This window comes from Symsagittifera roscoffensis, chromosome 1, assembly GCF_963678635.1.
Source record: "Symsagittifera roscoffensis chromosome 1, txSymRosc1.1, whole genome shotgun sequence".
NCBI classification, from domain to species: domain Eukaryota; kingdom Metazoa; phylum Xenacoelomorpha; order Acoela; family Convolutidae; genus Symsagittifera; species Symsagittifera roscoffensis.
Genome location: NC_087062.1, coordinates 89,744,829 through 89,808,512, shown reverse-complemented (window position 1 = coordinate 89,808,512; position 63,684 = coordinate 89,744,829). Strand labels below are relative to the sequence as shown.

Below are 63,684 nucleotides of genomic sequence, written 5' to 3'. Positions count from 1 at the left end.
CAGGGCAGTTTCAGGTGGCGACTTAAAACTGTTAAAAGTTGTTTACAAAATCAGTTTTTTATTTTGTCTCAACTGGTGTCTGCTCAAAGATTGTCGGCCTTGATTCCACTTCGTAGGTTTTGTTTATTGGCTAATTTGATTTTCCATTTTCTTGCTTGGCATGCTTGCTGGAGTTCCTGTTTGATAAAAACAGGTTTCATGAACATGTATGGGATTGGTATTTAGTTTTTTTTTGAAACGCTTTGGAAAATTTTATCTCTTTGTAAAAAAAATCTATTACATTCAAATTCGGGCTTCACTATCTCGCCATGTTTAAGCTTTTCTTAACGTATTATTTTTATTAAAAGATATTTTTTTCACGTTTTAGCCATATCGTATGTTGCAATGGTTGAAAACCAATGCAATATACGATATTGCAACCAAGTTTGAAATTAGTGATCTAATAGTGGGATGATGTCAGGGTTTCCTCGGGTGTTGAGATTTTGGCTTCCATGTATGAATAACCAAATCCTTTTAGTTTACCAGATACGGCAATTTTCGAAATTTTTCAAAAATTTCTAGAAAATTTAATTTTTAAAAATTTTGTGAAATATTGGAAATCTCGACCCTATAGTTGAGGGCTGTCCGGTTACTCTCAGGTGTTGCGAATCTTGCCTCCAAATCTCACTTCTCAAATCCTTGTTTTCGAGATATGACGTTTTATGATTTTTTCAAAAGTTTTCAAAACACTTAGATTTAAAAAAAATTCAAAAATTTTGAAGATTTAAATCCTGTAGTTGGAATTTTTGATGATACACCCAGGAGTTGCGAACCTTGCCCCTGAATATGACGGCTCAAATTCTTAAAATTTTCGCGATGAGACGTTTTTTGTGATTCAGAAAACTCAAATTTAACAGTTTTTCTTCAAAATTTGAAATTTCTAACCGTGTAGTTGGGTGCTGTCCGAGTACTCTCAGGCGTTGCGATTCTTGTCTCTAAGTAAGGCTGCTCAATTCTTTGTAGTTTTTGAGGCAGAACGTTTTCATTATTTTTCAAAAAAAAATTCAGAAAACTTGAAATTAATTTTTTTTTTAGTTTGAAATTCCTAAACCTTTAGTTGGGAAGCTGTCAAAGTACTCTCAGGGGTTGCAAATTTTGTCTACTAATTTGACTGCTCAAGTTTGTAAAATATTCGAGATACGAAGTTTTCTATGGTTTTTGAAGCTTGTCATCATCTTCCTCATCTACTTCTTCGCTGAATGGTTCTGACACGGGATCCGAAATGTTTGTCGGAACCGTAGATGATTTTGTGGATGATCGTTTTGTAGATGATTTCGTAGATGAGCTCTTGGAGCTTTTCGTCCCGGACGACTTCTAAAAGCAAAACGAGTTATATTGACCTTGGATAAAGAATTGGTTTTATTTTTGGTGAAAATAGTTGTTTATTGTGGCCTATCCAAAAATACTAACCGAATCTGATTTTTGCGTTGATGACCTGGAAGACCGGGTGCTTCTTTTCTAAAAAGTTACTATAGATATATTTGTTCAAATTAGTTATAACTTGTATAGATGGTCGTATGTCATCAAATTTGGTCATATGTCATCGAATATCAATGCCTGTGATTCAACCAATGCGATTTTTACCAGTGTTCTGTTGAGTGTAAGAATCGTACTATAATATACTTGCCGATGATCCTTTACTCTTTTTCTTTGACGTCTTTTTTCCTCCTAGACAGCCACAGTTGCACATATTCTGGGAAACCCACTGAAAAAAAATCAAATTCAGCTTTTTTTTAACTGCATTATTTATTATAAGAGTTAAATTTACTGGTCCGGCGGCAGTGCACCCATCATTCTGACCACACTGCATGGTGTAGTAATCTCGGATTGATTGACAAGGCCTAGGGCCCCCTGGTGGCAATGAACATGTTGGACCCCAGAATGGATGAAGAGGGGGGAGACTTTCGTCCATGTAAAGCGACTCTCCCATTATTGGCCGTCTAGTGAAAGGTACATTACATGGACTTGGACATTCGTATTGGTTGAAACAACGCGAGCGGCTCTGCGACTGAGAAGAATCATTACAATGACATGGCACATCTTCACTTGATGAGTCATCGTCCGTTGAAAATTCAGAAGTCTCTTCATTTTCACCTGCCATTTTGTTTGTGTTAGTTTTGCAGCAACAGTTGCGGGAATTCTTCTGAACTCGCTTGTCATTTTTACACTCGCAGCCTATCGAGCGGGATTCAGTGACAGTTTGGAACTTCTTGTTGCTTGTTTGAGGTCCTGTGTTGAATTCTATTTCTCTGTCAATGTCAGAAGCAGCGTCATCACATTTGCAACTCACAGCCTTGCAGTAACAATTGCCAGCTGATGCATGAGCAACTGTAGGCTGAATTCGTTGCTGAAAAGGTTCTGGTTTTGGCTCACTGTTTCGTTGGCAATGACAAACACCAGTGTTTTGTTCATTAGGGTTGTTTGAGGCCATAGTTTGATCGTTTGGATCGGTTGCAGGAGTACAATAGCATTTCCCGACCTGCTCCAGGTTTTGACCATTGTGATTGCTGTAATCATTTTGACGTTGACTATACATGTTGTTATTATTGTTGAGGTTCTGACTGAATCCTTGGTAGCGGTTATTGAAATTGAACCTATCAATACCGTCAAATATGCTCCTATGTTGAGGAAAGTTTCCATTTTCGTTTGAATACGGATATGTCAGTGCATTCTGTGAAAATTGGTTAGCATTTGCACCAGATTGTGATCCCGTAGTTTGGTTCGCGTTGTCATTTTGTGTTCGGTTGCTGCTACGATGCTTTCTTCTGCTGTTGCTTTGAGCCATAAGCATTGACTGATGCATCAAACACTGCCTCAGCATCATGTTTTCTGATTGAAGTATCATTTGTTGAACATCTTCTTTTGTACATGTATTTCTTTTGCTTTCTGTTTTTCTGCTATTTTGCCTTTCGTCCGAACATTCGTCGCAGTCGCAATCGTTGTTACGCTTGCCTTTTTTAATCGGTTTTTGGTTCTCTTTGAACATCATGTAGATGATTTCTTTGGTTATTTGTTCAGTCTTACCTTGACAACAGCACAATTTCACGGTTTTAGTATCGACTGAAGGGTTGTTTTGATAGCCTTGTGGAACCATACTGGAACTTCGTCGACGTCGCCGGTTATCTAATCTGGAATCAGGTTGCGATCCATTTGCGTTCTCGGGTGTGCTACATCTACAAAGCGGAACATCGTTCAAGTTTATCTGAGGAGCTTCCTGGATTTGATTTCTTGGACGTCTGAATTGTTTCTTCCTGCGTTGTCCGGGCTGTTTTTGTTTTTTCATTTTTCGGAAGCTCGCGATCAGAAGGGGTTCTCCGGATCCTTGCTGATGAGTATAGACCGACATGTATCCTTCATTGTTGTTATTGTTATTGATGCTGTTTTGTGTGGACAAGTATCTGGGCATCGAGGATCTCATGTCATTGCCATCATTGTAATAAGAGCTGTTTCTGGCTACTATTTGACTGTCAGTCTGCGCCTGAGGATTTGACTGATAGTTGCTTGTCATGTAACTGACTTGCATAGAGTTCTGGTTGCTGTGACGTGGACCTGGGTCTTGATGCGATTGCGAAGGATGGAAGTTGTTTGAGTTTTGAGTGTTTGAGTTGCAGAAGCATTTGGACTGTTGTGAACTTTGCTGGTCCGGCGGCACGTTTGTCGAGCAGAAGCACTGTCCAGGCGCTTGAGAGTTACTGTGGTCTCCTTTACAATTACATCCTCCTAAAATTAAAAAATTTTGTTGTCTTGTTCAATTTGCAGCGATTCCCTATGATTTAATCAGATTATTTGAATAGTTTTTAATTTATCTAGGAACGTGTAGGAACGAGAAATATTAGGTCAGGATACAACAACCGTTATCATGAATATGATTACTCTTGCGCGAGCAAGTGTTTTATGATCGAGAATTAGACTTTTTCCCCCGTAAACAAATTTTATTTTAAATTTGTAAGAAATTGAATTTGCTTTATTATTGAACCTTAATAATTTCCAGTCTCCTTTCCACTTGGTCTGTAGGTAATGCGGCCGCCTTGGCATTCTAAAGCCTGGGGTTTGAACTTTTTTCTGGGAAAATTTGCATTGTCTGTCTATTGCTTGCCTGGTTATGTTTTATCGGCTTAATTGCCCCATCACGGGTTTTTGCACGGCAAGCAATTTTTCCTGTAAATGCAAGTATTGCTGATTTTCTCCTCTACCCGGCCGGACCGTGGTTTTTTCAGCATCTATGAATCTGATTTTTTTTGTCCGGAAAAACTGCATTGGAGGCTAGCTTGCAATGCTTTGCTTCCAATGTATCGCAAGTGATACAAATTTTCGCTTCGCCGCTTTGTATTATATTGAGATATCTATTTAAAAATTTGTCGTATCAATAGTAATTTTGGTAAGCTAGCTTCTTATACTAATTTGAAAATGGAGAAAAAGGTTATTGCGAACTTTGCTGATCCGGAGGCTTGTTTGTCGAGCAGAAGCACTGTCCAGGCGCTTGAGAGTTACTGTTGTCTCCTTTACAATTACATCCTCCTAAAATAAAGATTTTTTGCTTTCTAATTCAATTTACAGCGATTCCCTATTATTTAATCTGATTATTTGAATAGTTTTCCATTTATCTAGGAACGTGTAGGAACGAGAAAGGTGAGGATACAACAACCGTTATCATGAATATGATTACTCTTGCGAGAGCAAGTGTTTTATGATCGGGAACTGGACTTTTTCCCCCGTAAATAACTTTTCTTACAATTTTGTAAGAAATTGAGTTTGCTTTATTATTGAACCTTAATAATTTCCTGTCTCCTTCCCACTTGGTCTGGTAATGCGGCCGCCTTGACATTCCAAAGCCTGTGGTTTTAATTCAGGCAGATTCAGGAAAATATATAACATTAGTTTTTGTTCAATTGTAAATTTTTGTAGTATTTTTTTTCAGTAAAGGGCCATAGAATCAGAAAAATAGCCATACATAGAATAAATTTATTGAAAAACTTCGCCCCACTTTTATTGCGAGACTTAAATTGTGAAATATGAAGGGTGAAATGTATGAGGGGCGAAATGTCCCAATACAATTTAGGAGGGGTGACATGCGTGTAGACGGACAATTGAAAGGCAATAATAGAGTAGCTTAATGAATGCAAAAATTGCAGTAGAATTGAATAGAGAGTGCAGTTTCTCATCGCGTAACTCGTTGGTTTTGTGTCATTTAGTAGCTAGCCTACTTTTGGTCTAATTTTTGAGGAATTGCTTTCTTTGGAATCCGAGATCGGAGCAAAAATCAGTGAGTTTGCCAAAAATATGAAAGTTATGCAATTATCTGAAACGCATAACAATCACTTTTATGACATTTTTAATTTTCAAAACTCGAATCAAGCTACTGGCCACTTTTTAACTTCTGGCAAATAATTTGTATCTTGCATGCTATTTGTATCTGGGATTCTAAATTTTTAGTTTAAAAATCTTTTATTCGTAGGCAAATTCCGTGTTAGTCTATATCCAGAGTTCTAACGATTGTATCTATGATTCCTATTCTAACTTTTTGCTTATGTTTTTTCGGCTTCATGGTTGTCGAGTTAAGCTCAGTAATTAGTTTCCGAAACATGTGAAGCCACTTGCGTACTACATATATGGCACCCTTAGATCATATATGGGCTGTGCATGCAATTTTTCTCATGAAGTTAATTTTTAGTATTGGCTGTCGGCTTGCTACCTAATTGTTAAAAGTTTATTTCGAGGTTAAAATCAATGCGTTAATCCGCACCTCTGGCGTAGAGGTAACGAACATGACTGCGAAGACAAAAATTCGTGATTCGATTTAGCGTGCCAAAAAATGTTGCTCATTTTTTCAATCTTTGAATTTTTAATTCAAAAGAGTAATAAATTTTGCCTTGTCCGAATTTTGGCTATTTGGTTATTGTTCCGACCATTTGAAAACTAGAGAGGAGCTTAGTATTCGGGTGTGTTTGAATTTTTTCTTTTCTATATTTTCCAATCAAAATCTGCTACCACAAATAATTATCGGAGAAAGTTGATTAATATATCATATTAAAGCCTTTCAGTCGTGATTCGAACGTCATTAAAAGATTTCGAAAAAGTCTTCTCGAGAAAAACCGATTTGTAATTTTCAAAAAAGTACAAAAAATGAAATATGCTGCCGTTTTTTACAGTAATTTTTTAACGCTGATATTCTGGTACATATTTTTGTATCGCATGTGAATGTTGGCATGGTTTTGCTTGCAATTACCTGGAAGAGCCAGTTGGTTATTGTTGTTCGAGTTCGAATTGTGATCACCGGCGCCATCACACTCGTTGCAAATCCTCAAAGTAATAGTACCTAAATCACCCCCTCCTCCCCTTCCCCCTCCCTGATTGGATGAACAGTAACACTTCCCTTCTTCTTTGTCACAACAAGTCTTTTGTTTCTTTCGAGGGGTCTGGGTTCCCTTTTCAGAACAATCGCTCTCCTCAGAATCGAGACAATCACATGCGCTGTAGAACGTCTCCTGTACTTTCATTCGGAGTAGAGTAGCGGATCTCTCGTTTGATTCCTGGTCGCGTTTTTGTTGCTCATTCTTAAGCTGAGCAATGCTGTCAAGCATCTGTCGATTCTAAAGGAACAATAATGATTGGTTTGTGAACTTAAGTTGCTTGAACCTATTAAGTCTCTTCTAATGTTTTTGAACTACCTGCAACAAAACTATTATTTTCATCATTATCATTTGAAAATTTAGCCGGTAATTACATCTTCAGGGGATGAAAGATCCTTCAGACTCAGACATTTTCAAGCAGGGGTGGATCTAGGATTTTATCGAGGGGACAATTTTGTCGACCTTTCTGTCGACAAAATATATTCTAGCCGTTTTGGGCACTTTTTGGAAAATGTTGTTCAAAGTTCAAAAATTTTCGTTTTTTCAGCGCGCGCTCCTCTTCAAAATAAGTATATATTGGCACCCTCAGATAAATTTTGGGGTTGGTTGGCCCAAAATTAATGTCACTACGCTTGCGAATAGCAAGGGTTATCAAATTGGAATGTAGGCTTTTTTTTCGGGTTAACAACTAGTTTAACAAAATCAGTTGAATCACTTGTATCTTGGTTCATAATGAATTCAAACTTCCATGCCTTCTCTGTCAACTTAGCCTGGAGGTAATGAATATGCTTGGGACGCCCAAGGTCCTCGATTCGAATCTGACCAGGACCTGTTTTTCTCAAACAGAAATTTTCTGTTTCATATAAAATTGCTTGCCATATGTTCGTCTGCTTACGTTTTGTCGTCCTAGTTGCCACATTTGAAAATCGTTTATTTTTGCTGCAGACTATTTTCATTGAGTTGCTCTTAGTGTTTCAGCATTTTAAAAAAATCCGGTCGAATCGAAATTTGATTATTACGTTGTTACATTTTCTTTTTAATTTGTCTTTTTTTCGGCTTCATTGGTTTTTTTTTGTATCGAGTTACTGGCCTAAGCGTTTTTTGAGGTCCAAAAAATTTTTAAGTGCGTGTGTCTGTTCTGAGGGGAAAAATTTTAAAAGTAATTTGGATTTTTTTCGTCTTGAAGGGTTTCTTCTCAGGTATTTTCGGCTTTGTTACGCTTATGAATCGCAAAGCAGCTGAGATGCTTGTTTTTATGAAAATTCAAATTTAAGTACCGGGTGGGTACAAGTTAATACAGGGCAGTTTCAGGTGGCGACTTAAAACTGTTAAAAGTTGTTCACAAAATCAGTTTTTTATTTTGTCTCAACTGGTGTCTGCTCAAAGATTGTCGGCCTTGATTCCACTTCGTAGGTTTTGTTTATTGGCTAATTTGATTTTCCATTTTCTTGCTTGGCATGCTTGCTGGAGTTCCTGTTTGATAAAAACAGGTTTCATGAACATGTATGGGATTGGTATTTAGTTTTTTTTGAAACGCTTTGGAAAATTTTATCTCTTTGTAAAAAAAATCTATTACATATTCAAATTCGGGCTTCACTATCTCGCCATGTTTAAGCTTTTCTTAACGTATTATTTTTATTAAAAGATATTTTTTTCACGTTTTAGCCATATCGTATATTGCAATGGTTGAAAACCAATGCAATATACGATATTGCAACCAAGTTTGAAATTAGTGATCTAATAGTGGGATGATGTCAGGGTTTCCTCGGGTGTTGAGATTTTGGCTTCCATGTATGAATAACCAAATCCTTTTAGTTTACCAGATACGGCAATTTTCGAAATTTTTCAAAAATTTCTAGAAAATTTAATTTTTAAAAATTTTGTGAAATATTGGAAATCTCGACCCTATAGTTGAGGGCTGTCCGGTTACTCTCAGGTGTTGCGAATCTTGCCTCCAAATCTCACTTCTCAAATCCTTGTTTTCGAGATATGACGTTTTATGATTTTTTCAAAAGTTTTCAAAACACTTAGATTTAAAAAAATTCAAACATTTTGAAGATTTAAATCCTGTAGTTGGAATTTTTGATGATACACCCAGGAGTTGCGAACCTTGCCCCTGAATATGACGGCTCAAATTCTTAAAATTTTCGCGATGAGACGTTTTTTGTGATTCAGAAAACTCAAATTTAACAGTTTTTCTTCAAAATTTGAAATTTCTAACCGTGTAGTTGGGTGCTGTCCGAGTACTCTCAGGCGTTGCGATTCTTGTCTCTAAGTAAGGCTGCTCAATTCTTTGTAGTTTTTGAGGCAGAACGTTTTTATTATTTTTCAAAAAAAAATTCAGAAAACTTGAAATTAATTTTTTTTTTAGTTTGAAATTCCTAAACCTTTAGTTGGGAAGCTGTCAAAGTACTCTCAGGGGTTGCGAATTTTGTCTACTAATTTGACTGCTCAAGTTTGTAAAATATTCGAGATACGAAGTTTTCTATGGTTTTTGAAGCTTGTCATCATCTTCCTCATCTACTTCTTCGCTGAATGGTTCTGACACGGGATCCGAAATGTTTGTCGGAACCGTAGATGATTTTGTGGATGATCGTTTTGTAGATGATTTCGTAGATGAGCTCTTGGAGCTTTTCGTCCCGGACGACTTCTAAAAGCAAAACGAGTTATATTGACCTTGGATAAAGAATTGGTTTTATTTTTGGTGAAAATAGTTGTTTATTGTGGCCTATCCAAAAATACTAACCGAATCTGATTTTTGCGTTGATGACCTGGAAGACCGGGTGCTTCTTTTCTAAAAAGTTACTATAGATATATTTGTTCAAATTAGTTATAACTTGTATAGATGGTCGTATGTCATCAAATTTGGTCATATGTCATCGAATATCAATGCCTGTGATTCAACCAATGCGATTTTTACCAGTGTTCTGTTGAGTGTAAGAATCGTACTATAATATACTTGCCGATGATCCTTTACTCTTTTTCTTTGACGTCTTTTTTCCTCCTAGACAGCCACAGTTGCACATATTCTGGGAAACCCACTGAAAAAAAAATCAAATTCAGCTTTTTTTTAACTGCATTATTTATTATAAGAGTTAAATTTACTGGTCCGGCGGCAGTGCACCCATCATTCTGACCACACTGCATGGTGTAGTAATCTCGGATTGATTGACAAGGCCTAGGGCCCCCTGGTGGCAATGAACATGTTGGATCCCAGAATGGATGAAGAGGGGGGAGACTTTCGTCCATGTAAAGCGACTCTCACATTATTGGCCGTCTAGTGAAAGGTACATTACATGGACTTGGACATTCGTATTGGTTGAAACAACGCGAGCGGCTCTGCGACTGAGAAGAATCATTACAATGATATGGCACATCTTCACTTGATGAGTCATCGTCCGTTGAAAATTCAGAAGTCTCTTCATTTTCACCTGCCATTTTGTTTGTGTTAGTTTTGCAGCAACAGTTGCGGGAATTCTTCTGAACTCGCTTGTCTTTTTTACACTCGCAGCCTATCGAGCGGGTTTCAGTGACAGTTTGGAACTTCTTGTTGCTTGTTTGAGGTCCTGTGTTGAATTCTATTTCGCTGTCAATGTCAGAAGCAGCGTCATCACATTTGCAACTCACAGCCTTGCAGTAACAATTGCCAGCTGATGCATGAAATGTAATTGGGTGCTATCAGGGTACACTCAAAAGATGCTGATCTTATTTTTAATACATGAGGCTTTTTTGAGTTGTTAAAAATTTGAAGCACCGGAGGTGCGTTACACGCTAGTTTAGTTTCAAAAACCCTTCCACCGATTTTCAAAAAAGACTTAACCATAGAATGAGCGCCTACACCCTTGTATATCTGCATTTCCCCCTGGTCTCTTTTTGCTTTACCCCTTTGTCTACAGCCTTCGAAAAAATTTATGGGGGAATATTTGACCAATATTTTTGATTTTTTTTTCGTTTCCTCAAAAAGCAACCCACCAAATCTGAGATTTTGGTTTCAATAAATAAAATGATATTAAAGGTCCCCTCCTCTAGTGGGTAAGCTCAAACTTGCTCATAAAATTATGTCCCTCGGAATAGTGAAGTTTTAAAATTTTTCATTTTTCTCGAACTACCCTGCCAAACCTGGGTTTTTGGGTTCTATCGGAATTAAAGGTTGGGCGAATCTTTTCTGCATAAACGGCTTTGCGCAATTTTCCTAAAAACAAAAAGCCGATTCTCGGAAATGTCAACTTTATGATTTTTGACCGTTTTTTGGCCTTGTCTCGATGACTAACCTGCCAAATCTGATATCATAAGTTCAATCGACACAACAGGTTGTTGGAAGCTTACCTCTGTAATTTGCTACGCTCAGTTTCTTTTGAAAAAAATTTATGACCTTCAAACAAGTATGGCCTTCAAACTTCCGTTTTTTGGAAGTTTGGTGACTCTTGAAAATTATTGTGCCAATTCTTAGATTAAAGGTTCAATCGAGAAACCCAATTTTGCGAATCTTGTCTTTTTTTTACAGCGGCCTAGACCTGGTATTTGCAAAAAAAATATGGATTTCGGAAAGTCAGCTTTTGACAGTTTTTTTTAGAAACTTTTTGAATCTTCTTTAAAACTACCCCATCAAATCTGAAATGAAAAATTTAATCGAAAGAAGCGGTTGCGCGAATACGCCCTACAGAAAATACTTTTTTAAAAATTATTATGTTTTTAAGAAAATCTCAAAAACTTTCACTGTTCTCACTTATTTTAGTAGAGAAACAACTGAGGTTTTGGGCTAAGTCTAATTTGTTCAAATACGCATTTCGTCTCGCATCGGTGTAACTAAATTCAAAAAATCACACACATGCCTTCAGCTTTAGCTGGGCCCTAGGTGTCTTTCCTTTTTGTTCACCTAGTTTTTTTTCAAAATTTTTTTTAACTTCATTTTTTATGATTGTTTTGCATCGCAGGTGGTGCGAAGCTCAGCTTCGCCTCTGTGTAGAATAAGACCAAAGGGAGGCCTAAATCCGCCCTTGTTTTAAAGTAAATATAATGTTCGTGGCCTAACCATTTCTGCTTCTTGGTTGAATCTACTCGCTGCCAATTGACATCTCATTGAGCAATCCTTTCTCTCAGCTTCATTCCTCTCGATGATATCTCGATCTAGCTGCGATCGTCTGTTGTATTCATCAACGCTCTTCAGGTGTTCCATCATAATAGCACTGTCTGATCGTCTCTGAATAGCCGAGTTCAGGCTATCTTGCTGTGCAGCTAGAGCTTGATAGTGTTGTGTGGCTATGAAATCCTTCTGTCGCATTTCAGCCGCGTAGAAGTCATAGAATTCTTTTTGGACGCTTGGTTTCCAGGAGTCAACATGGGACTAGCAGGTGCTTTACCTTCAAATTCCTAAGTAAAGTAAAGAAGCCACAAATTATACAAATGTAGAGTTATGACAAAGAAAGGTTTCAATAAGAAGCAAAGGTTTCTCTTTATTTTTTTGTATGTATATTTTAGTTTTTAGATGGCTTTTACGTACATTTTTTTCTGATAGGGTTCTAGATGGTCGCGTGTAGCATAAAAAGCATTTAGGAAGGGGAAGGGGCCCCTTCCGGACAAAAAATTTCTAAAATTTAACCTTTAACAAAACGACCAAATTTGTCGAGTTCTCAAAAACGTTTCGTTGAATTTTTCTAATTTTTTGCATGCGGCCCTAATTTGACACGGCAATCATATCTTATAAAGGTCACTTTTCGATCCTATCGGTTTGAAGCCCATTTTACCCGATTTTTCCACTTTTTTGAGTTAACTAAAAGGTGATTTTTCGAAGTTTCTCAAATTGGGTACTTTTTACGGCTTTGGTCATGAAAACCATTCTGAACAGGTTCATAGAGTGTGGCTTAGTGAGCTTATTCAATTGGGACAACTTTTTTTGACTTTTTGAAAAAAATTGTTTTTTCCTATTTCTGACTCAACATTTTGATTTAAAAAATAAAAAATTTTGAAAGTGATTAAAAGTGGTTTTTGATGGTTGATTCGAGCTCCCGATAGTCAAATTAGTGGGTATAGAGTATTTGAAGGTCAAAATTGGATGAAAATTGTAGTTTTTTGTATTTTTGAATTTTGACCATATATGGTACTAATTAGTGTAAATACTACTACTAAAATTGTCAAAAAATGGTTTCGTTCTTAAAAAAAACCCGTTGGATTGTTTCAAAAATTGGCATGCAATCCTCATTTGACACGGCATCGATGCTTTTACTGATCACTTTTTCATCCTATTTGTTTGAAGACTATTTTTTACATTTTTCCACTTTTTCAAAGTGCTGAAAAAAGAGTTTTTTCGAATTTCCTCGAATTGGGTACTTTTTACGGCTTCGGTCACCAGAACCATTCTGAGCAGGTTCAAAAATAGTGGCTTAGATTTTTAGTTGATTTTGAACAACTTTTTTTGTTTTTCTGAAAAAAAAATCTTTTTCCCATTTCTGACTCAACTTTTTGATGGAAAAAAACTTAAAAAATGCAGAACGATTAAAAATGGTTTCTGATGGTTGATTCGAGCTTAGCATAGTCAATTTAGTCGGTATAGAGTATTTAAAAGTCAAAATTGGATAAAATTTGTAGTTTTTGCGATTTTTTTATTTTGACAATTTATGGTAAAATTGGTGTATATACTATTTTGTCAATTTCTGGAACAATTGTTTCGTTCTCAAAAATGCTTGAGTGCTTCTGCTGAAATTTTGCATGTGGCCTGAATCTATTCTCGTAATTTACACGTGATATTAGTAATGCTTTTTCTCATAAAATTCTTTTCTATAAGTTTTAAGAAAACTTTTCCAATATCCGTTTTTTATGTTTCCAAAAAAGTTATTGAGGACATTTCTCAAATTGAGTAAGCGTCTTTTCAATGGTTATGAAAACTATTTTGAACCTAATCATATACTATGATTCCATTGGTAAAACTAATTGCCACCTTATTTTTTGACAGTGTTTAAAAATCTGTTTTTTTCGGACTTACTTTTCTGGTGAAAAATGAAACTTTAATAAATTGCTTTTGAAAATATATGACACATGTTTTGAAAAAATAAAACGAAACTTATAAAATGGGCTGTCGATTGTTCGTTTCAGCTTCGCAATTTCGAGTTTGGTGGGTGAAGAGCCTTAATTTAACCAAAATGGTTTCAGTTTGTAATTTTTGTTCTTTTTCGGCAGACATACAATTTGAAGAAAGAGTTTTCAAAATCTATCTGAAATTTAACAAAAAAAGCAGTGTGAAATAACCAGAATCGTTTTTTTCTGTTTGATTTATTTTCATGCTTGAGAAGGGTAGTCAGAGTCTTTATTTGATTTATGAGTGATACGAGTCATCACAAATGAAAAGGTTATTATTATTTTTTAAAACTTCAAACAAAAATTAGTCTTTACATTTGCAGTGGATAAGGGACTGTGAAAAAAAACACAATTGGTCAAAGATTTTGTCTTAATCAAAAATGGCATACTATCCAAAGCCTTTACTGATGCTCCCTGGGACCCTTGTGGTCCCACTTAGGGAGCATCATTGACCTTCAACAAAGAGAACAAATTTAGACGACAGTCACAAAATTGTCTTGCAATCTTTAGGTGTTTTTCGGTATTTTTTGAACTCGAATAAAGTAATACGTTCATTTTTAAAAAGACGGCAAAAATAAATCAAATCAGTATTTTGAAAATTGAGACGCCATCTGAATGGGAAACGCATGTGGTCCCGTTGTGGCACACATGGGCGACACAAAAAAGTCGTCACAGTCGGACATGTCAGTTTTAAATTAACACAATAGTTATGTTCTATTTATTGGAACAGTCTTGGGGAGTTCAGTTAGAAAAAAAATAAGCATTGCCATTGCGCTCGAAGGGCGGAATGTGAGTGTGAAAGCTTCACGTAAGAGGTTCTTCAAAAGTAACTGACCTTAGATGGGGTAAAGGTGAAAGAAAATTTTTTTCTCGGAAGCAAGATTAGTCACGGAGGGCGGGTGGGACGCAGACCTGACCGGCTAGATGGTCGCGTGTAGCACAAAAAGCGATTAGGAAGGGGTAGGGGCCCCTTCCGGTCAAAAGGCAATAAATTTTTTACAGTGGTAAATTTTCCTAGTAACTATCGAGTTCTGCTAAACCGCACGTCAGAATTTCCTAATTTTTTGCATGCGGGTCTGAATTTGGAAAATAATGGCAGTTTGTTAATGCCATTTTTGGATGGTTTCATTTTGAAGACCCCTTTTCCCACTTTTTCCACTTTTTTGAGTTAACTAAAAAGGTGTTTTTTCGACTTTTCTCAAAATGGGTGACTTTTGCTGCTTTGATCATGAAAACCATTCTGAACAGGTTCTTAACGTGTAGCCTGATGAATTAGTTTAAATGGAATATTTTTTTTTGACTTTTTGAAAAAATTTGTTTTTTCCCGTTTGTGACTCAACATTTAATTTCAAAAAAATGAAAATTTTCAAATATGGGAAAAAATGGTTTCTGATGGTACATTCGAACTTGCCATAGCCAATTTAGTGGGTTTTGATCATTAATTTGTCAAAATTGATTAAAAATTGTAGTTTTTACCACTTTTAGTTTTGACTTTAATTATTATTATAGTAATAAAAATAGTACTACCAAAATTCCCGAGAAACTAATCTGTTCTCATAAACTTCACGTAGGATTTTCGTAAATTTTTGCATGCGGGTCTGAATTTACAAAAAAATGGCAGTTAGTTAATGCCACTTTTGGATGGTTTCGTTTTGAAGACACCTTTCTCCACTTTTTCCACTTTTTTGCGTTAACTAAAAAGGTGTTTTTTCGACTTTTCTCAAAATGAGTGACTTTTGCTGCTTTAATCATGGAAACCATTCTGAACAGGTTCCTAACGTGTGGCCTGATGAATTAGTTTAAATGGAACAACTGTTTTTGACATTTTGAAAAAATATGGTTTTTCCCGTTTGTGACTCAACATAAATTTTCAAAAAAATTAAAAATTTCAAAAGTGGGAAAAAATGGTTTCTGATGGTATATTCGAACTTGCCATAGCCAATTTAGTGGGTTTTGATCATTTATTTGTCAAAATTGATTAAAAATTGTAGTTTTTACGACTTTTAGATTTGACTTTAATTATAATTATAGTAATAAAAACAGTACTACCAAAATTCCGGAGAAACTAATCTGTTCTCAAAGTTCCCGTAGGATTTTCGTTATTTTTTGCATGCGGGTCTGAATTTTAAAAATAATGGCAGTTAGTTAATGCAACTTTTGGATGGTTTCGTTTTGAAGACCGCTTTTCCCACTTTTTCCACTTTTTTGAGTTAACCAAAAATGTGTTTTTTGAATTTTTCTCAAAAGGGGTAATTTTTTCGGCATTGCTCAACAAAACCTTTCTGAATAGGTTCATAGAAAGTGTTTCTATGGATAAGGCAGTTTGACACCAATTTTTTCAAATTAAGTAAATTTTCGTTTTTTTTTCAATTTCATCTCTAACTTTTTTTGATCGAAAAATAATTCAATTTTAAAAGTGAACAAAAGTGGTTTTTGATGGATGTTTTGAGCTTGCCATAGGCAATATAGAGTGGTTTGATCATTTTTCTAGTCAATATTGAACAAAAATTGCGAGTGTTATATTCTTGTCTTTGCTCAATTTCAATTATTAATTGACGTGATCCTATTTAAAAGCCGAACAAAAAAACATTAAATTTAAAAAACCAGATTCAGTTGTCCGTTTTTTTAACTATGTTTTACATTCACTAGTGTAGCTACAGTGCACTGACTTAGTTACTGCAAAGAATTGCAAGGTTTCTTTTTGTTTCAAATTGTAAAATATTGTTTGAAAAACTAAAAGAATAGGTAATTTTCATCGAAAAATTTTGTTTGATAATATAATAGGCTCTTCAAGTTAAAAATACAACAGTTTACTGATTGCTGAGCAAAATGAAATATGGAACATTGTAATAAGTGATTAGAATTTCTCATTTCATGATTGTACGTTTGATGCTTTAATCCCTATAGGATGCGCCCTGGGACCCTTGTGGTCCCAGGTAGGGGCATCCATGACCTCGAATAAAGAGCAGAGAAATAGAGAGCAGCCGCTATGTTGTGCTGTTATGTTTCAGCTGATACCATTTTTTCAGAAAACCTGCACCCTAGGATAGCGTTTCCATTTCCTTCATGAGACATTGTATCTCAAATTTAATAGAAAGGTATTTTTCCTGCATCTTAGCATTGTGGGTACTGGGAGCCATTTATGGAACCAACACGGTACTCTTTTTGCTTCGATGACATATGTAATAAAAGCGCATGATTTTTTTAGGCTTTTTTTGAAAATCTATTTGAAGAAGTGATTCGAAAAATGCTCTATCAAATAGTTGGATATCTGTCTGTCAAAATTTCATGTATTAGGGAAAACCATTAATCAATTCCAGCTACGGAATGAATCAATTTTCAAAAGAAGACGTGAAGGCGCACTGACTGATCAGGTGGGTGGGTAAAGGCTTAGGTCGGGTGGGTGGGGCGAAACAATTTCCTCTAGATGGTCGCGTGTAGCATAAAAAGCATTTAGGAAGGGGAAGGGGCCCCTTCCGGACAAAAAATTTCTAAAATTTAACCTTTAACAAAACGACCAAATTTGTCGAGTTCTCAAAAACGTTTCGTTGAATTTTTCTAATTTTTTGCATGCGGCCCTAATTTGACACGGCAATCATATCTTATAAAGGTCACTTTTCGATCCTATCGGTTTGAAGCCCATTTTACCCAATTTTTCCACTTTTTTGAGTTAACTAAAAGGTGATTTTTCGAAGTTTCTCAAATTGGGTACTTTTTACGGCTTTGGTCATGAAAACCATTCTGAACAGGTTCATAGAGTGTGGCTTAGTGAGTTTATTCAATTGAGACAACTTTTTTTGACTTTTTGAAAAAAATTGTTTTTTCCTATTTCTGACTCAACATTTTTATTTAAAAAATAAAAAATTTTGAAAGTGATTAAAAGTGGTTTCTGATGGTTGATTCGAGCTCCCTATAGTCAATTTAGTGGGTATAGAGTATTTGAAGGTCAAAATTGGATAAAAATTGTAGTTTTTTGTATTTTTGAATTTTGACCATATATGGTACTAATTAGTGTAAATACTACTACTAAAATTGTCAAAAAATGGTTTCGTTCTTAAAAAAAACCCGTTGGATTGTTTCAAAAATTGGCATGCGATCCTCATTTGACACGGCATCGATGCTTTTACTGATCACTTTTTCATCCTATTTGTTTGAAGACTATTTTTTACATTTTTCCACTTTTTCAAAGTGCTGAAAAAAGAGTTTTTTCGAATTTCCTCGAATTGGGTACTTTCTACGACTTCGGTCACCAGAACCATTCTGAGCAGGTTAAAAAAATGTGGCTTAGATTTTTAGTTGATTTTGAACAATTTTTTCCGTTTTTCTGAAAAAAAAACCTTTTTCCCATTTCTGACTCAATTTTTTGATGGAAAAAAACTTAAAAAATTCAGAACGACTAAAACTTGTTTTTGATGGTTGATTCGAGCTTACCATAGTCAATTTAGTCGGTATAGAGTATTTAAAAGTCAAAATTGGATAAAATTTGTAGTTTTTGCGATCTTTTTAGTTTGACGATATATGGTAAAATTGGTGTATATACTACTTTGTCAATTTCTGGAACAATTGTTTCGTTCTCAAAATTGCTTGAGTGCTTCTGCTGAAATTTTGCATGTGGCCTGAATCTACTCTCGTAATTTACACGTGATATTAGTAATGGTTTTTCTCATAAAATTCTTTTCTATAAGTTAGAGGAAAACTTTTCCATTATCCGTTTTTTATGTTTCCAAAAAAGTTATTAACGACATTTCTCGAATTGAGTAAGCGTCTAGTCAATGGTAATGAAAACTATTTTGAACTTAATCATATACTATGATTCCATTGGTAAAACTAGTTGCCACTTTATTTTTTGACAGTATTTAAAAATCTGTTTTTTTTTTCGGACTTACTTTTCTGGTAAAAAATGAAACTTTAATAAATTGCTTTTGAAAGTATATGACACATGTTTTGAAAAAATAAAACGAAACTTATAAAATGGGCTGCCGATTGTTCGTTTCAGCTTCGCAATTTTGAGTTTGGTGGGTGAAGAGCCTTGATTTAACCAAAATGGTTTCAGTTTGTAATTTTTGTTCTTTTTCGGCAGACATACAATTTGAAGAAAGAGTTTTCAAAATCTATCTGAAATTCAACAAAAAAAGCAGTCTGAAATAACCAGAATCGTTTTTTGTATGTATTATTATGCTTGAGAAGGTTAGTCAGAGTCTTCCATTGATTTATGAGTGATACGAGTCATCACAAATGAAAAGGCTATTTTAATTTTTTAAAACTTCAAACTAAAATTAGTCTTTACATTTGCAGTGGATAAGGGACTGTGAAAAAAACACAATTGGCCAAAGATTTTGTCTTAATCGAAAATGGCATACTATTCAAAGCCTTTACTGATGCTCCCTGGGACCCTTGTGGTCCCACTTAGGGAGCATCATTGACCTCCAACAAAGAGAACAGATATAGACGACAGTCACAATAATGTCTTGCTATCTTTAGGTGTTTTTCGGATTTTTTTTAATTCGAATGAAGTAATTAGTTTATTTTGCGAAAAATGGCAAAAAAAATCAAATCAGTATTTTCAAAGTTGAGACAGTATCTGAATGGGAATCTCATGTGGTCCTGTTGTTGGAACACCAGTGACGTGAAAAAAGTCGGAGTCGCAGCTGGACACGGCAAATTTCAGATAAAACCATAGTAATGTTTTATGTGAACTGTTCAGAGAAGAAGTTCAGTGAGAAGAAAAAATGGGCTTCACCATTGCGCCCGTAGGGGGCAAAGTGAATGCGAGCGTTTCAAGTAGGACTTTTTTCAAGAGTAACTGACCTGAGATGGGGTAAAGGTGAAACAAAAAACTTTTCTCGGAAGCAAGATTAGTCACGGAGGGCGGGTGGGACGCAGACCTGACCGGCTAGATGGTCGCGTGTAGCACAAAAAGCAATTAGGGAGGGGTAGGGGCCCCTCCCGGTCAAAAGGTAGAAAATTTTTTACAGTGGTACATTTTTCTAGAAACTATCGACTTCTGGAAAACCGCACGTCAGAATTTCCTAATTTTTTGCATGCGGGTCTGAATTTAGAAAATAAGGGCAGTTTGTTAATGCCACTTTTGGATGGTTTCATTTTGAAGACCCTTTTTCCCACTTTTTCCACTTTTTTGAGTTAACTAAAAAGGTGTTTTTTCGACTTTTCTCAAAATGGGTAAATTTTGCTGCTATGATCATGAAAACCATTCTGAACAGGTTCCCAACGTGTGGCCTAATGGATAAGTTTAAATGGAACAATTTTTTTTGACTTTTTGAAAAAAATTGTTTTTTCCCGTTTGTGACTCAACATTTAATTTCAAAAAAATGAAAATTTTCAAAATGGGAAAAAATGGTTTCTGATGGTACATTCGAACTTGCCATAGGCAATTTAGTGCGTTTTGATCATTAATTTGTCGAAATTGATTAAAAATTGTAGTTTTTACGACTTTTAGTTTTGACTTTAATTATAATTATAGTAATAAAAATAGTACTACCAAAATTCCCGAGAAACTAATCTGTTCTCAAAAACTTCACGTAGGATTTTCGTAAATTTTTGCATGCGGGTCTGAATTCACAAAAAAATGGCAGTTAGTAATTGCCACTTTTGGATGGTTTCGTTTTGAAGACCCCTTTCTCCACTTTTTCCACTTTTTTGAGTTAACTAAAAAGGTGTTTTTTCGACTTTTCTCAAAATGGGTGACTTTTGCTGCTTTGATCATGGAAACCATTCTGAACAGGTTCCTAACGTGTTGCCTGATGAATGAGTTTAAATAGATCAATTTTTTTTGAATTTTTGAAAAAGTATGATTTTTCCCGTTTGTGACTCAACATTTATTTTTTAAAAAATGAAAATTTTCAGAAATGGGAAAAAATGGTTTCTGATGGTAGATTCGAACTTGCTATAGCCAATTTAGTGGGTTTTGATCATTTATTTGTCAAAATTGATTAAAAATTGTAGTTTTTACGACTTTTTGATTTGACTTTAATTATAAGTACAGTAATGAAATTAGTACTACCAAAATTCCGGAGAAACTAATCTGTTCTCAAAAACTTCACGTAGGATCTTCGTAATTTTTTGCATGCGGGTCTGAATTCACAAAAAAATGGCAGTTAGTTAATGCCACTTTTGGATGGTTTCATTTTGAAGACCCCTTTTCCCACTTTTTCCACTTTTTTGAGTTAACCAAAAATGTGTTTTTTGAATTTTTCTCAAAAGGGGTATTTTTTTCGGCATTGCTCAACAAAAACCTTTCTGAATAGGTTCATAGAAAATGTTTCTATGGATAAGGCAATTTGACACCAATTTTTTCAAATTAGGTAAATTTTCGTTTTTTTTCAATTTCATCTCTAACTTTTTTTGGTCGAAAAATAATTCAATTTTAAAAGTGAACAAAAGTGGTTTTTGATGGATGTTTTGAGCTTGCCATAGGCAATATAGAGTGGTTTGATCGTTTTTCTAGTCAATTTTGAACAAAAATTGCGAGTGTTATATTCTTGTTTGCTCAATTTCAATTATTAATTGACGTGATCCTATTTAAAAGCCAAACAAAAAAAAATTAAATTTAAAAAACCAGATTCAGTTGTCCGTTTTTTTAACTATGTTTTACATTCACTAGTGTAGCTACAGTGCATTGACTTAGTTACTGCAAAGAAATGCAGGGTTTTCTTTTGTTTCAAATTTGAAAATTTTGTTTGAAAAACTAAAAAAAAATGTAATTTTTATCGAAAAATTTTGTTTGATAATATAAGAGGCTCTTCAAGTTAAAAATACAACAGTTTATTGATTGCTGAGCAAAATGAAATATGAAAAATTGTAATAAGTGATTACAATTTCTCATTTCATGATTGTACGTTTGATGCTTTAATCCTTATAGGATGCGCCCTGGGACCCTTGTGGTCCCAGGTAGGGGCATCCGGGACCTCGAATAAAGAGCAGAGAAATAGAGAGCAGCCGATATGTTGTGCTGTTATGTTTCAGCTTATACAGTTTTTGCGGAAAACTTGCACCCTAGGAGAGCGTTTTCTTTTCCTTCAAGAGACATTGAATCTCAAATTTAATAGAAAGGTATTTTAGTTTTCCTGCTTCTTAGCATTGTGGATACTGGGATACATTTATGGAACGAACACGATACTCTATTTGCTTCGATGACATATGTGATGAAGGCGCATAATTATTTCCAGGATATAATTTTGAAAATGTATTAGAAAAAAAGATCCGAAAAAGTCTCTATCAAACAGTCGTGTCTGTCAATCTTTTATTTCTTAGGCAATACCATTAATCGATTCCAGCTACGGAATGAATCAAATTTAAAAAGACGACGTGGAAGCGACCTGACTGATCAGGTGGGTGGGTAAAGGCTTAGGTCGGGTGGGTGGGGCGAAAGAGTAACCTCTAGGTGGCCGCGTTCCAACATTTCAAAAATTTTTTAGGTGGGGTAGGGCCCCCACCGGTACAAGTAATCTCCCTAAATTGGTCTTTAGAGAATCTTGACAAAAAAGTTGATTCTCGAAATTGTCAGGTTAGATTGGTCTAATTTTTTGCATGCGGCCCTAAAATGTCAAACGAATAGGGGTTTCCTTTTGTGATTTTTTGACCCAACAATTTTTAACAGGTGTTTGGGCTAATTTGGGCTTTTTGCCCAATTTGGGAAAAGTTTTTATTTTGCCTAATTCTCAAAAATAAGTAAAAATTTTGATATACTTATGAAAGAACGTCTAAATTGATCTCAGCAGTCCTATCTAACGCACTAATCATCATGGTAGTGGAGGTTTTTGAATCGGAGAAAATTGATTTTTTTGACTTTTTTTTACCCATTTTTGAATACTTTTTCAAAATAAAAACCTTTGACGAAAAAACTTGAAAACAATTTGGTTTATTAATTTATTAGAACTTAAAGGGCATTGCTCTGGCTTTCTTAGCTAAAATGAAAATTTTCAGCTAAAAATTGGCACTTTTTCAAAACAATCATTTTTTTCAAAAAAAATTTAAATTTTTGATTTTTTTACAATTTTTTGTTCAGAAATAAAGTTTAAAAACGATTTTTGAGTCAGAGTCAATTTTTTGTTTCCAACCTAATGTACTTTATGTGGGAGTACTGTTTGTACTAATTTTAGGCCCTCATTTTTGTTTTAAGCCAAGATATTGCTTTCGGAATTCTGTCAAAAAAATCGAAAAAACATGTTTTTTTGACCTTTCTCGAAATTTTAAAATAAGTGATCCACTTGTTGTTAGCCACCAGATAAGGTCTCCCAAAATCTCGAAGACTCCAATAAACAGACTGATGAGATTTTTTTAAAATTTTTTCAAAGTTTGAATTTTTTGATTTTTTTTCAACTTTTCACCTGAAAAATTATTCTAAGTAACGCCATTTGAAGAAGAAAAAAGGTTAAAGTTCAAAGTTTTCATTCTTTTCTACAGTTTTTTTTCTTCTTGGCGTGTTATCAAGCTGAAAATGGCTCATTCAGACTATCTGTGTAGCTTGTTTAGGTTTCAGTTTCTCAAGTTGGCTCAAAGGTGCCTTAAGTGGAGGCGACAAGGAAAAATAGCCAAAATGAAAACTTCATAAAATCTACAATTTTCAACGTTTTTTGGTAATTTAAAATGCTAGACCCACTAAATTGGGCACGCTGAATCGTAATAGGCAATTAATTTTCACTTTTTTTCAATTTTGAAAATTACAATTTTTTTTTCTAAAAAAAACATAATTTTTAAATTTTTCTCTTTTTTAAAACATTTTACATCATATTGATGTTTTTTCTGCCAAATTGTTATTAACGGCTAGAACATGAATCTTCATTATTTAATAACAGTGGGTGGTGCCAGGAAAACTTTAAAAAAACTGATTCGTTTCTCCCGATTTACAAAAGAAATAAAGAAAAAAACTGTTTTTAAATTCATTTGAAAACTTGCTATTTTTCTCATCATTATCCCTTACTACTTTTCACCAACCTCATTTGTAACCGCCTAACATCAGTTGTTCTTGGAAGCATTGATTATTAAAATCATTTTTTCTAAAAAATTATACAGCTTCTCATGAGGAAGTGAAAACAAGCATTAGTGTAGAAAAAAATTGTGAAAAACTTAAAACAACTATCCGTTATCCTGGATCGAGGTAGGATGCTCACTCGGTCCCTCTGGGACCTGTAGAGAGAGCAGCCGTAACTGTAAACCCTACGCTTAAAATCTGAAATCAGCCTGATCGGAATTATGACATTAGCGGAGATCAAATAATTTTTGATAATGCGTTCTTATTTTGAACAATTTTTTTCTTTCCATTTCCTTCATTTTCCATTTTATTTTTGCCCAAATCAGTCTCTCTGCATGCCCGGTATTACCAAAAACTTGATTGTTTCACACTTTGAAAACTTTTCGTTTTTTGGTGGTAGTTTAAGTTAAAATTCGTCAGAATTTTTCTTTAAAACATTTTCACCTGGCAAAATTAATTGAGCCTTGGCATTTGCGCCCGAAGGGCGCCTTGCGAATGGGAATGCGTAGAAGTCCACTTATTTGCTTGGGCACATGATGTAGATGCATGACCACGCTCTCTTTTGTTTTCAGAAAATACCAAAAACAAAAATCACACACGTGACCTTGAGGGTGCTAGGTGGCCGCGTTCCAGCATTACAAAATTTTTTGAGGTGGGGTAGGGGCCCCCACCGGTACAAGTAATATCCCTCAAATGGACTATAGAGAAATTTTGCAAAAAAGTCGATTCTCGAAATTGTCAGGTTAGATTGGTCTAATTTTTTGCATGCGGCCCTAAAATGTCAAACGAATAGGGGTTTCCTTTTGTGACTTTTTGACCCAACAATTTTTAACAGGTGTTTGGGCTAATTTGGGCTTTTTGCCCAATTTGGGAAAAGTTTTTATATTGCTTAATTCTCAAAAATAAATCAAAATTTTGATATACTTATGAAAGAACGTCTAAATTGATCTCAGCAGTCCTATCGAACGAACTAATCATCATGGCAGTGGAGGTTTTTCAATCTGAGAAAATTAATTTTTTTGACTTTTTTTTACCCATTTTTGAATACTGTTTCAAAATAAAAGCCTTTAACGAAAAAACTTGAAAATAATTTGCTTAATTAAATTATTTGAGCTTAAAGAACATTGCTCTGGCTTTCTTAGCTAAAACAAAAAGTTTCAGCTAAAAATTGGCACTTTTTCAAAACAATCGTTTTTTTCAAAAAATTTTTTAATTTTTGATTTTTTTACAATTTTTTGTTCAGAAATAAACTTGAAAAACGATTTTTGAGTCAGAGTCAATTTTTTGTTTCCAACCTAATGTACTTTATGTGGGAGTACTGTTTGTACTAATTTTAGGCCCTAATTTTTGTTTTTAGCCAAGATATTGCTTTCGGAATTCTGTCAAAAAAATCGAAAAAACATGTTTTTTTGACCTTTCTCAAATTTTTATAATAATTGATCATTTTGTTGTTAGCCGCCAGATAAGATCTCCCAAAACCTCGAAGACTCCAATAAACAGACTGATGAGATTTTTTTAAAATTTTTTCAAAATTTGAATTTTTTGATTTTTTTTGAACTTTTCAGCTGAAAAATTATTCTAAGTATCGCCATTTGAAGAAGAAAAAAGGTTAAAGTTCAAAATTTTCTTTATTTTCTGGAGTTTTTTTTTCTTCCAGGCGTGTTATCACGCTGAAAATGGCTCATTCAGACTATCTGTATAGCTTGTTTAGGTTCCAGTTTCTCAAGTTGGCTCAAAGGTGCCTTAAGTGGAGGCGACAAGGAAAAATAGCCAAAATGAAAACTTCATAAAATCTACAATTTTCAACATTTTTTGGTAATTTAAAATGCTATACCCACTAAGTTGGGTACGGTGAATTGTAATATGCAATTATTTTTTACTTTTTTTCAATTTTGAAAATTACAATTTTTTGGTTTTTTAAAAAAAAAACATAATTTTTAACTTTTTCTCTTTTTTAAAACATTTTACATCATATTGATGTTTTTTCTGCCAAAGTGTTATAAACGGCTAGAACAGGAATCTTCATTTCTTAGGAACAGTGGGTGGTGCGAGGAAAACTTAAAAAAAACTGATTCATTTCTCCCGATTTACAAAAGAAAAAAAGAAAAAAACAGTTTTTAAATTCATTTGAAAACTTACAATTTTTCTCATCATTATCCCTAACTAGTTTTCACCAACCGCATTTGTAACCGCCTAACATCAGTTGTTCTTGGAAGCATTGATTAAAAAAATCAATTTTTTAAAATTTATACAGCTTCTCATGAGGAATTGAAAACAAGCATTAGTGAAAAAATATTTTGTGAAAAATTTAAAACAACTATCCGTTATCCTGGATCGAGGTAGGATGCTCACTCGGTCCCTCTGGGACCTGTAGAGATAGCAGCCGTAACCGTAAAATCTACGCTTAAAATCTGAAATCAGCCTGATCGGAATTATGACATTAGCGGATATCAATAAGTTTTTGATGTTGCGTTCTTATTTTGAACAGTTTTTTTCTTTCCATTTCCTTCATTTTCTCTTTTACTTTTGCCGAAATCAGTCTCACTGCATGCTCGGTAATAGCAAAAACTTGATTGTTTCACACTTTGAATTCTTTGCGTTTTTTGGTGATATATTAAATTAAAATTTATCAGAATTTTTCTGTAAAAATTTTTTTTCACCTGGCAAAATTAGTTGAGCATTGGCATTTGCGCCCGAAGGGCGCATTGCGAATGGGAATGCGTAGAAGTCCACATATTTGCTTGAGCACATGATGTCGATGCATGACCACGCTCTCTTTTGGTTTGACTAAATACGAAAAACAAACATCCACCACTAGTACCTGATTGTGCTAGGTTCTTCGTATGTTTTTGTTCTTAGATACGCGTGCTATATCTAAGGGGAGCCCTGGTGAATGGGTTACTTTTCCATCTCTCAGTCTAAAGGTAGGATGTTCGTTGTCCACCAAGATCCGGGTTGTTGTTGTTATTATTGATAATAGCCTCGAAGGGGCGCGTCCGGCATACTCAAACCAAGCCACAGAGATGTCGCAAATATTGAGGTTTAAAAAATGGTGTTTCGGGAACATGTAAAAACATGAAGAATGGTGTGGGGGGAAAGACAGTATGGGCAGTTTGGGGGGACGTTGGGGTCAATTCGATTCAGATACGTATTCAGCAAGAGGTTGTAACCAGATTTCAACCGGAGAAAGGTTCTCCTAGTGAAACAAGGGAGGGATTCTTTGGCGGGCGAGAGTTCAGGTGGTCTTAGGGGCAAAACTTACTCTAGAGCTCTTGTCACGCGAAGATCTGCATTTAGAACTGTTTGCAGTTTGTTTATAGATGTTTACAGACAGGGTGTAGTTTAATCTAAAATGAGTCTTAACAAAGCATTAAAGGTAACCCGTAAAGTTTTTTCGCACTGCTACCAAGAACTCCCCGATAAAGCCTTAACCATCGATATCATGCGCGTGGCTTTTGTGGATGTTCTCTTACAATGACCTGCGAAATTTAAGGATGGGTCGAAGAAGGCAACCAATTTTTGGGATGTTTCACGAGAAGCAGTCAAGCGTTGTTCATTTCCTCAATCAGGTCGGTGTTAAAAACCTTTGTTAAAAGAAAAAAGGCTGGCAGTAACTTTAGAAGAAAAAACAAGGGACCTTAAGGTAAAAAAATAGTGCAATTTAGTTAGTTAATTGGATAATATTGATGAGCCTGTTATAATGTTGTTGGTCTAGAGAAAATGGTGAAAAGCATCTGCATAAGACTGCAGTTTTACATCGGGGCGATAGTAGAGCGTCATGGACCTACAAATTAAAAAGTATTGGTGATAAGACAGTCTTGTAGAATGCCTGTACGAACAATCTTAGGGTTCGACAAGGTGTCCCTGAACAATCCCGATATGCTGGTGTCATGAAGGAGATCCAGGCGGGTGCAATGTTTGACCTTATCAAAAACTTGAAGTGTGGCCAGGACTGTCTCTTTTGGAGGCCTTTGTTGGTTAAAACCGTCGCTGATGAAAATTCAAGATTGTGAGTGCTGTGGTGGTTGAATGCATCAGGCGAAAGACATGTTGATGATAGGGTTTGAGTTGAAATTTGGTAATGGTTGGATGGGTTAAAGATTAAATTGTTTACAGCTGAGCTTGAAATTGACACCGGCGGTACGAGTCTGAAGATTTTATCTTTGTGGAGCTTTGGTAGGGGTACAAGTTTATTTTTTTCTCCAAATTTGGGGAAATTTTTTTGATGAAAAATAAAGGATTAAAGTGTTTGTTAAAAAGGCCATTGCTATTGGTCCGATGTGTTTAAGGTGGACTGTGCATAGATCATCCATTTCTAATGCTTTTGGGGTCTTTACTGCTTTGAAATTATTCTCAGTCTTAAGAGGGATAAAGCTCAGTGGGCCTTCGAGGCTAGGGTTAAGGGCTTTTCTCGTAGTTGCTCATTGAACTTTTTTACTTGTGGGGGTTTTCAATGTATTATATTGCACATTAAAAGCATTTGCAATGTCTACGGGCCGAGAAATTTGAATTTTAAAACTAGAATTTTTGTCATCAAAATGAATTGGGTGGTTTTCTAAGACAGAATTGCTGCTGTTTAATGGCCGGAGCTTTTTCCAGAACTTACTGGACGGCGCATGGTGATTAAAATTCTGAATGTTTTCTCGTCACTTTTTTTCTTGCCTTTAAAACTTTTGGCCATGATCTCTTTAAAACATTTTAAAAAGGGTCAGATGGGTTAAAAAGTATTAAATCTTTTTTGAGCAAGTTTGTTTGTTGAGACCTGGAATAAAGATATGATACTGGCCGAGGCCAGGGAAAGATCTTGTGATGATACTGTTGTATTACGATCGATGGGAGCCTAGTTTGATGATAGTCGTTCTTTGGGGTAAAAGAATATTCACTAATCTGGAATTAATAATATCGAAATAATCAATTATCAAAATTAGATAAATTAATTTTCCTTGTCTCTCAATTATTTCGGCTTCGAGTCTGCCCCACGTTGGTCTTCGGAACATAAAAGAGGAGCGGGCATTAGCGCCACCGAGGATAATACTGTTTTCTTCAGATAAGATAGCTGTAATTGAAGCTTTAAAATCTTTGGGTCAGCTAGAGCGGAGAGGAACGTAAGTTTGTGATCCGAAAACTTTGGTTGGTTGACTTTACTTGTACGCATTGCGCCTCCTGAATTCCGTCGACTTTTAAAAGTTCTTCCTATGGAAGGTAATTATAAATGGCAATAAGGAGCTCACTTCCCTCTCGAGTTCGGTCCTTTCTAGTCGTTGTAAAATTTTAGGCCAGCGAGGGAGTGCGGTTTTCCTGGTTAAACTTTGTTTCTTGAAAAACCGCGACGTGGATCTGTTACTCGCACAGTAAGGCTGCAATTTTAGGTGCTTTCCCGGAGATGCAATACAATTTAATTGCAGAATATTCAAAGTCTTGTTAAAGAGGGGGTTTGCTTGGTTATTTGGGGGTTCGTTACATTAGGGGGGTTGAGTTATGACGGAAATTCAAGAGTATTTGGTTACAAGGGGAGGGAGGTGTGGTCTCTGGATGGGAGGGTTGGAGGGGATAACGTACAGTCTGACGAGTAAACTTAGTATTGTTAGTCACAGGAGGGGGGTAGTATACAATGTTCAATGTAAGATCAGTGCTCGTTGCTTGAGGGTGAGGCAATGTTACCCAGCCGTGAACAGTAATCAATAAACTAACCAACATGCATGTAGTTTCTAAGCAGGGGCACAACAGCGGTTCGCCGTGACGAGCTGTACAGTTCGTATGTTATTGCCTCTTTGATAAGTGGTCTTTATGAGCTTTCAAAAACTGTAGATATTTTTTTCAAAAGGAGGAGGATTTAAATATATTGCTTACAAAAGCTTCTTATTGGCAGTTTTAAAAAAAAACTGGTTTTAAACTGGGGTTTCTTGTACATTTTCTGAGGGTTAGATGTGGCTTCATAATAAATAATGTAATTACTAGATGGTTGGTTTTAGAATGGTAAAGAGCCCTGTATTGAAGGGATCAGCGGAGGTAGTCGTTGTTGCTGTTGTTGTTTCAGCAATTCTGCCTGTAATGATGCCTCGCATTGTAACGACTGAGTTCGTCTGTTTTCCGAAGCCTGTCTAGCTGCTAATGCAATACATGCATCACTCTGTGCACAGCAGTCCTTCGACCGACTATTGCAGTAGCATGTCATTTGATCCAAAGTAACTTGAGCTTCAACCTGTCAAATAATATCAAATAAAACTGCAACATACTTCAAAATTTAATCTGTAATTTTCTGTCTGTGAATTGATACCTTCTGTTCCAAAAATAGATCACTAAATCTTCGGGTTCAAAAATTGCACGTGATTGAAACCACTCTGGTTTTTGATCAATTTGAAACCTGATTTGCTTGGAGGTCGAGGCATGATTTAAAAATAATTTTATGAATTTAATGGCCTTGCTCTAATCACATGCTATTACAGATGAGTAATGGATGAATCGCGGTGTCAATAAAGAATAAAGAAGAATCAACTGAACCTCTCATGGCTCCCTCAGATCCGTTCATTGCAGCCCAGGTAAAGTTATTTCAGCTATCCCAAGTCAAATAACCAATTAAGCTCCTATGTCAGCCAGAAAATGCATTGGTACGATTTTAAATGGTGTTTTGGACCAGCGATGCTGAAATTTTTTTGCAATGCATGGGAGTCAATTTGAGACTATTTTGATACCTAGTTTTATGATTTGCTTTCAGGCCGTCGTCGATTTTATGCTGGACAATTTTGACCACGAAAATGCCTGCTTCTTAGCTGAAAGAGTTCACGCTGAAGGTAAAGCTGTTAATTTCGCCAAATTTTACTGAATCAATTTTTTCTCAAGACAGAAGACCATGTTGTTTTGATTTTCAGTGTGCACTGAGGAAAGTTTGAGACTCTTAGCATCCTGTTTCTACCGCAATGGGGAGTTTTTCAAGGCTTACCACCTTCTGAAGAACAATGACCAGCACAGAAACCCCTCGCTAAAATTCTTACTCGCTCAATGCTGCTACCAGATGCAAAAGTGAGCAATTAATTCGTGAAGCGACAATTTGTAACAGGCAACAATTCTTAAAAGGCGACAATTCGTAACAGACGATATTTCGTCACAATAATTTGAGCGGCAAACAGTAATTTATGCGCATCGTTCCTCTCGTGACAGATGTAAGTGGAGCGGAGCAAGCGTATTCTACTTGCCAATGCCTTGTTACGAATTGCAGCTTGTCGCCTGTTACGAATTGTCGCCTGTTACGATTGTCGCCCTACCCAATTAATTAATAGCTATTGATATCTGATGCCCTCAACTGCAGGGCTTTTAGGTCTTATACCTCCTCCCCTACAAGATATAAACATCAATTTTTGTTTTTTAAGAGTCGATGAACTTAGTATAACTCTGATGAACTCTTATATAAGCCGTGATGTTTTTTTCAGGAAATTTTTTTACGCTCAAATTTGATTTTTCACGTTTGACTTTCGATTTCTTTTTGGTTCGGGTCATTTTCTTTTTTAAAATGAAGTCAAACTCCACAGTCAAGCAGGAAAAGTGTACAGGTCACAAAAAACTTGATCGACTTCTAGTTTTTACTGTGGATTCAGATTTTCCAACTGAGTAAAAAATTTATCTATCGATCGAAATTTCTCAAATTGGGTTAATTGTATCGAAAAAGTGCCAGTAATTGTTCTAGAAATCCAAATAGCTTTAAGGCCATCAATTGTGTCCGTTGAAGTTCGAAAGTTGCGTTTTTAAAAAAAAAAACCTCCATTTTTCGTTTACTTGCGTTCATTGGCTCTTTTCCAATGAACTTTCATGGGACAAAATGTGTTTTTAATTGGGAATTAACGTAAATAACATGACTCATAATTAGAGATCGAAATTAGAAATATGTTAGAAGTATGCAATGTTAGACAGTATCAGTCGACTACTTCACGAGTTATTAGCAGATATTTATCGTTTTAATGACTTTCGCTGCTTTTTTATAGCGTGACCAGTCATTTCCACCCCAGACACTTTCGCCCCAAAACGATTCTCTTTATTTTGAGAAAAATAGGCTTTTGATTGCCGCAATGACTTATATATTACTTGCATATGCCCTCATTGTAGTAGTAGTTTACTGCAGCAGTTTGTTCCTCACAAAATATAAAATTGATATGAATTGAATACATTATGGCACATTCATTGGTCATTTTGACTGGAATCATCCCGAGTACAACACGCGAGTCAACAGTATTGCACTCAGAATTAATTGGGGGTTAATTAAGTATAATTACGTGCATTGACATTGGGGCGAAACTGACTGCTTTTGGGGCAAAAATGAATGTCTTTTTGGGGCAGAAGTGACTCGGAGCCTTTTATAGCATTACTGAATTGAGTGATTGCTCATTTTTTTTTTGGGGTTGAGAAATTAGACGATAAGCAAATTAGATGGAGGCACTTAAAAGGAAGTTAGACGTTTTTGCAAAACTGCAATTGTGAGAAAATAGGCGAAAGTGAGAGAGATTAAAAAGTGGCTTCACTCATGCTTGAAGGACCGAATGCTTGAAATTTATTTTAGCTTACTTTCAGCCAATCAGAATTGAGTATTCAAAGTCTCAAAGTAAATCGTAAAAATCTCAAAGTGAGAAAATAAATCCAGGCCATTAGTGTTAATACTGACCGATTAGATAATAAGCAGATGAGTTTTCAAGACTGAAAAATTCTTATGAACTTGAACTCATAAATCTTGATGTTTATCTGCATAGTATTGCGGTTGTAACCCGAGATTTGTAATATTTTTGATTATTTTCCACTGATTTAAAACATTTTCTGTTAATATTGACTTGATTTTGTGAGAGAGGCATTTAGCCAATAGGAACGCTTAGCGATTTTGATTGGTTGAAACTTTCAAGCATTCGGTCCTTTAAGCATAAGAACCCTCCCCAGATTAAAATAGTTTGCAGACAAATTGGGTGAGAAAAATAGGTGCGTATTCATAGGTTTCAAAATAAGCAATCAGTCCCATAGGTTCCAAAATAAAAAAGCAGTCGCATAAGTTCCAAATCTTTTCAATTGGTCAAAAGACTAAATTAGCCGTAAGTTCCAAATCTTTTCAATTGGTCAAAAGACTAAATTAGCCATAAGTGGCTCTAAATTTCGTATTGAGTCCTACCCTTTGGTGGCAAGCTTGCAACACGTTGGCGCGGCTGCGGCGGTCACTATTCTGCAGCTTGAGTTTATGCTGGTTGAACAGTAAACAATCAATCCGTAAATTCGTTGGCTCAAATTTCAACCAATCAGAATTCAATTCAAATTTATTCAATTCAAAACTCTCCTGTAATATTCGAATTTGACATTTTATGTTAATTCAAACTGATTGTTTTTGGTAGGTATCGACATTTTATGTTCTTTTTGTATTTGTAAAACTTGACTCCTAAGAAAACATTTCGTTGGCCTTTTCCTTTACACAGCTTTTTTGTCTAAAATGCCAGATCTGTAAACAATAATTTCCGTCTAATTTCGTTTTTGTAACATCCGTCTATTTTGCTTATCGTCTAATTTCCTAGGCCCCGCTTTTTCTGGTGAATATTCACACGAACAACTGTCTTGTAATCGAGAACTAGACTTTTTTCCCGTAAACAACTTTTCTTACATCTGTAATAAACTTGCTTTGTTATTGAACCTTAACAACTTCCAGGCTCCTTCTTTCTTGGTCTAGAGATAATGCAGTTGCTTTTGCACCCTAGGGTCTGTTTTTTGAGTCCATGTTGTTTTCAGCATGTATGAAATTGATTTTTTCCGGGACAATTGAGTTGCGGACTTTTGTCCGCTTATTTTTTGTCGGCTCAATTTTGGGAATTTTTTTCTAATTGAAACAATTCTCAAAAACTGACAGTAGTCTTGTTATCTGGTCAATTTACCAATTCTGTGATGTCAAGTTTTTCTTTTTCAATTTTTCATGGTTGGCTAATTTTTTTGTCATCGAAAATCTGGCAAACTCTCCGAGGTAACAACTTGAACGGTTAAATTTGATTTCTGAAATATCGCTATTTAGAAGGGAATTTGGATTTTATTTTATAATTGAATGGAAGGGTTTGTTTTTTTTTTCAAATATAATCTGAGTACATAGTTTTCCAACTGATTGTGACGGATTAATTGCAATTAAGCGTAATCATGATAGTTTAAAGGTGGTTGGTGCTAATAGCACATGTGGATGGAGTGATGTTGTATTCCAAATGTCTGCTGCAGACTCTGTTGAATCATCCGAGTCACATTGTCCACGAGGGACCCTATGTCCTCCTCTTCCATAGTCAGTTGGAACTGAGCTGCATACTTATCCAAGTTGGCCAGCACAGCCTCTGAAAAGCAATTTTAGTTAACTATATCTTCGAAGTTATGTTGCTATTTTTTTTCAAATTCAATGCAACTCGAGTGTCGGAAAATGAGGAAAGGGCCGGGCCGACCATCTTTTAAGAGGGGTTCATTTTTTAAAAATCTATCGAAGCAAAATTGTCATAAAAATAGTCAATTGCGCTGCGAGTACATTCTCCTACAAAATGATGAAGCTGGTGTATTCAAAAAGAACTTTTCGGAAGCGTTTCTCCAACTTTGAAATGAGAAAATCAGATTACCATCGTTGTGTGCGTCTCTCCGACGGCGGTAGTGATACGGCGACTGAGTCGGATACACGGCTGAAATTGAAAAGTTTTTGGTATGAATCATCCGAAGTAAGAAGCCTTAAAAGTATGACTCACTTTCGAAACCAGGATCTGCAAATGTCATGTCATAAGTGGCGTAGCAAAAGTAGCTCGAGTCTGCTTCGATTCGTTCGATTTCGTAAACATCCGAGTCCTCGGAACAAATGGCGTCGATCTGAAAACAAAATTATCATTAATGTAGTGTCCTGCTCCGTTAAAATACTGTACGAAAAATTTTCATAGCTTAATTCAGTTCAAACATGTCAAGAAATTAATTCAAATTTGATAAAGCTTGATGGCATGTTCTAATGACAACATTATGCTCGCTGAAGTATCTCAGTCTCCACTCGTCCGTCACTCGCTCAGATCTGTAGTACATTTGAGTCACTCGTGACTCAAAAAAGTCTTCCAGTTTCATATCGAGTTCCGGGTTGGTTGTGGAGTGCCAGTTTCTAAGCCAGTCATCAGACATTGAAGGAGTCGTCGTATAATGTGATGCAGTCATATGAAACCAGTAAAAGGGACTCCAGGTCCAAGATCCTGTGGAATAAGTCAAAGGAGTTGTTGTTTTTCGTGGCGTTGAAGATGACATTGACGAAGAAGACGACGTAGATGAAGATGACGACGTTGTTGATTTTGAAGTCGTTGACGATGAGGTGCTGGAACTGGAACCAGAAGACGTCTCACTATCATAATCATACTCGAAGTGTCCAGTTAAATACGACATGAGGCCAGTGTCGATTCCAAGACCGCCCATCTGTGTGCGGTAGTTCTCCATCGCTCTGTATTGGACCTCGCCGATGTAGCTGGGACTTATGACCCCAGTAGCGTAGGCGCCTCCGTAGTAGTGGGAATAGTAGCTGCTGTCGCGTGTTTCAATGTAGCATTTTGGGTTGTAGCCATCAGAGTGGTCTAAAAATGAGCCAAAAAAGATATTAAAACATTAATGAAAAGGAAAATGCGAAGCAACTGAAATCGTTCATTTTAGGTTCTTCGCTTTTATGTCTTAGAGAACTGTGGAAATGAGTGTGGAAAGAGTCAGAAATAGTTGTGAAAGTGGAGCAAAAATTTTCGTAGTTGTAGCTAATAAATAAAATTTAACCTCGAATGTCGTAGACGTTGTACACTGCATCGGCTGTGAATATCTCTGCAAATCTGTTTTCCTTCAGACCCTGATCCCATTCGGTGATGATGAAGTCGTCGTATGAGTGGAAACAAGCATCCACTGGTTCGTATGTTGGAACACTGCTTGACATGTACCCGTGATCTCGAGGGCTGTCGTATCGCTCAGATCGGTAGTCAAAGTTGCGCCACCTCCGCTCCGAATCACGACAACCCCATTGTTCATGGGCAGTAGATTTATGCCGCCACTCCTTTTCATCTAAAAGGAAGTTTCAATACTTCGAATTTCAATTTGGAGCAAACAGTTAAACTTGAAAAAACAGTCATGCTTCGTTCAGTTTTTTTAGTTTTTAGTTGTCATTTTTAAATGTGCTATTTTGGTCAGTACTGTTTGTTATCCCTATTTTGCATTCAAATATCTCGTTGTTCGCAAAGTACATGCTGTACGGTGTAACACGTTTCCTATTCTGTAATGCGATATAAGTTTTTATCAAAAAAATAGTCACCGTCTCCAAATAGTCCATTTCGCATTCCGCATATGACAATTGCAGTCGCACACATGACAGCTATGGCGACCAATGCCATGTATAATAGCTTGTTGTTGACTTTTTTGGTTTTGTTGTCATCTGGGCAACCATTTCCTCCGACCTGGACAGTCATTCCGTTTAGATCCGATTGGTAGGACGGCGGAAGTGTTGGGTTGAAGGGGTTCATGTAATTAACGCCATGATCACCCTCAAATCCAACTTTTTTCTCATCCAAATCGTTGTTTTCCTCCATAGCAATTAAGAATAATATTTTTAGTGCTGCGATTTGTTCTGTTTCCTGTTAAGTAAAATATAGTTAAAAATAATATTTGAAGGGAGTTGAAAATAATTGGTTGCTGCTGCATTAATGAAATAGTTTTCAAAGAGTTGTTTTTCATAGCATTATTTTTTCCCTCATTAATTTAATGAGCATGAAACTAAATTTTTTTGAGCTACTGTAAGTTTTCTTAGTAAAAAGCTGATGTTAATTGAAATTTTACGTCAAAAATCGTGCTCTGCATGAAAAGGAAAGAACGGTTTTAACGATAAGCTTAATGAGAAGCGGTGTGTTTGGTAACTAAATTAATATACGTCTGTTTTTTTTCTGCCCAGTTTTTGTTTCGACTACTGAAAGTGGGGAGCAATTTTAGTTTCCGTTGTTTTAGTTTCATTTTTTTTCAGACAAAAGCAGGTGCTCTCTGTTGCGTGCGCGGGGGGGGATTTGGGGTTGGCGTTCCTCCTACCTCAGTTCTTGTAGAATTGGTAATTCTAGCGAATTTTTCGACTTAGCGTATTTTCTGCTTGGGTATCGTTACCTTGGTTTAAGTTTAGGTATTTCATTTCTCGTTATGAGGTCTAAATAACTTAATTGGATGGCTGTTAGCTAAGGGTAAACAAAGTAGAAAGGTTGAAAGGTGGACTTAAAGCTAAATAAAGTAGTAGAAATAAAATCGAAGAAAAATGCACTTTTACCCGGACATTTCCCCCTCTAACTCTGGCTGGGATTAAGAAAATGGAAAACGGTTTATACCTGTAGGTAGCTAATTGCTATGGGGTTGTACATGCACGGAATTATGTGCCTTAGGGTAAATTGGGTCATGGTAGTACTACCGAGTATAAAAAGCAAAATTTATCCCCGACCGTGTATTTTATCCTAACATGATAGGGAAAATATTAGTAAATTTGGTTCAAAATCGGGTTATGATTAGTTTATTGGGATCGTACGACTTTGTTGCTTGGGTCAAGATTTGGCACCGAAGTCAGCTGGTATTTAAGTAAGTAGCGTAGGGGGGATTTAACTGATAAGAATCATACGACTTCGGTTACTTACCCGATTTACGATACCAACCGCAGGGGGATGTATTTACGAAACGTGATCAAGTCGATAAAAACCCCGGACTTGGAACCCGTCAGCTTTGACAGAGGGAGTAGGTAAAAGGGAAAACCATAGGGGGCGGTTGTGCTTAAGGGATGACAACACCGATATGAAGTGGCGTGACTTTAACAAAAACGGAGCGCAAATAGAGATAAGAAGTGGAGGTTCGAGAGCGGATTTTGAAGGGAGAAGGAGTTAACGAACGTAAGATTCAGTAGGTCCCAGTTGTGGCCGCTATCTGAACTCATCAGTTAATTGTTTCACAGCGAGTGAAGTAAGAACGCAAGTCGAAGTGCCTTGTGGAATATTAGTTAGAGTAGAAGCTAGCAAAAGTCAGAGAGCTTAGTCGACGCGTGTACTGGCCGAGTACGCAGAAGAAATTGTTAAGCGTATACAGATCGCAAACCATTCTGTTGTATATTAATAAATTATACTCTGGCCGAACTAGTAGGCCCTTTGTATTCAGACTTATATATATTGAATTCATTTGCAAAAAAGGAATTCGTTGTACGCGACTTCAAGCGAGATATAGCGAGCAAGAGCATCACTGACCAAGGGGGAGCAAAAGAATGCAGTAGAGGACAACTCACCACTAACATAACCCTTTCGGGATTGTCGTTAATACCGAGCCTTAGTGCCCCTTGCTTTAGCACGGTAAAAGGGATAGCTTCGCAAGACCGTGTGTGGAAATCCTAAAGACGACATTGGCGCTCCTGGGTGGGCTTTGTCCTAGACTGAAGTTGCAAACGAACGAACAACCATCGCGTGAGCAAACACGATGATGAACGACGACGATAGAGCTGCATTGGCAGAGGCTGCTGTGGCGGCAGCGAATGCTTTGGACAGGCAGCAAGGAGTCTTTGACTTTGGCACCATTCGCCCCGATCGGTTTCCCTCCAGTAGCTATCAGAACTGGGCCGACTGGAGGAAGCATTTCGCCTGGGTTGCGGATGCTAACAGATGGGAAGATGAACAGGTTCGGATGGTGTTGCCTACGTGTCTGACAGGATGGGCTCTGGATGAATTTACCAGCATGCCAGCCCACTTCAGAGAGGAGGAAGACGGTTTCCCAGCGCCAACACTTGCACGGATGCTGGCCGAACTAGATCAGCGTATGATGCCCTTCCAAACTCAAGCAGCGGCTAGGGCGGAGTTCAAAAGTCTGATGCAAGGAGACAAGGAGGGCTTGAGGGAATTCTCTCGGCGAATCCGATCACTTGGAGATGTTGCTAATGGAAATGTGGGAGCTCAAGCTCGAGACGATATGAACCGAGAACAGTTCATAGACGGGCTATTTGACGTGGACCTTCAAGACCTACTTCTGCGAGAAGATATAGGAAGCCTAGCGCAAGCAGTTGCCCGCGCCCAAGCCTTGGATCTTGTGAATAAAACGTCCAGGGCCCGGAACCGGAGAAAGATGCACCTTGCGAGGGTTGCCGAAAATGTCCCAGAGCCGGGTGCTGAGGCTGGTCGGAGTGTAGGCAGACAGATCCCTCGAAACCAACCCGTGGGAGCTAGTCAGGGACGTCAGCAGGCGAGCAATGACCCCCGCATCGACCAACTGGTGAGTGTCCAGAATGATCTGTTAGCTCAGATGCAGAACATGACGGCCATGATGGGTAGGTTTGTTAATTCTATCATCCCCGTCCCCCACCCGGAAAACTTACCGCGGTCGGAACCTTCCCAACGACCCCGACAACTATACGAACCCCAACCCGGCGAGAATAGATCGAACTTATCTCCTGGCCTTAGAGGTCGTTACGGAATGAAAAACCAGATACCCCGTGGGAACTGTTTTGGCTGCGGCCAGCCGGGTCATTTTGCGAAGGAGTGCCCCCAGAAGAATTTGGATCATTTAAACTACCAAGGGCCGGGGCATTGAATATGCATCAGGGAGGTTTTGTCCCGGCCGAGATAAAGAATCAACAGCGAGTAAATCACCCATCCCCCACTTCCAACCCCTCTATGTACCGCTTGGACCCCACGACGAGCCCTCAGGTGCAAATGAGAGGCGAAGGCTTTCGAGGAACAGAGCAGGTTCAGACTTTATTCCACCAAACGACCCCCAGTTTGCCGAGTGCCTGGAGCACCATTCGGGCTAATAGCGGAAGCGATTTTGGGCGGGCTACCGGTAAAAGCACTAGTGGATACGGGAGCTACGATCAACCTAATACGAAGCGAGGTGTACCATAATTTGACTACAGCCCCACCGTTACGGCCCTACAAAGGGACACTAGAAACAGCGGATGGAAGGCAAGTGGGAGTCGAGGGATGGGTGACGGCTAACTTGGAGCTAGGGTCAATCGACGATGAGGTCGAAGCCCTGGTGGTGCCTGAGCTGAAAGCGGAAATGATCATAGGACTTCGGTCTTTAAAGGAGCATGAAAGCTCGTTAGATTTCCAGTGTGACAACCTCTGGACGGGACGGAAAGAGGGATCTATAGTTCCCCTGCAATATGAAATATTGAAGGTGACCTCATACCCTAAACACCCGCCAGAGGACGATAATTACTGGGACGTAAACTCGTCGCACAGTACCTCCTTAACCGAACCACACACTCCTCTTGGTGGGTCAAACGTTTGAGTCATCATATGCAATGAGGGATGTTGTAGAAGGTTGGCCCCCCGTCAGTCAGGACCATGAGGTGCAGGGAATGCAAGAGGAAGGGTCGATGGACTTTCAAGTACAGGCTAAACGACATCTAGATGAAGATATAGAGAAGATTCTAGAACTAGCAGCTCCCGAGGTGACAGGAACGGAGAGGGACCGGCTGAAACAGTTGATCAGTACTTATAGAGATGTGTTCGCTTTGACAGATGCCGAACTTGGCCAAACTAAATTGGTGACACATCGTATTGATACTGGAGACTCGGGCCCTATCAAGATTCTCCCCCCCCCCCCCCATCGAACATCTCCCGCAAAGATGCCGATCATCAGGGACGAAGTTAAGAGCATGCTGGAGAAAGGGGTGATCCAACCTTCAAAAAGCCCTTATAGTGCACCAATTGTCTTGCAAACGAAGAAAGACGGGAGTTGGCGGTTCTGTGTCGATTATCGGAAGCTGAATGATGTAACGGTCAAGGACGCATTTCCGATTCCGAAGATACATCAAACGTTCGATGCTCTTAACGGGCAGAAGTACTTCTCTTCCCTCGACCTGGCGAGTGGGTATTGGCAAGTGCCTGTAGCCGAGGAAGACCGACACAAGACAGCCTTTGTGACCCCGGATGGAGGATTCTATGAAAAGTTATGATGCCCTTTGGGCTGTCCAATGCTCCGGGAACGTTCCAGCGCCTCATGAATGAATTGTTTCGGGACCACCTGTGGAAGTGGGCCCTAGTATTCCTCGATGATGTGCTGGTGTATAGCAAGTGCGAAGACGACCATTTTGCACACCTGAAGGCTACCTTCCAGCTACTAAGGGAGGCAAATTTGAAACTGAAGCCGAAGAAATGCAGGTTGGTACAGAAGGAGGTGACTTATTTGAGCCACATAATTGGAAATGAAGGTATCCAAGTGGATCCCAAGAAAGTTGAAGTAGTTGAGAACTGGCCAGTGCCCAAAACAGTTAAGGGGGTGAGGTCTTTCCTCGGATTCTGCAATTACTACCGTCGATTTGTGAAGGACTTTGCCGGGATTCCGAGTCCCCTGCCCTCTTTGACGAAAAAGAAGGTGCCCTTTATCTGGAACGACGAATGTCAGACAGCCTTCGATAGACTACGGAAAGAGCTTATTATGGCCCCAGTTCTGGAGTTTCCTGACTACACGGGAACCTTTATACTGGACACGGATGCGAGCAATACCAGCTTGGGCGCTGTACTCTCGAACGTCATCAACGGGGAGGAGAGACCAATTGTGTACGCTAGCAGGGTACTATCGAAAACAGAGACGAATTACTCAACGACAAAACGAGAAGCCTTGGCTGTGGTGCAAGCGGTGAAATGGTTCAAATCCTTCGCACCGACCACTCCAGCCTTCAATGGCTCTTTAGGCAGAAGGAACCCGATGGAATGACCTTCCGAATGCAACAGCAACTTCAAGAGTTTGACTTCAATGTAGTCCACAGAGCTGGGGCTAAACATGGAAACGCGGATGGCCTTTCCAGGATGCTAGAAGAAGGGCCCGACTGGATTCCAGGGGAGAAGGAGAAGGCATTCGGGTCTTGCCCAGAGCCCATGTCTCTCGAATTGGCCTTACAGAAAGCAAAGCAGCACCAAGTCGAAACTGTCACAATGATCAGCGGAAGAGGACGAGGAAGAAACGATTACCTGGGAACGGACGCCCTCTGAAATATCGACTCTGCAAAAAGAGGATGACGCGATGTCTCAGGTGTTCTATTGGGCGGAGTTGGAAGGCGACGCGGGCGATATGCCATCTCTGGGGACAAACCTAATTCCCAAAGAGCAGGCGATACAGTATGGACCTGAGTCCCTAGCTTACTGGTCTAGATGGAACGAACTAAGTATCCGAGGGGGTGCTCTATAAAAAATGGTTCCCAAGAGATGACTTGCGTCCGGTATTGCAGACGATTGTTCCTGCAACCGGGAGGAAGGAGATCCTCAACCAGCTGCACTCCTCGCAGATTAGCGGCGGACACTTTGCAGTTGAGAAGACCCTCGCTCGAATTCGTCAACGGTTCTGGTGGCCCACCATGAGGACAGACGTGGAGAAGAAGATACAATGGTGCCTCACTTGTGCAGCGCGGAGCACAGGAGGAAAAAAGAGGGTCGCTGGGCTTGTCCCGTTTAAAGTGGGGATCCGATTCAACACATTGGCGGCGGACATCCTAGGGCCCGTGACGTTGGCTGGAAAGTCTCGTGCGAAGCACATCTTAGTGATGACGGACTTGTTCACGAAGTATGCAATTGCCGTCCCACTTGTGTCCACGGATTCGGCAGAGGTGGCCCGGGAGATAGTCGAGAACTGGGTACTCAAGTTTGGGGCACCGAACATCCTGCACACCGATCAAGGGAAGAACTTTGGGAGCAATCTCATCCTCGAAATGTGCCGACTGCTGGGGATCGATAAATCCCGCAATTCCCCGTACCACCCCCAAGGCAATGGACAGGTAGAACGTCATAATAGGGTAATTGCGGACGTCATTTCAAAGTACTGCGCGGACAACCCCCGGACATGGGATACAGTATTGCCCTACTTGAATTTCGTCTATAATACTACCATCCACCGAACAACCGGTGCGACACCTTTCAATCTAGTACATGGACAGGAATGCCAGTACCCAATTGACCTGTTCTACCCAAAACCCTACGACGAAGTTCCGACACAGGATGGGTTTGTAGAATGGCTCGACGAACAATTCCGAGACGCCCATAGCAGTGCTTGAGAGCTACTGGGAACTAATCAGCGACGCTAGAAGGATCAATATCGGAAAAGAGTTCACGGAGAACCGTACGCGATGGGAGACAAAGTGTGGGTTTGGGCGAAAGAGAAGATAAAGTCGAAAAAGTTCTTCTTACCTTGGGATGGGCCCTATGTGGTCTTGGCCAAAGTAAAGTCTCTGAAGTGAATTACAAGGTGGCCAAACCCTCCACCCCCGCAAAGGTCCGGTATTTGCATTTTAACATGTTGAAACCGTATGTAGAGGAGAACCCGCAATCCAACGAGGCTTCCCACCCTAAGCGTCCGACCCCTTCACGGTCGGTTAGATTCTTTGACGACCCTGGAATTAGAGACGGCGAGATGGAAATGGCTATTGGAGAGACCCACGAGTTAAGACCATTGAGGTTACCTACCCCACGACTACCTCCGAATGCCCGGTTGAACGACAAACACCTAGAGAGCCTCAACCCAATAGAGGATCCGAACCAAATCGAAGCCGAAGTAGTGGAGACTTACGACGCAGCCGAACTGGAGACCAGAAGGGAAGACGACCATTCGAACGCGCCAGCGGACCAGGAACTTGCTCCACCAGAGCTGAGGGGAGAGCACGAGGCAGAAGGCGAGGGCGACCTCCTGTTCGCTTTGGGATTGACGAGTTCGAGCGGGGCTAACTCCAACCCCAATCAGACAAACACTATTAAAACTTTCTTTCCCCGTTATACCCATTAGCTAGATAAATTAGGACCTCAAAAAAAAAATTTTAGGACCTTCAAAAAAAAAAATTTGCTATAACTTCGGAAGGGGGTTTCTGGACGTGGACCCCGGATCGGTACAAGCGCGCTGATGGAGCCCACACTGCGAGGAGGGGAGGATGAGGCGACCAGGAGGGTGAGAACCAGTCCGACCGGTTGTGAGTCTAAAACATTTTTTATATTCATGAACTCAATATAATGCTCATCGTATTCGGTGCTACTATACTAGGGTGTGACCCCACCTCATGGATATCACTACTTCGTTTCAAACATTCATATCTATCTAAACGGATGAGGTTGGATCACACCGTGAGGAGTAACTTGATAGCAGTCATGTCCCCGAGTCTCATTCATGGTATAACCATACGTGCTTTTATTTGATGGGGACTGACTAGAGGTTTGCGATCACACGATACAATTTAGTAGGATGCGTTAGGCGACATTAAAGAGGTTGAGGGTCATTAAAGACTTAATCAGGTTAATTTAGCGCAAGCTCAGGCTAATTCATAGCATACAAGACTTTCGAGGCCAGGCTTGCAGGTTAACCGACGAACATGACAGATAACAATCTTAAGTAAAAGCAACCGATTGATTGATGGGCCGTTGTGTCGCCTCGATACGAACATCTGAACAGGTGAAGATAAGGGAAAAAGAGAACCACGAAGGCTGAAACTGTGCATTGCTACTATCAAAATTCAGTCGTTAAGGAACCGGCGAATTTTAATAAATTCTCTGAATTACAAAAGGAAAAAAAAGTCGCGAAAATGACAATTGTGTGGAGATCCTTCATCCTCCGAGCCTTCTTCACCATCCTAGACTACCAGGAAGAAGATGAGTATATAACTCTTTCACTGAAGAGTGGTGCCTCCCTGCACCTATTGGCAGACACCGCCTCCTGGCATGAGTTCCGGTTGTTTCTGCGGGGGCAGGGTGCCCCACGGCCTTTCCGACACTACCCTAGAGTCGAAGAGACGGTGCCGGATGTGAGCACAGCTCTCTGGAAGTTCAATCCGGGGGAGCCCGATCTGGAGAGTTGCTCAACTGCGGCCCAATTTCATGTACATGAGCCCGCCCGGGACCCGGCAACTGACACTTGCTCGACCGAGGGTCAACCGCCTTCGGAGAAGTCTGGGCGGGAGAGATTTCTCAGTTGGGAGAGTGATGAGGACTCTGCAAGCACTCCTTCAATTTCTCTCTCCGACATAGCAAAGGCTAGAAGGAGGAGGCCCAGTGATAGGCCCAAAATTAAGGACCTCTTTGACGAAATCAGACATACCATTGGGGAGGAGGAATATCGGGCGCTCCAGGCCCAATGGGGAGAGGGGAATTGGTCAGACGAATATGACGAATCCCCAACCAATTCGGGGGCCGAAAATTAGGAGAGGAGAGTTTATAAACGCTAATAACCAAGGAATTTGTAAAGGAAGGAACTGATTAAACTTAACTATAGCTTACACCTAAATAAAGTATAGATTGTATATAGTCAGTAATTCAGTATTTAATGGTTAAAAAAGGGGGAGAGAAAAACTTAACATTATTCGGGAGAATAATAGACTAGAAGGGAAGACTGTAGAATTGGTAATTCTAGCAAATTTTTCGACTTAGCGTATTTTCTGTTTGGGTATCGTTACCTTGGTTTAAGTTTAGGTATTTCATTTCTCGTTATGAGGTCTAAATAGCTTAATTGGATGGCTGTTAGCTAAAGGTAAACAAAGTAGAAAGATTGAAAAGTGGACTTAAAGCTAAATAAAGTAGTAGAAATAAAATCGAAGAAAAATGCACTTTTACCCGGACATTTCCCCCTCTAACTCTGGCTGGGATTAAGAAAATGGAAAACGGTTTATACCTGTAGGTAGCTAATTGCTATGGGGTTGTACATGCACGGAATTATGTGCCTTAGGGTAAATTGGGTCATGGTAGTACTACCGAGTATAAAAAGCAAAACTTATCCCCGACCGTGTATTTTATCCTAACATGATAGGGAAAATATTAGTAAATTTGGTTCAAAATCGGGTTATGATTAGTTTATTGGGATCGTACGACTTTGTTGCTTGGGTCAAGATTTGACACCGAAGTCAGCTGGTATTTAAGTAAGTAGCGTAAGGGGGATTTAACTGATAAGAATCATACGACTTCGGTTACTTACCCGATTTACGATACCAACCGCAGGGGGATGTATTTACGAAACGTGATCAAGTCGATAAAAACCCCGGACTTGGAACCCGTCAGCTTTGACAGAGAGAGTAGGTAAAAGGGTAAACCATAGGGGGCGGTTGTGCTTAAGGGGATGACAACACCGATATGAAGTGGCGTGACTTTAACAAAAACGGAGCGCAAACGGAGATTCGAGAGCGGATTTTGAAGGGAGAACGAGTTAACGAACGTAAGATTCAGTAGGTCCCAGTTGTGGCCGCTATCTGAACTCATCAGTTAATTGTTTCACAGCGAGTGAAGTAAGAACGCAAGTCGAAGTGCCTTGTGGAATATTAGTTAGAGTAGAAGCTAGCAAAAGTCAGAGAGCTTAGTCGACGCGTGTACTGGCCGAGTACGCAGAAGAAATTGTTAAGCGTGTACAGATCGCAAACCATTCTGTTGTATATTAATAAATTATACTCTGGCCGAACTAGTAGGCTCTTTGTATTCAGACTTATATATATTGAATTCTTTTGCAAAAAAGGAATTCGTTGTACGCGACTTCAAGCGAGATATAGCGAGCAAGAGCATCACTGACCAAGGGGGAGCAAAAGAATACAGTAGAGGACAACTCACCACTAACATAACCCTTTCGGGATTGTCGTTAATACCGAGACTTAGTGCCCCCTGCTTTAGCACGGTAAAAGGGATAGCTTCGCAAGACCGTGTGTGGAAATCCTAAAGACGACAGTTCTGGTTACCAATTTTTTCCACATTTTACCTCAGATGCCACAAAAAATTGTAAAACTGGATCGAAGGATGTATCATTTTTGGGCTTTTTCAGTCGTTATTCAAATGACATTGAAAATTGGCGAAAATTTTATTCAGCATCGGCAAAAACGTGTTTCCGAATCTTCATGAAGCGCTTCGGTAATGAAAAAAAAATTACACAAAAAATTTGCAATTAAACCGATTTTTTAAAGTTTTTTTTATTCATTCGCTAAGTCAACTTAATCGATTGTGAGTAGCTTACTAGCGTTCTAAGTTTTGTTCTCATCGCATCGAGAACAAAAAATTGCACGCATTTGAATGAAAAAAAAAATATATATATATATATATATATTGTAAAGTTTTTATGAATGTGTGGTCGGATTTTTCTGTTGCGTGTGCAGCATCAGGTTTAACTCCTGTTTAACTTAGTTTTTGATTAAAATTAGTAACGGAAGGCGCCGCTCCAATTTGTGAAATAGTTAATGAAATGATTGGCAACAGTTCTGAATAGTTTCAACGAAAAACTGCCTGCAGTTTGGAGTGCTTTGTAAAGAATTTTCCAGAAGTTCCAAAATTTATTGATTACATGTGTGATAATTGGTAAAAGGGATCGGTTATGTCATTCTACCAGACCAATAAAAAAAGTGCGCAAAAACTAAGGAAAATGGTTCAAGGTTACTGTGTTTTGTAAAAAACTTGTTGTTAGGGCATGATTTTGTGTATATTTCAGTGTTAAAAAATTTGTATAATTTTCAAGCGAACAAAAAGAAGCTTGTCAGGGCTCTAACCACGGCTCTGTTTTGAAACTCGGATTCTTAGAGTACGTCCCTCGGGAATGTTAATGGAAGTTGATAGCTTCTTGCCACAGGTACACGGAAGCTGAGAGTATTCTGACGTGCAACAGTGTGTTCCGCAGAGAAACAGTTCCCGCTGATGAAATCATCAAAGAGTTCGGAGCTTCGGCACCATTCGCCTTAGCCATGGTCGGAGATATATGCAGGTATTGTGTTATCTCGATATCTTCTATTTGAAGCTTCGAGTTTCAAATTTGATTATTATTGCTTCACATTTATCTTCGTGATTGAAAAGGAACTACAGCTTGAGAGCATAAGTTGTTTTCATCGCCTTTTTAGGCAGCCAAAAGCGTGATACGTCTTCGAGTTTGTCATCTTGTTCAAGCCTTTTCTAAAATCAAAATACGATACCTTTCCAGTCAAAATTTAAGTAAAAAAAAAAGAATTTACTGTTTGTATGGGTACCGCGTCAACTCGTAGCAAAAGGCAACTCGCAAAATTTAAGGAAAGCGACAAATCGGAAAGTTTGAAAGTTAATTTATTACTTCAGAACTTCGGCATAAGCTTCGCGGTGCTAACCGGCTCTAAATTTTGTATAACATCCTATTTTCTGTTGCCAAGCTCGCAACACGGCGCGACAGTGAGTATATTGCTATTTGTTTTTAAATAGAAGTTGTCTTTCATTGCGAGTTGTCGCATTACGATATGTATGTACAAATTATGTCATGTTTACAGGATATCGTGCAGATATAGTAGTGCTAGCGACTTCTACAGAAAAAGTCTTTCTCTCAATCCCTTTTTGTGGTCCTCTTATCAACACCTCTGTGACATTGGCGAAGCCGCAGGCAGCGGAGACGCCTCTGATAAGCTTCTTTGTAAACCCTCTTCGCTTCATTATTGTCTGCGGCAGCCGGAAAATAACCCGCCAACTGTTGCTGCGAAGTCAAGGCAATCTGTAGCTTTTGAAGTACGTAACTAATAATAATGTTTTTACACTTGTGATTAGCAAGTGTTATCGGGGGCGTTCAACAGTGCCGAAGTACAACAGTACCAAAATCAAATTGGTTACAAGATTTTTTCTGCTAACATTTTATTCAACAAACCACTTTGAGGCCGTGGCCGAGTGGGAGTAAGGCACACGTCTCTCAAATCGAGCGTTCGAATCCCTCTGCCATCACGGTTTGAGGGGTCCCAGTGTCGGGGGCATGTTCTTTTATTGCATGTGGTTCGAAGCTCAGGTTTGTTCTTGCTGTTTGTTTTTTGCCGTTCATTTATATTTAGATTTTAAATTCGCGTCACGAGCCCTATTCAAATACTGTTATCGAATCTGAAATTCAGTATCAAACCTCAGATTTCTAAGTAAGCGAATGCCAATTAAACGAGGATAGCGGTTATTGTGTTAGCAGCACAAAATGTTCCGATTAGAGTAATCTATGAACAGAAATTTAAAAAAGGGAAAGAATAGGGTGAGGGATAATACAATTATATAATGAGTTGCGAGTCAATTTGGAGGGGGGATTCGAATCAGGATCCAAAGCTTTTGTTCTGATAGCACAATTGATCCCCAACAAGTTTTCCTCGAGGGACTAAAATTCTAGTGAAAATGTCATCCTTGACCATATTGTTTCCTTTCGATCCCTAAAGGAAAGGAAAGGGTGATTGGAACAATAACTCGGCGTAACTTGTATGTTCATATCAATTCAAAAATTTTTTATGGCGTTATTTTGTGTTCCTTTGAGAAAGCTCGGAATTGGTCAATTGTGGTATTATGTCTCAGCCTTTTCTGTCGTGAGCTTAAATTGATATTTCAAAAAAGGTATCAATGTTGCGAATATGGCGAAGAGCGGATGAAGTTGATTGATTCACTTGGTTTCAAAGATGTTTATTCTTCGGGTACTAGAATACTTTTTGGTTATTGAAATCGGGTACTAGAATTATTTCAGCAAATAAATTTGTTCACAGGATGATTGAAATCGTTTGTCATCTCCGTCAAACTTTTTTCGTCAATGAACTGGCGAATTTTGAGCTTGTCTGCATTTTAAATAACCGTTCTATTTGAAATTTTTTTGAAGATGATTGTAAATTTGCCAAATCCGGCTTAGATGCATAGCTACCTACCTCTTTTTTTGTGTCGTTCGAGGAGCAAAAAAATTATCCAAATGTTTTGAGGGGTGACTTATAGACTATTTTTCGAGCGCATTATAAACAATTTTTCGCTATAATTTTTTTTCGGCGCAACATTTGTCTGCTCAAGAATTTGGGCTTTGTGACCGCTTTGATAGCTTTGTTTATTTATATCGATGCTTTATTAACCTTTAATTGTCTTTCTTCTCGGCATATTTTCTTGGAAGGAATTTGTTATTCAAGACAGGTTCTCAACAACTTATTCGCCACAACGTGCTCAAGAATTCAGGGGCGGCGGATCTAGGATTTAGGATTTTCTCGAGAGGGGGGGAGGAGGAGGAGAAGGAGGGGGGTATGGGGCGGATTTTCAAAAAAAATTTCAAATTTTGTTGACCTTTTTTTCAGGTCGGCCAAATTAGTTTTCCGAGCTCTGCAAAGCACTAAAAAGTCCTTATTTTGGCCAAAATTTCTGCGCCGCAGGCAAAACTTTGAAAAAAAACAGGCCAAAAAGGCGTCTTTAGAAAAGTTTTAGGGTCCGTCAGCCAAAATTGGATATCTCAAAATAGTTCAAAGGGGGAACCCTTTGGGTCGGCAGAGGGTCGATTCCCTGAAAAAAAAGGCAGAGGGTCGATTCCTTGTCCATTTCTGTCGGTTAGTTGGTGACGCTATATATATGTGCTGTATCTTAAGTAATGCGAAGCTTGGCTTTGCCTCTTTGTTTATTTTATTGGACCATGTGAAAAATCTCCCACTTAATAGACCAAGTGAACAATCTCCCCCCTTAAATTCAAGCCGTAAGTGAGTAAGTTCTGCGTGAACTATGCTCAAATTTGATAGGCTAAAAAATATTACTTTTAACTAAATGAAAAATCTACTCCCCACAAAAAAAAATGTTTTGGTACTGAATAACGGCATTTGAAGGTCAGATTTTTAATCTGCGGAATTAATAATTTATTTAAAAAAAAACAAACACTATTTTTTCGATTTAGTTTTCTTCAAAATAGCTGTGGTTAGAAAACAGAGCATTCTGTGATGCTTGCACAGAAGCCGGCTGCTCTTATGCTGAGCTAATAATCATATTGTTCTTTTTACAGAATATTGGTGCTCCCAGAGATGTGTCAACCCCTTGGTTGCCTAACCCACATTTTGCCCAGAACTCGCCATCCAAATCACAGTTTCCAACAGGGGATTTCACGAAACGCGAGCAAAACTTGAATTCTATCAGTGCCATTTCGATGAACATCACGGGACATGTTGGAGATCCGAACGACAGTACCCAGATGTTCCTAAATGTACCAGGTGGGAATCACGAGAACTCGACAGGAGGAGAGGAGATGATGGATGTGCTGTCGGATGACACAGAAGATGACGAAGGGAGTAGAAGAGATGGAAGTTTGAGTCAGATCGGAGAAGGATCCCATTCAGGTGAACCTGCACGGAGACTTACCCGTAGACAGAGTAAATTGATGGCAGCTCAGGGGAGCTCCAATGAAACATCCCCTGTAATATCGTAAGTACCTGTAATATTGCGATTCAGTTTTGTAGTAGCTTTAATGGAAACTCTGATTTTAAAAATATTGATGACAGAGAAACTCCAGCTGGTGGCCAAACTGGATTCTATGAGACACCGGACGAACAAATTGGTCAGGATGGAGCAGCACCACGAGCTCCAACGAAAATAAAGGTAGCTTGTTTTTTATTCTTTGACTTTTCCGACCCGAATCCATTCGTTCAGTCATATAAATAATTATACTGGCGTTTTAGCAATCATACAAATCATCGAAGAGAGCGGTGCCTCACCAAGCTGCTCTTCTTACCCTGTCAAACTTCAATCAAGGTGGATCATCTATCCAATCTCAATCTGCAGTGCCCTTGGCTCCCGCTAACAGCAACACCAACAACCAACCCCAATCGACCAGTCATCGCACGCCATCCAGTAGCCACAATTCCACCCCGGACGCCAAAGCGGCTGGTCAAACAGAGGTGCACTGCGCGAAGCCGGTTACGACAGTTGTCAATGCTACGCGGTCAACAGCTACAATGAGCTCCTCATCTGGAGGAGGGCTGGTGCCGAGTCAGCAGACGAATAATGGGAACAGTTCCAACGTGTCCGTGACTCCACTTCAATCGGCTCCTGGAAATGGGGGAGGACTCCGCAGAAGTTCAAGACTATACATGGGAAGCAATCAGCTTAAGGTTAGAATATATTTTTTTGTTAATTTCTTCCGATATTTTGAATGTTTTGAAAATAATTGAGTTTGTGTGTTCTTATTTTAGGAGAATTCGAAAGTGCTATCAAAAGCTTCCATATCTCGCAGACAGAGAATGGAGAGAGCCCCTAATAAATCAAACTCGATAACAAATGTTCTTAATGCAGAGGGCGAGAAAATGTTTGCGAAGTTAAACGATAAAAGTTTGAAATGCATTTCACCCTCTACGATTAAAACAGAGCCCAATATACCCGAAGCTTCTCCTGTGCACGTATCCACTCAGACTGCGATTGCAGATCCCTGTAGTCTAACTGAAGTCCAAGCAGTTCCTCCCTTTAAGCAAATTGCAATGCCCGTAATATCAGAAGGTAACCAGACACGGGTCACGATAGACAGCGAAGATTTAGGTGAGTTCTTCAAACGGCGGTTAAGTGAAATCGCCTGCCATTTGTTCATATTTAAGCTAAAAATAAATTTTAGAAATAATTTTTAACACTGTTTTGTACATATGGAAAGAGACTTGGTGAAGCGTCGTTTATGTGTAGATGAGGCTGATTTGAATTTTGTTGTTTTAGAACCTCTCCTTCAAACGCTGAGGGTGCTCGGAAAATCATACTATAATTTATCAAAGTTCCAGAGCGACCAAGCAATAAAAGTTTTACACACCTTGCCATTAGACCAGTTCGAAACAGGGTTTGTGCTTGAGTGTATTGGACGAGCACATTTCGAGAAGTCTGAGTTCCGTCAAGCAGTCGAGGTTTTCAAACGTCTTTGGGATTTAGAACCATACAGAGTGAAAGGCCTGGACATTTACTCGACGTCTCTTTGGCAGTTGAAGCAGTCTGAACAGTTGTCTTATCTGGCTCAAGAAGCAGTAACTCTGTGTAAAGACAGGCCACAAGTTTGGTGTGTGGTCGGAAACTGTTTTGCTCTACAGAAGGAACACGAACATGCGATCCAGTTTTTTTCACGAGCAATTCAGGTTATCAATGACAAAGATTGCGCAATAATAGTTCATTATAATATGTAGGTTTTTATAAATTAAAACAGTCATGCGGGGATCTAGGGTTTTTTCCAGGGATATTTTTAAATCGGTCTAACCGATGTTCCGAGCTTTCCTAAATCAAGGGTTTGATCAAACCATTGCGTTTTTTTGGCGCGAGCTCCTCAAAAAGTAGCGAATTTCCGCGCCAAAGGCTTATTCAGAAAAATTTAAGAGCATCTGCCAAAAAATGATATTGTAAAATAATATCAAATGCGGCACCTTTTGGGTGGTCTTGGGGCAGAGAATCCCTTCCTCGAAAAGTGAGTACATATTCGCGCCAAAGGTGTCTTCTGGAAAAAATTAGGGTCAAAAAGGGATGCCGTAAATTTGTACCAAGGTCAAAAACTTTTGGGTGGTCATGAAGTCGAATAATTGAAAGGGTATCTGCCCTAAATTCACTACTCTTATTGTTGTTTTGTAGCTGCAAATACGAAAAATTATTTAACTCGTCTTTTCGTTTGTACAGAACTCAACAATTTTCGTCAAGTTTAAGATTTTGTCTCGTACGTCAAACAGTAACTGTGGTTTTCATAGGGTTCGTTCAGTGAGTATAAGCCGTTCTAGGGGATATTTTTGTTACACATAGTAGGGCAAACCTTTTGTACCCAGGTCAATCTTGCAGTTTTTAGTTAGTGCAGAATCGAGATTGTCTGGTAATGCGCAGAACCGAGAAAGTGTGGTAACGTGTACACCGTTGTTGAGTTGAGCAATTTTACAATTTCAACGGGGTTTTCCGATAAGGCCGTCAGTTTTTACACTTGCGAGAGCAATGTCTTGTAATCGGGGACTAGACTTGTTTTTCCTTTAACGTTTTTCTGACAAATATTTGATTTTTTACTTGCTTAATTACACTTGCGAAGCGAGTGTATTAGTACGAACCTTCTTTTTTCCAATCTAAGCCGCAAATATTGGTGCACTTTTGAAGCACCTTTACAGCTTTTTCATAGCATGTGCTTTAACATTCGAATAATTATAAGTTAACGCAGTTGATGCGTTTTTAATTCATCAAATGAGCCGAAAAAGGTTATTTAATTCAAACAATAATGAAAACTCGATTTCAGAAATATTCTAACTCAATGTATCTCGAATTTTTTTGAAATGCTTAAATTTGTACATAATGTGGCTTGATGCTTTGCGATTTGTTACATGCAAAGGTAGCGTGGATGCCTTCAGTTTGTTATATTCAAAATTATTACTTGCAAAATTGAGATTTTGTATTTGGTGCCACAATCGCATTGGCAATTTATTAGTATATGTAGCTGCTTTATTCGTGACTAGTGTTTGTCGGTTGTTAAGCTTGCGTGGCTGAGTGGATAGAGCGTGAGACTCAAAATCTCTTGATTGCAGTAGGTCGCAGATGCTAATCCTTCACGTAGCCGAGTTTTTGTTAATTCGAGGCTTATTTCTATTTTTTTTCCACCTGATAGAGCTGCTTTTCGGTCGTGTTCTCGCAAGTGTATGCGAAGTGCAGCTTTGAATCTGTGCCATTGAACCTTAACAACTTCCAGGTTTGTTCCCACTTGGCCTAGAGGTAACGTTATCGCGCACCAGATTTCACCCTTGATTTTTTTCAATAGTCTGAAAATGAAGTTTTTTTCAGGTACAAGTTTCAATGTCGGAATTTCGTTATGTCTGCTCAAGTTTTGTGGGCTTAGTTGCCACATGTAGGGTTTTTCTAGTGCTGTAGGCAATTTGCATTCTAGTTGCAAGTGTTGTTAATTGTAGTTTCACGGAGGACTTCAAATTTTTTTAAAAATTCATTTTTTTCGGCTCGACTGGTGTATGCGCAAGGATTTTCGGCTTTGTTTCGCTTCGTAAGTTTTGTTCCTTGCTAATTTAATGTTCTAATGTTTTGCTTAGCATGTTTGCTGTTTGCCTAGAATGATTGTTTATCGAGACAGACGAACATTTGGTAGACCAAGTTTTGTTTCAACATTTATATTTTTTTGTTTCATTATTTATGTTTCAACATTCAAGAAACGGTGTTTCGTGTGGACTAACGTCTTAGTATTGGCATTTGTTATCAATGTTTATCCAATCGCGACATATAGCTTTTCAATTATGTGTTATGTCCATAGCGGAGATGAGCAAGAATACGCCATGATTTTCTGGGAAAAGCTGTTTTCTTGCGAAGCTATTCCTAGAATTTCAGAGCGCGTCGGCCTAGAAGTATGTTTGTTAACATAGTGTTTCACTTCATTGTCCGGAATTGTCTTCCGTGCGTTTTACGAATTGTCTTTGTATTGATCTGGTGTGTAGTGACCATCATCAAAGTGTTTTTCTGCTGTAGTATTTTTTGTTGAGTAGTTGTGTGATTACAGATTTATAAAGTCCAATTTTTTACCCAGATCGGAAGTTTTAGTGATCTTTTTGGTCGCAGTTCATTGCGTAGTATTGGCAGTTTAATAGCATGTGTTCTTCACTTTATTAGTGACCAATGCTTGGTTTATTTAAGAGTCATTGGCACTGTTGTCTAGAGCAGTCGACTTGAGTACTTGAATGTCTAGAAACTGAGGTTCGATTCCTGTAGGGGTAATTTATTTTTCAAAACTCATTACTACTTATATTTCTTTTTTTAACCCTTTAAAGCTACTTCTTGGCATTTTTTTTTTGCTTGTGTTTGGGAAGTGCAGCTTCGCCTGTGTATAATAAATTCGAATCTGAAAACAATCATATTTCATTCTGGCATCGTTTTGAAAATATTTTCCTTTTTGTGACGTAGATTCTAATGTATCCATTTCAGTCGGAAGCAAACTTTTTCACACAAAATGTAGCACTTTCAGACCAAATTTTATAGCCCAAAAAACATTGACAGGTGTAATCAAGAGAATGATAGCGGTTTCTCCTAAAGAGATGGATAGCACGTATATTTAATATTTAAACGCTGATAAAAAGTGTTGACAAATACCTCTCAAATATTCACCAGATGTTGAAAAACTTTTTTTTCAGAATTTGTGTAGATAAAAAAAACAGAAATTGGTGATCGAAGCGTTTCTGTATATTGTGAATGATTTAAGGTTTGCTGCTTTTAGGTGGACCCAAATCACGCGTATGCATACACTCTGCTAGGCCTGGAGTACCTTGAAGTGGGGCTGAAGCCGAAGGCGGAGAACTGTTTCCGCAATGCGGTTCGAATCCACGAGCGCCACTACCCCGCCTGGTGTGGTCTGGGCCAGCTGTTCTTCCAGCAGGAGAAGTACATGGAGGCAGAGGTGCATTATGCTAAAGCACTGGCCATCAAGCGAAACAGTCCTCTGCTCCTGTGCTACCTTGCCGTTGTCAGTTTCAATATTCCAATCCAAATAATTTAACAACCTTTTATCCTAATAGAAAAGAGGTTGAAACTTTTTCTAAGTGGTGAAATTTTGGGGTTTAAAGCAGGTTTTGTGTTGGTATTTTTGGTGTTGATTTTTTTTCAGACAAAAACTTAGTTGTGCACGCTCAAATTTCATTTACGCAGTTTGATTTTTGATTTCTTTTTAAGTTCATTTCATATTTATTTGCCAAAAGGACGGAAAATTACGCTTTCCACTAACAAACGTGCAATTCTAAAAAATGCGTTGACTTTCAAAAATATATTTCATTTTTCATAAACTCCCAGCGGAATAGAAAATTATTTTTTGATCCAGTTTTCTCGAATTGGTTCAAGTTCATCAAAAAATGTCAATCGGAAAATATTCTGGAAGTTCGAAAGCTTTAAGGTAATGTTTTCCTTTGAAAGCCGAAACTTTGGAAGTCGAAACTATTTTTTGGTATCCTTGAGTTCATTGGCACTTCCAGCTGTCTGTTAGCTACTGTTAATAATTTTTGGTTTTCAAATCTGGAAAAGTTCGTGACAGTAACGATGAACTATTGTCGGTTTTCAGGTACAGCACAAGCAGAATAAATCTCAATTAGCCCTTGAAAGACTAAACGAGGCCTTGACCATTGACCCCAAACACCCACTGTGCAAGTATCACAAAGCTATGATCCTGTCTTCCCTAAACGAATGTCATGTTAGTAAAAAAAACTATCTTGTTAGGAGTAATGAACGTAGTAAGTACTCTTATATAGGTCTTAATGAGTTTTTTCAGGAATGAGTTTTTTTTAAGGAAGAAATTCGTTCACGCTCAATTGTGATTTTCGCGGTTTGACTTTTGATTTCTTTTCAAGTTCACTTCATTTCTTTTGTTAAATTGAAGGTGACTCCACTATCGAGCAGCAAAAATGTAAAGGTCGCAAAAAAAATTTCTTTTTAATTTCGAAAATGGAATTTAATTATCAGATTACCCAGCGATATAAAAATTTTAGCTATTGATTTGTTTTTCTCAAATAGGGTTAATGTTATCAAACAAGGGTCAAACATAAATTGTTCGTGAAATTCAAAGAGCTTTAAGGGTATATATTTTCTTTAAAATTCGCAAGTTGAAGTTTTGTTTTCAAAAAACGAGTCAGTTCTTTTTCCTTGCGTTCATTACTATTTTCCGACTGTCAGTTGGCTAAAGGATGTTCTTGAATAAAGTTATAAATAAACCACATAATATTGAACAAGAAATTTATAGAACGGCTTCTGTTTTAGGAAGCTTTAAAAGTTTTGAAAGAGCTGGAACTCCAAATTCCAAACGAAAGCCTTCTCTACTTCTCAATTGGACAGGTGTACAAAAAACTAGGAGAACCGCATCTGGAGTTGATGAATTTTGCCTGGGCGATGGACTTAGACCCGAAGGGCTCCAGTTCCTTAATTAAACAAGCTATTGAAAAGAACTTTTTGCCCCGAGACAAAGAAATGCAGAATACTATTGCTAGATCAGGTACCTTATTTATTAATGTCTTTCCTTCTGACCCATAGGGCTTTAATTTCTTAAACTTTTAAACCTATAGTAGTTATTCTATCACTCATTATAATTTTCACCCCTGTGTTATTCAACTATACCGCAGCACTAAGCGCCAATCATTTGTCTTTTTTTTGTAGAGTTAATATTCGAGCTTAGTTCATTTGTGTTGCGTATTCTTGAAAAAAAAAGATAGTTTTTCGAGCAAAATTCTTGTTTTAATCTGATGGGAGCAGTGTCAATGAAAGAAGTGAAGACACTGATTTAGGCCACCTGGAACTTTTTTCAGGAAAATGTCCTGAAAATTTTTGACGCTCGAATTTGAGTTTTCGCGATTTGGTCTCCTCAAATTTTTGGCGTTTTTCCCACTATCTCTGGCTATATTAATGACTTAAGGAAGGAGCATTAATCAGCCGGAGCTTGGAGAGCGATTCAGGGTGTTACTAGATGTTTTTGCCTTTGTTGTTTGCTGAAGTTTGATGTATAAGCTTATAATCAACAAATTGCGTTTTTGAGTGTAAGAGAACGAAGTTTAAAAGATCGGAAAAGATCTTGAAATTTCTTTTAGCTGAAAATTGATTTTTGCAATTTGACTGATGGTTTTTTTCAAGTTGACTGCATTTCTTATGTTATGTATGAAAAAAATTGTCGGCTTATTATTTGTCTGCTTATGTTTTGTCGGCTTAGTTGCCGCATCTTTGTCGGCGTATTATTTGTCTGCTTATGTTTTCCCGGCTTAGTTGCCGTATTTTAGAATTTTTTACCGAATAAATTTTTTTTTGTAGTTGCTTTCTATGTTTCCATTTACTCCAAGTTTTGTAATTCTACTAGCCGTGACTTCGTAATTTTCCTTTTTTTTGCTTTTAAAATTTTTTGGCCTAATTGATTTTGTCTTATGTTTTATCTGCTTAAAAACCTTATTTTCGGTCGCTCGAGGGAGCCATAATACGTATACGTTTCTCCGGATTGCACAAAACGTTTCAATTGTTATAATTCAATTGTTTCATGACAACATCTTTTGTTTTAGCTTGAAAATGGTTTTTGAATTATCAGTAAATAGAGCGCCATTCCAGACAACATTTTCAAGTTTTTTAATGGTGGTTTCTTCGAAGTTTTCCGTTTTTGGACTTATTCGCTCTCCTTTTTTTCCCTGTCTGCTAGCTTGCAATGGTGTTTTTGTGGTATCGCAAGTGATGCGAAGCTCCGCTTTGTCTCTGCGTTTAATTTTCAACTTTATTTTGGCTAAGTGTAAACAGGGCTAAAACGTGTTTACATGAGCGAACTGTTGTTGTTTTTTATTTTTTTTTCAACAAAATTGGGTTGTATTATGTTCAGTTTTCTTGCAGCAAATGATTCTTTTCCAGTGCTGAATAACCATTGTTAACGAGGATTTTAGTTCAGGGTATTGTAATTGTATACCTTTTAAACTCGCTTTCATTGCAGATGCGAAATCAAACACGAGGCGGTTTTTCCATTTGAATCATGGACTCTACATGCGTCGGTTGTAGAGCTAGTGAATGAAGTGATTTCCCTGTGAATTAAGTTGTTTAAGAGTAAGGAACGTAGTGAAGATTCTTGTATAGGTCTTGAAGTCTTAAAAAGTCTTAAAGTTTGTTCACGCTCAATTTAGTTTTTCGCGGTTTGACTTGTGATTTCTTATTAAATTCTGTGCATTTCCATTGTTAAAAGGAAGGCAAACTCCACTATTGAACAGCAAAAGTGTGAAAAGGTATCGAAAAACGTGATCGACTTCTGATTTCGAAAATGGAAATTAATTATCAGATTCCCCAGTGAAGTAAAGGTTTTACCTATTGATCCAGTTTTCTCAAATTGGGTAAATGTTGTCAAAAAAGCGTCAATCATAATTCGTTCTAGAAATTCGAAGCGCTTAAAAGGCATATATTTTGTTCGCTGAAATTCGAAAGTTGAGATTTTTTCAAAGTCTGTGTTTTTTATGTCTACTTGCGATTATTCGATTGGCTATGTTTGGCTTTTTGTTCCGACCATTTAAAGTGGGGAGGATTTTTGTATTCGGGTGTGTTTTAGTTTTTGCTTTTTTTGTTATCCACACAGTATGCGGTACCACAAATAATTATCGGACTGGGTTGAGATATATAATATTGAAGCCCTTTCAGTCGTGATTCGAACGACATTTAAAAACTCCAAAAAAATATGTGTCGAGCAAAACCGGTTTGAAATTTTTCTAGTTTCGACCGAGTAAAGTGATGATAACCTGTTAAATTGGTCTTTTAGGCTAAAAAAAATGGTTTTTTCAAACGTTAACTTGTTTGAAAGCTGTATTTAGCACTTCCCTGGCGAGAAAAAAGATATTAATCGAAAAAAAAAAAAAAATCGCGAAGTTTTTTTGAATTTTTTTTTTCACATCGTCATCAAATAGTTGCACACCGTCATCTTGAATCGACGGTGGAGTCATCAGTATCTGTCATTGGTTTTTTTTTTGTTTAAATTAACGCTCAAGTCGTCAAATATTCATTGTAGGCTAGTATTCCACATCTTCTTCCAAAGACTTGAAAGCGGCCATTTGCTCATTGTAAGAAATTCTGTTCCCATTCAAGCATACCTCTTGGAAAATGAAAAGCTTCAAGTGGTCATTTCTAGATTTTTCGATATCGTTTGGCAAAGGCCTTCAAAATGCGATATATTTTCATCTGAAATACGTGAAGCGGTCATTTCGCAATTTCTTAACTTAATACTTTGCACAGATTCAGGCGACCATTTGCACACGGAGGGAATACTGGAAACTCAGAAGTCTAATATGACCATAAGAATTCATAAAATCGCAAGAAGTAAGGACATTTTACGCCAAGAGAAGAGTTATAACTGAGTGAGAGATCTCTCGAACGTCTTTCAAAATGCCACTAGTAAACAATAAACAAAAAAATGAATGGCTTCCAAAACATAAATAGAGCTCAACTGTAAGCCATTGAGCACCACAACATGGAAGTAGCGGGCTAGTTGTCGTACTGATGATGGTTTGGGATGTAAGCCGTCCAAATATATGTCTCTACGATATCTGAACTTTGTTGTTTTGACTTAGGGTACATTATAGGCGGCCATTGCAGAGCGTTTGTAGCATTCGTTCAGATTGCGAATTGACTAGGTATGTCCTCTCTGTCCAATAAAGGAAACTACTGCCACTTTGATTTCGTTATTGAGGTTTTTGCATACTAAGAATTCCATCTCCGCAATTGCGCCAGCTGCCATTATTTGGTTGCTGCTTCTATCGTACATATTATTTGTACCAGCCATTACAGTTCTTTTTCAGAGCAACGCAACACTAGAAAGTTGAGCAAGAATATTATTGCAACCCATGTTAAGTTGACAATCGTTCCAATAGGGCACGAAATCGTTACAGTGTCGTTGAGATACATTTCGTTCACGAGCGACGACCCAAGAACTGCCCTTTTTTATATCTCGAATTCAATGAAACATTCTCATTTGGTTTAAATATAATGCGTCTTCGTGAGCGAAACAGGTCGTAAGATTCAATTCCTGTCAGTTATAGATTACGAGCATATTGTGCATTTCGCGACAAAATTTTCAACAATTTTTTTTTCACTCATCAATAAAAACTCGGCTTGAAAAAATTTGTTTTAATATTTTTCTTGAATGATTGCTCAGTTTGTATATCTTTCAGTTTTTGTCGTAACTTGTTCCAGAGACTTCCACCACTGAATGAAAACATTCGCTTTCCATATTGGATTTTTACGAGTGGTAGATTGGGTTCCACGTACAAAAAACGACTCTAATTTGAAGAAATTTTATTTGTAGGTTTTATGAATATGGTCGGAACATTGTGCTTTTTGCACAGCAACCGGCTACCCTTGTTATTTAATGGTTCTTAAGCAAAGACAACACATTTCCACGCGTGTCTTGGCTTATGATTTCTATTATAGCTCACTTGTCCAAATTTAAGGCAATTGACTCAATCCATTTTCTTTTTTTTATAATTTTTAGACGCTTGGGCGAAAAAGTATGTCGTAAAGTAGTGCCAAATTGAGTCTTTGGGTGGCGAGGGGTCAAATTCCTGTGGAAAGGCCAGGCACATGCCTCCCCCCCCCCTTTTAAGCGGCTACTAGGCAGCAAAAAAAGAAAAATTTTACATTTTGATCTAGGTTTAGCAAATGGGGTTTGTTTTATTGGAAAAAGTCAATCAGTTTGTTTGAAGAATCAAATTTTATAAAAAGTTGACTTCCATATGCTGACTGTTTTCATTTTCATTTTTTGTTGGCAATGTTCTGTTTCTCTGCAAGATTTTGATAATTTTTTATTGGAAAGTCTGAAGTTTTTTATTGGAGTCCCTGTAATTTAGGCACGATGGGTGATGGATTGTTCAGCGAACTTGATTCAACGTTTGACGACCTCTTCTAACCCAGCAGACGTCGAAAATTCCTTTCACCCCTAGATTTTCATTGAAGATGGATGCCCCGATGCAGTTATCACAAAAACTAATTATGTTCACACATAGAAACTTTTATACGCGTCTTGCAATCAGCCGACAAGGTTTGATTTAGAGATGATTTATTCCTGTTTGGTTTCTGTTGCGACCTCTAATAAATTAATAAATAAATGTGAATTCGAACCCTTAGCAATTGTTTTGAGAACCGCTGTTTGATGAATTTCATTTTTAGGGCTTTGATAAAAAGGGTTTTTGATAGATGCGTTTGCGAGCAATTCAGTTCTAAGTGGTCGGAGCATTGTGTGGTAAACTATCTGTGGTTTTCTTGCTTTGGATTTGATTTTGATTTCCATGTTTTTGAAATATACTTATGAATCAAATTGAATTAACTTGTCTAATAATTTGTAATCTACTCCTGGTGATGTTTAATTAGAGAATAATCTACATCATGATGTTTTTGTATGGTGCTAATGCAGTGAACCGATAAGGAAATGAACGGAATATCAATACAGGTGGCAATGACCCGAACGTTTGATGGCTTTCTTTCCTTAAGTAGTCTTCAGGTTGAAATTTCAAAACCATTTGATAGGATAGGAATCCATGACATCAACAAATTGCAAAATTTTTAAATGAAACGACAATGAATGTAATAGATTTTCACAGATTATTAAGAGTAATGAACGTAGTGAAGACTCTTATATATGTCCTGCTGATTTTTTTTTTCAGGAAGTCTTAAAAGTCTCTAATAACTACAGATGTGCATTCATACATATTGATGAAATTTGTGAATGCACTTAGGTATATATGCACTTTTTGAGTTGAATGAAAACTTTACCTGTTGATCCAGTTTTCTCTAGTTGGGTTCATGTTATCAAAAAAGCGCCAATCATAAATTGTTCTAGAAATGCTTAAATGGCATCTATTTTTTTCTTTGAAATTCGAAATTTTAGATTTTGAAGAAGGTGTTTTTTTTTATGTTTACTTGCGTTCATTACTCCTTTTCAATCTTCGATTGGTTATGCTTAACTAAGCTTGGTAAATTTTCATGAATTATCTTATTTTCCACTGCCAAGCTTACATGAATGGAAATTTTGATAATGCTCAATATTAAGTTTTGTTTTTATTGCTACAAAATTTGTGAAATACGCAATTTTTGGTTTATTGCTACTTCTGTTCTTAGCGCTTGCACCTGATATATACCCTATTCAATTTTTCATCCTAGACATTCCTGTTGCTGTACAATGCGTTCTGTTACCGTTGCACAAGTACATCTTATTTGAGCGCACGAATGACGAGTTAATTGCAATCACTAAATTTAATGTTTTAATTAAAGTTTCATATACCTGTTTTTATTAAAGTTTCATATATGGAGAATAATCAATGGATATTGGCCAGTCTGCGGACGATTTTCATTCGATGTTTGTCAGTGAGCAGCGAATGTCCAATTATGATAAGAAAACGAAGCATGGGTTTCAAATATTACGTCAAAGTTGTGTTAGATTCCTACTTATTTTCAACCGAAGTTATTACACTTTTGATAGGAAGAGTTTTATAATCGGGTACTAGAGTTTCTCCGGTAAACAACTCTGTCTGCTGTCGTTAATTCGACATACTAACAGGCGATTTGATAACTTCTCTATCCTGGTTTCTTATTTTATTACGCTTATTGTCAAAGTGGAACATAGACGTTTTTCCAGGCTAGGAAATTGGCTAACAGAATAGGTGAATGATTGGTCAACTCTTCAATTTCGTATGTTTTGCATGGTTGTAAATTTATCAACTCCTATTTGCTTTAATTTCAGTTTTTTTTTATTAGGTTTAAAAGGTTTCGGTTCATATTATAGCTGCCAAGTCGCCTCATATTGCGTTGTTTGATGACCGTAAAAAATTTTAAACGTGTGTAATGAGGGTTATTTAGCTTAAAAATTTCTTATGCCTGTGTGCATTGAGAAGTGCGTTGACTTTGAATTGTCAAAAAATCAACTGGTGCTTCAAGTATTGTCGGCGTTGTTACCTTTTGTAAGTTTTCCCCAGACTAGTTTAACTCCGACAATTGTCCGACATGTTTTTTCGAAACTAACGATGTTCATGACAAGTTTGAGGCAAACATACGAAAATTTCGTTCCATTTTTTTTTCAAAA

At 37.9% G+C, this 63,684-nt stretch overlaps 3 protein-coding genes across 3 annotated transcripts; 1 reads left to right on the top strand and 2 right to left on the bottom strand.

Moving 5' to 3' along the window:
* Positions 1-1,188: 1,188 nt before the first annotated feature.
* On the bottom strand, positions 1,189-6,620 carry LOC134840544 (putative uncharacterized protein DDB_G0282133). Its single transcript, XM_063856434.1, has 4 exons — positions 6,266-6,620; positions 1,808-3,759; positions 1,667-1,744; positions 1,189-1,353 (listed from the first exon to the last, which is right to left on the bottom strand). The coding sequence occupies exons 1-4, from the start codon at positions 6,618-6,620 to the stop codon at positions 1,189-1,191; spliced, it is 2,550 nt and encodes an 849-aa protein (XP_063712504.1).
* Positions 6,621-29,892: 23,272 nt separating this feature from the next.
* LOC134851921 (cell division cycle protein 27 homolog) lies at positions 29,893-62,174 on the top strand. The gene is made up of 14 exons (XM_063868200.1): positions 29,893-29,990; positions 30,167-30,242; positions 30,321-30,471; positions 47,008-47,139; positions 47,669-47,900; positions 50,152-50,567; positions 50,645-50,741; positions 50,822-51,253; positions 51,335-51,674; positions 51,843-52,249; positions 55,345-55,590; positions 56,179-56,307; positions 56,871-57,102; positions 61,457-62,174. Exons 1-14 carry the CDS (start codon positions 29,958-29,960, stop codon positions 61,513-61,515), a joined length of 2,982 nt encoding a protein of 993 aa, XP_063724270.1. The 5' UTR covers positions 29,893-29,957; the 3' UTR covers positions 61,516-62,174.
* LOC134851933 (uncharacterized) lies at positions 33,449-36,113 on the bottom strand. Its single transcript, XM_063868211.1, has 6 exons — positions 35,747-36,113; positions 35,221-35,499; positions 34,435-35,030; positions 34,176-34,293; positions 34,053-34,112; positions 33,449-33,779 (listed from the first exon to the last, which is right to left on the bottom strand). Exons 1-6 carry the CDS (start codon positions 36,018-36,020, stop codon positions 33,619-33,621), a joined length of 1,488 nt encoding a protein of 495 aa, XP_063724281.1. The 5' UTR covers positions 36,021-36,113; the 3' UTR covers positions 33,449-33,618.
* Positions 62,175-63,684: the final 1,510 nt, after the last annotated feature.

What these genes read in the sequence shown, in the direction of transcription:
- LOC134851921 (XM_063868200.1), top strand. Translation starts at nt 29,958, where the DNA reads ATGGCTCCCTCAGATCCGTTCATTGCAGCCCAG. An exon ending in ATCCGTTCATTGCAGCCCAG is followed by an intron (nt 29,991 to 30,166) that starts GTAAAGTTATTT and finishes ATTTGCTTTCAG; the next exon opens with GCCGTCGTCGATTTTATGCT. An exon ending in GAGCTCCAACGAAAATAAAG is followed by an intron (nt 50,742 to 50,821) that starts GTAGCTTGTTTT and finishes CTGGCGTTTTAG; the next exon opens with CAATCATACAAATCATCGAA.
- LOC134851933 (XM_063868211.1), bottom strand. Translation starts at nt 36,020, where the DNA reads ATGGAGGAAAACAACGATTTGGATGAGAAAAAAGTTGGATTTGAGGGT. An exon ending in CAACGTCTACGACATTCGAG is followed by an intron (nt 35,031 to 35,220) that starts GTTAAATTTTAT and finishes GCTCATTTTTAG; the next exon opens with ACCACTCTGATGGCTACAAC. An exon ending in GATACTTCAGCGAGCATAAT is followed by an intron (nt 34,294 to 34,434) that starts GTTGTCATTAGA and finishes TTTTGTTTTCAG; the next exon opens with ATCGACGCCATTTGTTCCGA.
- LOC134840544 (XM_063856434.1), bottom strand. Translation starts at nt 6,620, where the DNA reads ATGCTTGACAGCATTGCTCAGCTTAAGAATGAGCAACAAAAACGCGAC. An exon ending in TAACCAACTGGCTCTTCCAG is followed by an intron (nt 3,760 to 6,265) that starts GTAATTGCAAGC and finishes TTTTAATTTTAG; the next exon opens with GAGGATGTAATTGTAAAGGA. An exon ending in AAAAGAGTAAAGGATCATCG is followed by an intron (nt 1,354 to 1,666) that starts GCAAGTATATTA and finishes TTTTGCTTTTAG; the next exon opens with AAGTCGTCCGGGACGAAAAG.